The sequence below is a fragment of the Spinacia oleracea genome, chromosome 3, assembly GCF_020520425.1.
Source record: "Spinacia oleracea cultivar Varoflay chromosome 3, BTI_SOV_V1, whole genome shotgun sequence".
Lineage (NCBI taxonomy): Eukaryota > Viridiplantae > Streptophyta > Magnoliopsida > Caryophyllales > Amaranthaceae > Spinacia > Spinacia oleracea.
In genome coordinates, this window is record NC_079489.1 from 53,511,729 (window position 1) to 53,583,817 (window position 72,089).

Here is a 72,089-nt window from a genome sequence, read left to right on the forward strand (position 1 = left end):
AACATTCTTATTTTATTCGAAAATTAAATTTATTTTTTTAACAATGTTTTTATAAAGAATTATTTCAAAACTTGATTTTTAATCAAACATTTCTATTCCAATTAATTTTCTAAGATAGCACCAATTTTCTGGATTTTTGTCTAAGTAATTGAAATTACCAAAATGCCCCTCTTGACTCATTAAAAACCAAGTCAACTCTTTCTTTTCCTCTTCTCTACCGTGCAAACTAGAGCACCTGGCAGCAATGGTGTTTGCCATATACTACCTCTACTGATCTTAGCTTTGCTGATTCACTCCCCCTAAAACCAGTAGATTACAATAGTCATCACTTTCTTTTCCTACTCCCTTACATCTGTCATTTATATTCCTTGCAACTTAGCACATCCTTCACGTCAATCTTCCTCATCCATCTCTATAAATAGATGATGAATTATATTATTGGATTTCAAATTAAACAGCCATCAACTCCCTATTCACCATTGAAATTCAAGATTTAAAACTATAGTATTTCTTACCATTTTAATTTATCTTTTAATAACCCGCAAATCGCAGCCATTGGAGCCACCCCATTAACACCACCCCCTGACCGCCGCTCGCCGGAAAATCAGGCCCCAACCCAAAATCTTCGTACAATTATTCTCGGCCACCGTTTTCCTTTCCACGCTCAATCTCTACCTCTCGCCTCTGCCTTTCTCTTCCCTCCGTACACCACCTTGCACCCACCACTGTCGCCCTTCACCGGCATTCTTTTTCCGTTACTCACATCCGGCCACCTCTCGCCGACCAGCTACTCACAGCAGCCTTTGCCTCCTCCCTCCTTTCTTCGTGACCCTTCTCCGTGACCCTGCTCTTCCGAGACCAAGTGTGGTTTGTAAAACTTATTTTCCCAAATTCAAAGAACCTGTCAAAGTCAAACAACCCACTTGATACATTTAAAGCCCATTAAAGTAAGTGGTAAATAGTTTTTCTTAAACCTTACGTATTTTGCCTTGTAAATGTATTTCATTAACTAACTAAGGTTGTGTTACTAATTTATTAAGATTTACAAAAGATTTTCACCTAACTATTAAACATATGACTCTTTTAAAAGTAGTATAATACGATTATATTAAAAGTCAATAGTGTCTAAGTTGTTTATTTTATTTTAATTAAAGTACTAAATAAAGGTTACTTATTTATATTAAAAGATCTCGACCCTCGGAGCTCAGGAAGAACGAACCAAGGAAAAAGGCTTAGCAAATCGCGGAATTGAGGTAACAGTTATTGCTAGTACCCGCAATCCCTTCTAAATGTATTTATAAATGATGTTTTATAATGATGTTTTATGATTTGCGGGATTACAAGTATGATTTGATTGAATTGTTTTACGATAATGAAGCTTTATGCAAAGTATTGATTTCATGAATTATTATTCCTGAAAGAAATGATTTTATGAAGTAACGAGATTTAATGGTTTTATTGAACTATCCTGAATGAATGAGATTTTCCTGATTAATGTTCAACTAAAAGAAATGTAAACATGATAAAGGAAAGTGTAAGAACTGGTCAAGTTCCCCTGATATGGAGCCCAGGCTCCCCCTGATAAGAAGCACTAGCTTCCCCTGATATGGAACCAAGGTTCCCCCTAATAAGAAGCACTGGCTTCCCCTGATATGGAACCAAGGTACCCCTGATAAGAAACACTGGCTTCCCCTGATATGGAACCAAAGTTCCCCCTGATAAGAAGCACTGGCTTCCCCTGATATGGAACCAAGGTTCCCCCTGATATGAAGCATTGGCTTCCCCTGTTATGGAGCACTGGCTCCCCCTGTTATGAAGCACTGGCTTCCCCTGTTCGTAGGAGACGTCCTACCATGTTTTCCTGTAAAGTCCTGACGACCAGAATAATATTGTTAAAAGGAAAAAGGTTAAAGAATGATGTTCCTGAAATGATGTTCCTGAAATGATATTTCTGAAATGATGTTTTCGAAATGATGCTTCTGAAGTGATGATTAATTAAATGTTTTACTATATTCTATTCTCCCTGTTTATTAAATAAATGAATTGAAATGATGTTACGATGCTAGGGTAACTCGTTACTGAGTCTTCGGCTCACCGTTTTGTTTTCTATTTTAGGTACTGCTGGGGACCACGGAAACGAGTAGTGGCGAGGATTTCACTATTACAACGTTCACCTAAGTTAATGTTAAGTTGTAAAGTTTAAGTAAAGAATCTTGATTAAGTTACGTACTTTTATCAAGGAACTAAAAAGGACTATTATGTTGTTTGGAGAATTAATAGTAAATATTATGATGGTTGCCTTGTAATTCCCAAGAGGGAGTTACGGTAGTAATGTCTCGACCGAATTAGGTTAATTCCGCTGCTAAGTTTTCCTTAATAAGTGAATTAAAGGTCGGGGCGTTACAAAGATGGAGCCAATGGGGCGGACGACACTTCTCCCAAATCCTATTAAAGGCTTGAACACTTTTTCTATTGCTCTGGCATCATACCTCAATTTTTGCAGGCACTGCAGACTGATTATGTCGGTCGAGCTCCCTGTGTCCACCAGTTCTCTTTTCACTATGAGATTAGCCACCTTAATCTCTAAGACCAAGGGATCATCATCATACGGTGCTGCCGCCTTTCAGCGATCATCCTTGGAAATTTCCACAGGAGGTAAATCCATTTGCACGGAACAGGGATTGGATGAACTTAATTTCCGTCCTTCTTTAGATGGTTCTCCTTCCGCAATCCCTCCTGATATTACTACAACGAATCCCTCGTCTGAATAACTGTTGCTTTTGATGGAGAGGCTCGACTCTTCGCTTGCATCTGTCAAATGGATGTACTGACGTAGGAGTCCTTTGGCCGCATAGTCAGTCAATATCTTTCTCAACATCCGATAGTCTTGAGTGTCGTTCCCTTCTTCTTTGTGGAAGGCGCAGAACGGGTTTTTTTGCTTTGAGACAGCCGGCCGTCTGGGTGATCGCTGCTCTATTCCCAGATTCCGTCCCTCAGCCAAGAGAATATCTTCAAGGGCTGTGTTGAATATGAACGAGTCTCCTGCTGACGGCTTCCTTCGTTTCCTTTTTATTTCAGTGCCCCGATTACTTTTTTCCCGGGCGAGGTTCTCATGCTGTGTTCTAGAAATCCTAGGGTGGTAATCTTGGGTATCGCGAGTTATCTGCCGTGAGGGTAGGCTCGTCCGCCTTCCCGGACGCTCTTCTCTTACTTGCTGACTACCTTCCTCCAGGCGTTGTCCCTTCCGAGGTGGATCATGGTCATATGTTACTGGTTCGACTATTCTGTCGCTACCCTGCTCCGGGCCGGCGTTGCTGAAAGATCTGGTGATTTCTTCTTGGAGGACGTGCTGAAATCCCTCTTGCCATTCATCCACAATGTTCTGGTGGAGGTCGTTCAACAAGTACTGCAGGGACCTTACGGAGGCAGGCCGGCTGATTGCGACGTCACAATGATTGCTGGTCTTGTTTTTAACAGGGAGCTGCCCTCCGTTGGTAGGAGACTGTGCTCGTCCCCTTGATCCGCCGTTGTGCTCTTCGCTTTCAGATTGTGGTTCATCCATGATACTATACCTCCCCAGAGACGGCGCCAAATGTTGTGGGATCTTTTACGGTGATGACGTGTCACGCGTTCCTCGGAGGTATCAAGTATGAGCTGTCACGAACTTCTGGCAACCTGCAAAACAAGAATATTCCCGTAGGATGCTTAAGTAAGTATAAGCTAGAGAGAGAAGTAATTTGTAGAGAGAAGGCAGAGCAAAGAGGGTTTTAGGTTGGTGGGAATGAATTAAAATTCCTTACCTTGGGATCTGAGCCTTTTATAGGGCTAGGGTTTCTTGGGAAGTGATCCCTCAACCCTATTTGTGGGATACGTGCCCCTTGGGATTTGGGACACGTGTCCTTTAGCCAATAATGATGAGCCTTTCGTAAATTGGGCCAGAGAAAGTGGGCTTTCCAAAGTAAGATGGTGCCTTTTACCTCGCTTGAGTACCAAGGCCTGAGCCTACTTCCTGGGCTTAGGCCCACAAATTATCTGGGCTAGCTCGATTGGTCATTGTGGCTTCTTTGGGCCTTATGATGGAGATATTAAGGCCCACGTCATGTGGTGCCCCCTAGGAAACAACTCTTCATATATTGAGGGACTGCCCCGCGGAGAAGGCAGTTTGGAGACGGCTAGGAGGGCCAATAAATGACCCTCATTTCTTTCATACCACACTGCAACAATGGCTACGGAGTAACATTACTTAGCATTAAGAGGTTGGCAGGCCCATTTGGTCAACTTACTTTGGGGTGGCAGCATGGTGGATATGGAGGTGGAGGAATAACCTCCTCTTTGGGAGACGAGATGACATACCAATTGACATAGGAGCGTTAGGTGCGTTATGAAGAGACTAGAAGAGGAATGGAAGGTGCGGATCGAGGAAAGCTCACAAAGCCCCAAATTACAGAAACAGGAAGTTGCTATCTCTTGGAAATACCCTAAACCAGGTTGGTATGTTCTCAACACCGATGGTGCGGCTAAAGGCAACCATGGTGCAGCTGGTGGAGGTGCAATCATTCGTGATCAAGGGGGTGTTTTCATCTCAGCTCTAACCGCCAACTTTGGTATATGTTCTTCATTTAAGGCAGAGCTGAAAGCTCTTCTTCGAGGCATCGAACTGGCTAGGAATCTAGCCATTACTAAACTGTAGATTCAAATTGATAACTTGGCTTGCGTACAAATACTCAAAGGCATGGAAGATAGCGGAGGTGAGTGTCATCACCTGATCGAAGACTGCAGAAGGCTAATTCGATTGAATGACTGGGAAGTCGACATAATCCATGTGTATAGGGAGGAAAACCGAGCTGCGGACTGGCTTGCTAATAATGGGGTCGATAATGCCAACAATTTGTCCATCTTAGGGTCAACACCTGTAGCACTCGCAAGGATCTTGGAGGAAGATAGAATGGGGATCAACAACCCTCGTTTCATCCCCCTTGAAGGCTTAAATAGGCTAGCAAAGTAGGAGGTTGTTAGTGTTTTGTTCTTTTCCTTTCGATTTTTGCTTTACTTTATTTTTCTTCTTTGTAATTTTGCCTTTTTCTGGATTTCTATATCCTCATGAGAATCAAAAAAATAAAAATAAATAAAAAACTTTTCTTTAAGAAAATAAAAAGAAAAACTCTTCTCAAATCAACCGACTTTCCAGTCATAAACTCTCACGGGTCACTCAGCTTTCAAGAGAGATTTCCTCCGCTATTGCTCACTGCCTTCGCTGCAAATACTCCGGCAAGGTGGCTCTGCGGCGACGCTTGCTACCACACCGCTCGCCGGCTCTCCGAATATCTCAACATGGGTCGACCCGAACCCTGTGTACTCTTTGCCCAGACCTTCGTTCACCCTCAGTTGGACGAATACGTTGACGAAGTAATCCCTTTTTTTCTCTCTTCTATTGTTCGTCATTGTTGCAATTTAGTAATTTTTGTTAATTTTTAAATAAGTTGGAAATTTCCCGTCACTTATATTCCAAGATATTTGGGATTTGGGGTTTATTGGATGCTGATTGAATTAGTTTAGTTTTTTTTTTTGTATTATGAAAATTTATGGTCTAAGTACTTTTTGTGAATTTCTGCCTTAATTTTGTGGATGTTTCTGATTGATTTAATTCTTTGTTAGGTCATGTTTGCTGAACCTATTGTGATATCCGCCTGTGAGTTTTTGGAGCAAAATGCGCCGTCAGCTTCGTCTGCCGTCACTCTTCTCGGGTATATATATGACATAACACTTGCTTACATTGTTCTTCTTCTTCTTCTTCCTTTTTCTTTTTATTTATTTATTTAATATTACTTTTATTTCTGATGGCAATATTCAAAGCTAACCAATTGGACAAGAAAATTTGCAGTCTTTGCACTAACTTTCATTTTTGTTACCGTGTCCTGTAAATACAATTTGAGGGTTTAGCTTTTGAGTCAAGGGTTAGCTGAAATGAAAAATATCATGATATCATCAAGGTATCCTGGGGATGAACAAGTTTACTTGTAGGTCGGATCAACAAGGAATATCTAATGGAAAAATCTTAACAAAGGTGGGTAGAATGGTAGATTATCCATCTAATATTAAGTGCATATTTTGTTTTCTTCTAAAATCTATCTCATGTTAGTAGATGCCTGTGGGTAAAAGTAGTCTAAAGCCCAATTTATGCCTGTTTAGTTTTAAGAAAAGATATCAGTTTGAAAAGCAAGCCTTTATAAAGAGGCTAGCAAGCAGTTAGGAAAGATAAGTGTAACCAACATTTAGAAACGAAGGTAGGATATCTTATTTTTGTTTTATTATAATCATCTTTAAACCTAACTATCTTTCTTCTAAAACAGTGTTAAAGTAGTAATTATCTCATAGGCATCTGATTCCTTGCCCATTATACTTTATGGATAGAAGATTATTAATTTTGTGAAAAAATTGCCGTCTTTGATTTCTTTTTTCCAGGGCTACTTCACCTCCTTCTTTCGCTTTGGAGGTATTTGTTCAGTGTGAGGGGGAAGCGAGATTTAGGCGTCTTTGCCAACCATTTCTATACTCACATTCGTCATCAAACGTTCTTGAAGTTGAGGTAGTCAATGCTTCATGTTTTGCAAATTTGTACTTGGGAATGAATTTCTTTAATTGTTATAATAGTTATTTACATACATATTTTCACATAGCCGTGTTTATGGATATAACAATCAAATTTGTGTATGTTATGATGACATTTCTCTTACAAGTAAGTAACACAATAGGTGAAAAAGGGGATTTTAAGTTTTAAGGATGGTTCTAAATTACATCATGATATTTTTATATTACATTTATGTGGAATACTAGACCTATGCAATGGACCGGGTCAGGGTCGGGTCAGAGGTTAAGTGGACCGGCAGATTGGGTCATGCTCATCTTTTAATGGACCGGGTCGGGTCATGTTCCAGTTATCATGACCCGACCCACCTCGTCCCGTTTAAATTTCTGAAAATAAATATAAAATCAATTCCATTTTCTTCTTTTTCATCTTTGAAGCAAGACAGTAACACTTTAGTCAACTAAATAAAACGCATCCTCTAAATAAAAACAAATATAGTACCCTAATCGGGAAAAACTTATTCACGACAACTTAAAGCAAGACAGTAACAAATTAGTTAACTAAATAAAAAACCCAAATTCAGCAAAAAAAGAACAATAAAACCAATTCTTAGCGCATAACGCCAAGATCTTTGAAGCAAGATCTATCAATAAATTTACCTCAATTAGCGCATAAAATATATGCAAACCTTCAAAAAAAAAGGCAGGGAATGTGAATTATTATTATTATTATTATTATTATATAAACTGAGATAATTTTCAAACTAGCTTAGAAACATCGACAAATGTTTAATTCAGTATCCCATTATTATAATCTAATAATGGAAGAATATCATCAAAATGAAATAATGGGTATCCTGAATTTTAAAATTTGGGAATTCAATATAATAATTTTGCGGAGATTTTAGTCGGACAATGAAATTACAATTAAGCTGGTTAAAAAATTTTGAGGAACTCATTTGGGGTATTGACGTTGCAAATTTAACAGCAGAGGAAAGAGAAAGAGAGAAAGCTAGAGGAGTTGGGATGATAGTCATATTTTACGTTCGTTTCTTCAACAGAGAGAACTCGAAATAAAATTGACTCTTTAAAAGCCCATCAGGGCCCGGCCCAACCCATTTAGTGTTAAAATTATGTTGACCCTTTAAGGACCCACACCCATTTATGTAGAGGGTCGGGTTTGACCTTGTAATTTCAGGGTCGGGTCAGGGCCCTTAATGGGCGTCCGCCCCATTGCACAGGTCTAGTAAATACTGATATATATTAGAATGCAACCTTCACTGAAGGATCACAAAAATTAGGAGGTTATGAGTCTAGTTTTTGTTGTTTTAATTTGGATCTTCACTGTGTCTGACAATATTTTCAACAACATTAAGCTACCAAAGAATATTTTGGATTGTCTTCCTATGGATCTGTCTTGATTCTGTCGGTTAATATTTAAAGAGGCTAATTCACCTCTCTTAAGTTGCACTCCTGCTATTAAAATACTTGGCATAGGAACTTGTAATGTGTTTTACTTTGTGTGCAGTGCCCTGAAGTTGTCAACTAGTACCTTTGTGATTCTTGAGGTTACGAGTTTAGTCTTTTGGTATAAAGAGGGCGACTAATAAAGGAAAAATTAGGTCGTTACTTGTCTCTACTAAATCAAACAAAAACCCAACATCACCAAACCAAGTAAAGTAATAAGTAAGGGTCGAAATCCACAAGGACTAAGGTACACCAGTTTATGCTAATCAAAGAATAAGCTAAGTCGGAATCAAGTTGAAAATTGTCAACTAACAAGTAACAACTAATGACTAATAAAGTTAACTACAAAGGACAAACAAGGTTAAGGAATGAGATCAAACACCAACAATTCTGAAACAAGTATATGAGGAACAAATAAGAGTAATGATGAACAAACAAAGAAGGCGTTGGTTAGAGATATATCCCCACATGACTCCCGCCTTGGACCAATTCTTAAAAAGCTGAAAAGTCTTTGTACGATCAACATCACTAATCGCCTAACTCTAACAAAGGGGCGCGCTAACACCTGAAAAAGGGAGGATGATCAATCCAACTAAAACTATAGTCAAATGCGAACTCCTGCCCTACACACAAGTACACAACTATCCTTAGGTCAAGTTTAGACACGAACTAAACAATAGTCAAGATTTAGGTCACGATCCCTTGATGTTCCTAAAGTTAATTACCCCAAAGTTAAGGTCACACGCAAGTAGCTAATTTGCATATAACAAAGTTGGAGTATGCTCAAACAAGCAATGATTTAATCATACAAAATCACCAAATTCAAATTCAAATTCAAATTCAAATACCCAAATCAATTATTGTTGGGTTTTCACCGAAACCCTAACCACGAAATTACTCCATCAGCATAAAAATAGGAAATTGAAAGAAATTAACAACTAGAAACATGAAACTAATCAATAGTAACAATTATGCTGACCATGAATCATAAAACTACGCAAAAACAATTATACTAAGCATGAACAATTAAACTAATCAAAGTAACAAATAAATCAATAAATGTGAAGAGAGAGTAAGAAAATCTCATTGATTAACCGGTGGATGTTCAAATCATCAAGTTCCCCATCTTTGATTCTTCAAAATCCATTTTCAACTCATTGTTTTTCTCACTTTCTCTCTCTAAAACCAATTAAAATCCTAGAAATATTGAAATTAATCTAATATGTACAATCTAATTGTCATAACCAAAAGTTTGGTATTATACTACAAGCCTAAAAAGAATTAAAAGATAGGAGATTAAAAAGGAAAAGATAAAGAAAAATAATTTAAAAGGTATTAAAAGGAGAAAAGAGAAAAAAGAAAAAGAAACTAAAACCCAAACCAAACATATCAAACCCAAGTTCCTTCGTTTCTTTACTGCTCTTCCCCTTCTTTCATCTTCCTTCATCCACCATCATCATGATCGTTCATCTTCCTCAGGGGCGGATCCAGGAATTTACAAATTGGGGTCCAAAATATTTTAATTTCTCATATTTGCTTTTTGTAAGGGGTTAAAGTTGAAAGGTAAGTAGTCAAAATATTACAAACGCCATAATAAAATCGGGGGGATTTAGATTAGTGGAGGATTTATTAGGTTTCATAACAATAAAACTCAATACCTAGTCTAAATTACAACAATAACTTGGCTCGATTTCAATAATAAAAAAATATGAGTGTAAAGGACGAGTTTTCATACTTTGAAGGAGATTTAAGTTATTACAATGGTCGTTGAACGTTACACAATGACACTAATAACAAATGGAACATCATTCTTAATGCTTATGGTGCGTTAAGGTATTATATAATTAGGCCTTTAAATAGTTCAAAGAAACATGTAACAAATAAGTCTATAATAAGCAACAAAAGAAAAAAGAAAGTGATAAAAAAAAAAGACAAACAAAGAGAAAGTAAATTAACAAAAATAAAACCATGAAAAATTTAGAGTTCAACAAAGGACAAATAAAAGACCAAAAAATGAAGGAAAATTTGTCATAAAGGACCTTTTAAAACACAAAAATTGTGAGAAAGGACCTTTTAAAAAAAAGTTGTGAAAGAAGGCCCAATTGGGTTTTTTTTTGTTGTGAATAAGGACCATAAGCGATTTTTCGGTAGTCAACGACTGTTTTCCGGCGTTGACCATCACGTGTCTTAAATTTTAACATTTTTAAAAAAAAAAGTTTTTCTCCAATATTTTCCCCCATCCCCAACTAACGTTTTCAGATGTAAAAAAAAACAAGCAATTGTGTAAAATCAGAATTAAACTCCTGTATAGTAAAAGTAAAATCAGAAGAAAAAAAAAACCTAAAATACCCTAATTTTAAGAATCCGAAAATTGGAGAAATTTAAGGAAAAAAAATTGGGGCTTTTAGTGATACCTCGTACGAAAAGGACCGACAAGCAATTGGGTTGCGCGAATTTGATTGATTTCAACTGAGGAGAAGAAATTCGTGGTTGGAAGGAAGAAGAAAATGGCGGAGCAGCACATAGCAGGAGAGAGAAAATCGGTTTTTTTTTTTTTTTTTTTTTTTTACATCTGAATAAGTTAGTTGAAGGTGGGGGAATATTTTTTTTTAAAAATAATTGTTAAAATTTAAGACACGTGCGTGTCACGTGATGGTCAACGCCGGAAAACAGTCGTTGACCACCGGAAAATCGCTTATGGTCCTTATTCACAACAAAAAAACCCAATTGGGCCTTCTTTCACAACTTTTTTTTTAAAAGGTCCTTTCTCACAATTTTTGTGTTTTAAAAGGTCCTTTTGTGACAAATTTTTCAAAAATGAATGAAAAAAGCCCCCATTATTGAGAATCGAACTTGTGTCCCCTATTTAGCATATTTATTAAGCAACCAATAAGCTACAAGTATATTTCATTAACTTTAGTGTAAGTTAATGATTAATATATTAATTATTTCAAGTGCAATTAATTATTTCAACATTAATTTAACAGTTTTTTTTAAAAAAATTGGGGATCCCTTTGGACCCCTCCAGGACCATGTAGGTCCGCCACTGATCTTCCTCTTCTAAGTTAATCATACTGAATTTGTCACTCAACATCAGTTCTACCGGACCGTTCATTTTCATTATTCCGGTACAAAAATCCGCGCTCAAATGTTTGATCGAACTTAAAAGAGGTTCAATCGGATCCAATTTTGGTCCGGGCAAACTTAAGGGAGGTTCAGTAGGAACCGAAATCTTCAATTTTGAAAGAATTTTTCCTAAATTTGGGTTTGGTCTGTATTTGGGCTGTAATGTATGGTGTGGGGAGTGCTGAAGGATGCTGCAATTGGCGTTTGGTAGAGGTGGAGCTTAGACTGTTGTGCAATGATGCTGCGAGACTGCTGTTGTTGGCGGAGGAGGAGAGATGGAGGTGCAACGCTGTCTTGTTTGGGTGGTGTAGGCGAGTTGGGGAAGATGAGGGAGTGTTGGGGCTTCCATTGACTGTTTGTGTGGGCGAAGAGTGGTGATGCCCGGTGGTGCATGCGGGAAAGAGAAAGGCTGTGTTGTTTGGAGAGGGAGAAGATGGAGATGATGCATGGCTTATTGATGTGGTGTAGGATAAGATAAAGGTGGTGTATGATAAGGCTGTTGTTGACCATGTTGCATAATTAATTTTTGCCTCGAAACTTGTACTCCGGCACGGCGAACAAAAATCACCTACACAATTAATACTGAAAATTATTAGGTACACCCGGGTTCACCATGCACCCAAGGATATTTTTATGGCCATTGATAGTCAACTATCACATTTCCTCCTCACATGTAAGAAGAAAACGTGAGAGGGTGCACCGTGCAACCGGGTGCATGTAAATATGTAATATGTTCTAAATTAATACGTGGGAAAAAATGGAAAATAGAAAATAAAACGAAAATAAAACAATAAAGACGAGAGTGACTAAAAAGAAATAAAAATAGAAAGTCAATTACGGAAAGTAAGCTAATTAAACTATAAATTATAAAATAAAGAAAAAGAGATAAATTACGCAATTAAGGCCTAAAATCTAATAAAAACCAATAGAAACATTAGCTAAGCTATAAAATAATAAAATAATAAGAAGTAAAGGCTAAAAGGGATTAAAATAGATTAAAATATAAACAAAAGTACCTAAAAACTACGCCTAGGAGTGACAATTTTTGACACTCATCAGCGACATTGTCTACAACTATTTTACTGATGAATTTCTGTAGGAGTATGAGCTGTAAATCTGCAATATGTCTAATATTCTCCATGTTACCTTTTCCAGACCCAGAAAAATTGATTTTAACACTGATTTTATTCTTTTCAAGAAGGTAGCGTAATGCGTTAAGTATTCATTTAGACTTTAGGAGTTGGACTGCCAGTTTCCTATGAGAAATGTGGTCTGCGGAAACGTAGCATGCTGTTGCTGTTTGGTACTAGCTGGTTTAACATTATAATTACCTCTTTTTTGGATAGAGAGGGAGTGCATAGAAACATGTTTCCACGAGACAACCATGGCTGTCAGTGTTATGGTGAATGTTGACATTTTTCTCTTGCAGTTTCTTCTTAATCGACCAGAGGCCTTTGTTTAATTACTTCTATAGAATACATGGAAGTATAAACAGTTCACAACATTTGGCTTCAAAGGAACTCGAACATTTTTAGCAATGATAATTTTATGTAGTACTTAGTAAAATTCTGTTTAATATTGCTTGTAGATGTGATGATGAGATGAGAGCTGTTCTCATTTATTTGGGGCTTGTGGGGCTTCATCAACCCTTCCTAGAAGGTGGGGGGAAGTTGTTACCACTAATAGACTTAGGTGTTTTGGTGTATTTACTACTTTTGGTTATAAAACTTTATTGCCAAAAAAGAGTTTCTCTTCCTTTTGATTGGAGGGGAGGGTTTCGTGAAAAGTTGTGGTTGATGCCTTGAAGAAGGGTGCATGATTTTTGCTGATAGATAAAACTTTGCAGTTTTCATGCACAGCAACCAACTCAGAAATTGAAACCTATAAAGCTCCTGTGCCTGAATATGTGTGGGGCAGGAAAACATGGAGATTTCGATTCTGGAATGACTTATTCTTTTAGGAATAAATTATTCATTATGTTATGAAGCCTTTTAAATTTATAAGATCACGTGTTCTACCTTACCATGTAAAATTACTTCTCATCTTACGTTAAAAATAATAATCCGTTTATAAATTTGAAAGGAGGTTGGTTCAGAAAATAAAAAGGGTCTGATTTAGCACCTTCATTACCATGTGCATGTGCGATAATGATATAATGCATTTTACTTTGCAAGAGTGCTTACATCATGTCTAACTAATTTCTCATTGATAAGTTCTATTCATTCTTGAGTATCCTTCTCCCTCAAATAGAAAAATTTGAAAAGTACTTTCTGTTTAGCTACTGACATATGTTTTGGCAGGCTGTGGTGACTAATCATCTAGTCGTGAGGGGCAGTTATCGCAGTCTAAGCTTGGTTGTATACGGAAACACAGCTGAAGATCTTGGGCAGTTTAATGTTGAATTTGACTTGGACAACTCTGTAGCAAAACTTGTTTCTTCTTCTGAGGCAAAGCTTGAGGACCTGCCACCTCTATTACATTCTAGAAATCCTAAATTTGAGGATGCGATATCCTCTCTGAAGGCATTGTCTTCAATGCTCCCAGCGGCAGATATTTCTGTACAGATGCGGCAGTTTTTGCAACTTATATTTAAGATATTGGATATCCCAAACTTTGGTGAATTTAGTCAGAAGGTTATGGCTTTGATTACTTCAGCAGTTGCTTCATTTTTCACAGATGACTTAGCTAGTGCTGGAATCACATTGCAAGAGTTAAATTTGGGAGCATTAGCGAATGTCAAAGGGTCTTTTCATGTTTTCACTGAGGCTCAAAGGAATCTTTTTGAGCTTTGTAAAAGATACGTAGGAGCAGGCCATATATATGGAGATTTTTTGGTAGGGTGCAGTTTTCTCGAGTCTGAAGCCGAGTTAGCCACTTCTAAAGAGTTGGTCGATATGTTGTTCCAGCATTTCCCGTTCAATAGGGATACTGTATTTGTTGGACATCCTCATCTATCAAAGGTAAATTATGATTTTTCTATTGCTATGGAAAGTCTTGTCAAATAAGTAGGAAACTAAGATATAGAATTCTGGCCCTTCTTCTGGTCATGTTTTCTCGAGGTTGGTTGATATAACTATTACTTGGAGAACTTATTTCTAGCCCCAAAATCAGTTTATAAAAATATTTTTTGATTCCTAATGCTTCTTTGTACTTGTCAAGTTTCACAGGACTATTGTTTTTGCGATCCTAGTCCCCTCTTTTTATTAACTGTAAAATTTAGAAGATGCACTATTCCTTCCTTCTGTAAAGCATATAAATGGAAGTATGGCACTTCATTATTTCTCAATACACTTGGTTTCTTATTGATGTTTTGATATGTTGACATCTTACTGATCCGTTCTTCCGTTGTTTTTTCTTTCATTTCCAGAGTAATAATGTACTTCTTTGGTTGAGTTTAGCTCTGATTCTATGTTCGGGGAAAGAGAGTTGTTTTCATTATGTAAATGGTGGAGGAATGGAGCAGCTTGCACATTTCTTTAGCCAGGAAATGCTAAATAGTGCGACAGTTACTTTGATGCTTCTTGGAGCTATGGAACAGGCAACTCGATACTCTGTTGGGTGTGAAGGTTTGTTAGGTTGGTGGCCTCGTGAAGGTGAAAAGGTCCCATCTGGTGTTAGTGAAGGATATAGCCTACTGTTAAAGTTACTTATGCAAAAACAACGGCATGATATTGCTGCATTGACGACTTATATACTTCATCGGTTGCGGTTCTATGAAGTCGCTTCGAGATATGAGGTATATTTTCTGGATTATGAATTCTTCATTATGCTACAAGAAGCTATTCTGATTTTTCTGATTGCAGTATGCAGTACTTTCCATATTGGGTGGACTCTCTGGTGATGGGAATGCTACAACCACGACCTTAAGCCTGCTATTGAAAGCCAAGTTACAGCTAAGAAAGCTCTTGGTTAGTTTTTTTTTTTGGGGTGATATCAGGGCTGCCATTATTCTATCATAAAACTAAAATCAATTTCAGTTTTTTTGATATGTTGATGCTTTGGTACTCCCTCCCATATAAGTTTCTTTTTGCATACAGACAAAGGAGTAGGTTTTGCATTGGTATTCAAAGGTGGCTTCTACTTTTCTTTTGGTACCTAAACTGACAAGTAGTCAAGTAGTAGTATATTGATAATTTATTTGACAAATATGGAATAAAGGAGTAAGTTAAGTGGTAATATAATGTGGAGTGTAGGGAGTAGAAGAGTTTGAGTCAAAATGTCTTTAAATTTTGTTTCAACCTTTGTTTCTACTTTTATGTGATGGTTAAAGGAAGTAAGATGCAAAATTGACTACTTAGATGCTTGACCAGGAAATTTCGAAGTTCTAAGGAATTTTTTTGGTTGGTTGCTGTTTCAGTTCAAGGTCTTTTTATTTGTTGGGGGGTGTGAAGTGAAAATATAATGAAGTTTTTTTTAACAAACAAATTGGGTAGAAAACTACCAACCTAAGATCAATGGACTCTGAAACAACACCACCTGATTTCTAGATTTTGAAAACCATTTGTCACTTATTTTAACATTATGCACCTTACGTGTGGTAAAGGTGTTCAATTAGCAGCCATTTGTTTTTTCCCTTTTTTTTTTCTTCCTCCGATAATAGGATTCTAAAACACAACAGTTAATCTCTAGATTTGAAAACCGCACCTGGCTTATTACGTTTATAAAATATTTCGACCAGTTCATGATTGTGAGACGTGTGTTTAACTTGCACCCTTTTGTCTTTGTTGGAGGTGTCCACCCTTCTTTGCTTGTCAGAAAAAAAATTTACTTTTAAGTGAACCCGCTGCGGTCTAATCTGTAGTAATGTATAAAAAAACGAGGCATTGTTTTTTTGGTGATTTCTGACTAAGTGTTCCAACTGTATGTCTTATAGTATCTAGGTAATCTATGTCTATCACGTGTTATCTTGTTCTCATGTAAAGTTGGATTATCACTTCTTGGTTTCTGTTCGTTGACAAATGTATATGCAGAAAATGATTAACTCGTCGGGTTGGGTTGAGGATCCTTCTCCAATGGCCTGTGCAATCCGATCATTAATGGTGGCATCTTCTGAAGGATCATTGTCTTTCAAAGCAACCAGCAAGCTTATTGCTTCGTCAAGTTGTCGTTTTCTGCATCAGAAAATTGATGCAAAGTTGCTCTCCCTTTTGAAGGTACTTTCTCCTAGATACATGGAATTAAAACTCGGCCGTTCCGTTATGTAACGGCCGTTCTGTAACGGGTTTTGGATTTGCCGTTCCAGGAAAGCCGAACCCATCCGCGTTTTTTTTTCTATGTCTAGATAGATTCTTGTTGAGTTTCACTTTCATTTCTTTAAATTTTTATCTTTATTTTACAGTCAGCTACTAGTGAATTATTTAATCCTGATTGCTTAATTTCGTTACAGTCCAGATTGAAACCATCAGAAAATTCAGAATCAGGGTATTAAATACGTGACCGTGGAAGTTGTAGTTCAATGCTTATAAAGATGTATAAAGGCTATTCACATATCTCATTTTCTTGCATGGTTAGAAAATATTGATCTAGTCAATAGAATTAAAGTAATTCAATACACTTACGTTCTTTTGTTGTCAAATAATATCTTTAACTTATTTGAATTTGTTATATTTATAGAATTCTCTATCACAACGATTGGTGTGATACTATGATGTGGTTGTCAAAGGGCATAACAGTGACATGATTTAAGTCTTGATAATTAAAGATATTAATGATTGAAATATTGCATTGGCAAACGTGATAAAAGAATTTTGTCAACTTATAAAGAACGGAGGAAATATATACTAAGCTGACTTCATGCTTGAATCTTGGAAATTTTGGTATCATGCCCCGAGCGCTGACAAATACGAGTTTATATTGATGGTCGATTGACTTCAGATGTTTTACTTCCCTCTTTCTTTCATTGACTTGACTTTACCAAGTCCAGTTTTTCCTGAACCTTTTTCATTGGGCTGAACCCACTGTTTTTCTTGTGCTAGATTTGACACAGTTTGCTTTTATTGTAGGAGAGAGGGTTTCTTCCCTTATCAGTTGCATTAATATCGTCAACAGAGTTGCGGGCTGAAAGAGGACATGCTCTCGAAGCTTTTTTGGATTTGACGTCTTCTATTGAAGCCACAATTCTTTCACTTATGTTTTGCCGTTCAGGTTATTATGTTTCCTTTTTGTTTTGCTTGTTTTTCTTTACTTTGTGCTGTTAATAACATGCATTAGATTTGGCAGGTCTTGTCTTCCTGCTGCAGCATCCTGATCTTTCCTCCACAATCATTCGTGCATTCAAGGGGGATGATAATGTCACTAAATTTATTCCTCTTCGATATGCATATGTTTTGGTATCAAAAGGGTTTTTTTGCCATCTGCAAGAGGTTGGAACAAACCTTGAGATGCATCTGAGAGTGGTTAGTCCTTGCTGGTCATTTATTTTTCCGATTTCTCCTATTTATCAATTTTCCACATTATCATTTCTTGTGTTTTCCTTCTTTCATCTTGGGATAATGGGGTGGTTGTTGCTAACTTGTTGGTGCTTTCTTCTGTGCTGATCAGGTTCATGCTGTTGATCGCTTGCTTACATCAACACCATGTTCAGAGGAACTTCTTTGGGTGTTGTGGGAGCTTTGTGGTCTGTCCAGGTAGACTAGGCTCTGCGAACTTTTCACCTTTGTTTCTCTCTCCCCCCTCCCCTCCCAGATAAAATCAGTTATCTGTCATAAAACCATCATTATGTTAGCTTGTTTACAGTAGAAGCATGGCATATCTTTTAATCTTCCTCCCAACTGTATTTTGTCTTCGTGATGTGTGCAAGAGTTCAATTATGATCTGTGTAAGATTTGAACTTATGGAACTGATCAAAGTTTGTGTTTTCAACTTCCTATGCTATTTGACTCAGACAAAAGAGAAAAGAATGATTTCTATTCCTCTCACTGGAAGCCTTCGCACCAACTCAAGCTCCTTGCTTTCCTTCTTCCTGTCTATGCTTGTCCAAACCCACCTTTCATCTGTTTAGTAGGGTTGTCGGAGGCAAGATAAGTTTAGATTAACGCAAGCAATTTAAGAGATATTTTGTTAAAAATTACTAATCTTATGATGTGGCTCATACTTTTTTTTTAATAATCTCAAGTGCATTACTATTTAATGACACTCATCTAAATTTCCTGGTCAATATCCCATATTTTGGTGCACATGCAGTTTTTAAAACAAGATTAAGAGTATGGTATGGACAACACATAGTGATCAGAAATCTTCCATTTTAAAAGAACTTCAACATCAATCGTTTTTTTCCTTTGCCTTTTTGACACTTTTCAACTAATCTCACTCAAACTTTGATTAAAGATTGAGTAATCACAAAGATTACTGTTTTCCTTAAAAGAACAATTTACTCACAAAGATCACAGATGGAGAGAGAAAGTCTCATATATTAATAATCATCAAAATTTGCACTTACAAAATGATTCTCTTCTTTAGGTAACCCTTAGGAACTTCTAAACAGCCCTTGGACTATAAATGAATGGAACATCATATTATTTTTTAAAAGACGCACTACGAAATTCTGGGATTAAAGCCGTATTAACCTACTGATGTAAATTTCTTGGACACAACTTTCATCTTCAAGGGGTCTCACCCATGAATAATGCGTGGCTATTCAACGTATTAACCATGCCCTTACGTTCCTTTTCATCCTTGCTTTCCAATTTCCTTTTATAGTCTCATAGCTTCACCCAGTTCCAAGCCTAGTGTTTCATGCAACAATAAAAACAGTCAAAACATAGCTTCACCTCACTCTTACAAATCTCACGATACGGGTGAGTGGGACTGGGTGCCGGTCAAAATCTAAGGAACCGTTACCGGAACCGATCAGAACCGGGTCCCGAATTTTGGAACCGGTCCCGGAACCATTCAAACCGGGTCCAAATTTTTTGGAACCAGAACCGGTTCCGGGTACCCGGTTAGCCTTCACTTTTAATTAATGGATGCTTAATTAATTAATGATTGCTTAGTTAATTAATGCTTGCTTAATTAACAATTAAGTTAAAGATGAATTTTATACTTCAGTTTTTTTTTCTAATAAACTATCAACTTGACAATTTTTAAGTTGTTTTTTTCTAGAATTTTTACCTCAAAATAACAAATAATTATTATATTTTTGAACTATTTGTCTCCGCTGGTACCCGGTACCGGAACCGGAACCGGTACCAACAGCTACCCACTGGGTACCGAGTCCTAGAAATCTAGATCCGGAACCAAAACCGGTTATGACCGGTTCCAAAAATTTGGAACCGGAACCGGTCCAACGAGCTGGTTCCGGCTCCGGACCCGCCGGGTCCTTTGCGGTTCCGAGTCCGGGACCGGGTACCCCTATTACTGCTCACCCCTATTTCACGATAAGGTAGACATGAAGCAACCGTTTCACAACAATTTATCTATACCAAACTCAACAATTAAGGGTCCAGTGCACATGCGAAGCACATCATAATGTTGTGAATATCAAGGATTTGGATATCATTATCACAATCCGCTCCTAAATCTCTCAACATTCCAATGTATGTAAGGTCTTCCTCATTATACCTGACAGCATAAAGAGAAGTGAAAAGAATGGACTACCTCATGAAGTGAAGATAAGTCGGAGGTTGGTCTTACTCGTTATATCTTGGTGGTGGAATGGTGGTAGTGATTAAAGATTGAGTAGTCACAATGAAGGTTTTTCGTTCGAGGCATACTTGGTCTTGCTCGACGACTAAATGGAATAAATACTACCTCCGTTCCACAATACATGCAAAATTTCTTTTTGCACGTATTCCAACACGCTTCTTTGGGCATTAATATCTCTAAATGCGTAAAAGTAAAATTATATTAGTTAATATTTGAAATCCTCGCATTGATACGAATTTAACAAGATCTCACTTGAGTATGTTTTTTTTACATAATTGTGTAAGAAAAATTGTCTAACTTGATTGATGAATAGTGCGCAGAAGAGAAATGATGCATATATTGCGAAACTGAGGTAGTAGAAAGTAAAGTATTGTCAATCAGATCACAAAAGGCATAATGCTTAACCATTTGGCTAGCAAGCTAAATGACTTTGATTAATTGATTTTATTAGACCATTTTGGTTAGATGGTAGTGATTAAAGATGGCTAGGAAGATCCATCATGTCTAGTCCCTAATGGAATTTTTTTATACACCAGCATTATAGTTTTAGGGGTGAGCTTTCTCTGGAACAAATAATTGCTCTTTAACTTGGAATTCCTTTGCATTATGTGGAAAAGCTCAGGCCCTTCTTTGATGATAGGTTCTTACTCCATGCCAGTGTTTAAAAAGCGTAAAGCGGTAGAGCAAAGCGCTTAATTAGGCCTACACGAAGCGTTTTAAAGAAGCGCGCCGAAGCGCACGAAGCGTGCTTTTTTGCGCTTCATTGAAATTCTTTCACTTTTTTTATTTTACGTTGTAAACTTTTTTTTTATTTTTATGTTGTTATTGTGTTTTGGTCCACACCCTATTAATCCTTAACAACAGAAAGTGGGACAAGAGTTTAAAAAAAATGGAAAAAGAAGAAAAGAAGAAGACAACGGTCACAACAGCCGACCCTAGCTTCTTGATAAACACTACTCCCCCCTTCCCTAGAAAAAGATTGCTGCATTGCAATTTTTTGGGTCAAACTTTGGAAACTTTGACCATGAATTCTCATTAGTCTATAAGAAATAATATATTCATGTGGTGTCTTGCTAGATTAGTTTCAATATATATTTTCGGTAGATCAACTTTTTACAATTTTTACGTGTGTAGAAATCATAGATAATGTAAACTCCCTCTAATAGTACCTATGGACATATTAGAGGGACTTTTTTTTTTGAAAAGTTACATGTAAACTCATTATCATTTACATCAATTAATTATCGCCTACCAAGCGGACGTAAGAGATAATGAGGCAAAGGGTGTATTTTTCAGCATGATCTTGAATTCTTGATAGGGACTTAAAGATTCGAGAGTTTCACATTTATCCACTGTATTTTAGTTGTTTTTTTATTTTCACCTTATTTTCCCTTCTCTGAATTTATATGAATAGCAACCGTTATCTGAACTAATATACTTTTGTGGAACTCTTTTGCCTTGTTTCAATTTCATATAATTGTGAATTGAACTTAGTTGCCCCTATTCGAATTTATTGCTCCTTATTTTCCCTTGTTGAAGTTATTGGCCCTTATATGAATTTTCTTGAATCGTTTTTATTTTTTTGGTTACTTGAAAAAGACAAGGCCTACATCTCTCTTTATCTACTGTCAATCATTCTCCGTGGTAGTTTCTGCTTACATGTGCAAGTTATATGCAGATCTGATGGTGGACGTCAAGCATTACTGGCTCTCACACACTTTCCAGAGGTATGGATGTGATGTCTTGTATCAGGAGTATCTGATATTTATAATCATGTTGCTGGACTTGAGTTCCCTCCCATGCTAGCTAGGGTTTCGGATTAAATCCTTACTGTTTTACTGTGTACTTTATGGGTTATTTGCAGAATACTAGGAGTGGGGGCCTTTGATTTAAAAATAAAAATTCCATCTTGAGATGCAAAAATTGCAGGGAACACTTTTAAAGTCCATATATCCTTTTAAATACATTTTGTTAACAATTTATTGTCAAGTATCAGATTTAGTGTGTAAATTGTTGTTTAACCTCGCTTATGACATTCTCTTTTCCCATGTCGCTTCTACTTTGGAAGACAATTATTGTGTACCAAAACATGGGTGGAAGGGGAAAACAAGAAATGGTTAAAAACGGGTTTTCATGTTATAATCTATTATGTTGGAGACAGAGACTGATCAAAACAGTTAAAAGTTCTTTGGTTTCAATGGAGACTGAATTGGGGGGTTCTAAGTAATATCTGCAGAGGGGGGGGGGGGGGGGGTGGGCCCATTAAGGATGGTTTGTTACTTATAATCCTTATCATGTTATGCCATGATGTATACATTCAAAACTTAGTTCTTTCATTATTGTATTATATGAAGTATTGGTGTATATGCTGTGGAATCTGATACACTTATTACATGAATAAACTGCCTTTGAGAATTGAGACATTCGGGTTATAGAAGGAAACAATTACGCGTATGAGTATGCCGACAGCTCAGTATTCATAAACATGATAAAAGTACATGATAACTGGTTGAGTGATGTAAAAACAATTCACTCTAAGGATACTTGTTTTGAACTTGCAGGCTTTTACAATATTGATTGAAGCACTGCATTCTGCCAAGGAGTTGGAACCTATTTCTTTGTCTTGCGGTATTCCAATATCAAACTTCTGTAACAAGTGTTACACTTCTACAGTGCTTCTGTAGTGTTTTCTATATTATGATTGACATGTCGTGTTCTTTTGTGGTTTCTAGGCACCCCTTTGAATCTTGCTATCTTTCATGCTGCTGCTGAGATATGTGAGATCATTGTTACAGATCCAACTTCATCTTCAGTCAGTGTCTGGATTGACCATGCAACTGATCTCCATAGAGCTCTGCATTCCTCTTCTCCTGGATCTAATAGAAAAGATGCCCCTAGTAGACTCTTGGAGTGGATAGATGCTGGGGTTGTTTACCATAAAAATGGGGCTGTTGGTCTTCTACGTTATGCCGCTGTTTTAGCCTTTGGGGGTGATGCTCATATAACTTCTACAAACATTTTGGTATCAGACTCAATGGATGTGGAGGATGTAGTTGGAGATACTTCTAATGAATCAGATGTCAATGTTGTTGAAAGTCTGCTTGGGAAACTTGTTTCTGACAAGTCATTTGATGGGGTTGCGCTTCGCGATTCATCTGTGGCTCAGTTAATAACAGCAATTAGGATTTTGGCGCTCATTTCTGAAAATGCGGTGAGATTTGTCAATGCACATATTTTAGGAACATATTGGCTTTATAGCTTGCGTATATCTGGTGTCTGGACCTCCCTACTGGTTTCCATGTAGTGGAACTCATTACATTGGAATGGATCCTGTAAAATGCTCATTAAAGTAGATGTTTTAATTTCTAAATGCTCGACAATGCTTACAATAACTTATATGGTCCATTAAATTCCCTCCCGTTTTCAATTTACACAGGACGTTGCTGCTTCACTGTTTGATGAAGGTGCTATGACAGTTGTCTATATCATTCTCGTGAACACCAGATTGATGCTTGAAAGATCTTCCAATAATTATGGTAATTATATTGTTGTTGGAATTTGTGATTTAAGGCTACATTTGTTTGATGGACCGATTACTGTGGACAGCAGTATGACTATTCTTGCACCAGGAGAGCAATTAAGAAATTGACAAACTTGTTTCTTTTTAGTTCTCTTATTAACTTTCGATTGTTTTTGCACATTTGAGTAATATCCAACTTTATCTAAGAGTCATAGCAAAGAGTAGTATTAATTTATAAATTGTTGTGTATAAGTGAAAACTTTATTTTTCGTGCATCAATGTTTGGCATGGTGATTTGTTGCTTGTTGAATTTTGGGAAGATAATTCATTGGGAGGTTGAGATTAGTGGGTTTGAGTCGGATGTTTATGTGGGTAATTGTATGTTGGCATTGTACTTGTAACTCGGGAAATGGGTAATGCACAGTTAGTGTTTGATGGAAATTAGGTTGAACCGTAAGCACAGGATTTTGAATAGCAGAGTTGTGGTGATGCTGCAGTGGTTGGGCGGCTAACGGTGGTGACGGCAGTGGTGGTGTTCAGTTGATGGAAGAGGAGATGAAAGGAAAGTGATTAAGGTGGTGGATGTAGTAACGGTGTTGGTGGTGACGAGTGATTGAGGAGAGAGGGGATTTGGGAAGTTTAAGGAGAGAGAAAAATATTGAAGTTAAGAGGTGAGAAAATAAATATTTTGTTTTTTTCCTTCTCCAAAAATCATTTTGTTGTTATTTTAATGAAGTTAACTATATTGCAGCGGAGTTGTATCCTAAGGTTCTTAACTATACCGTTTGAAAGTTGAGGTTCTTAACTAAAACTTGTGGCAAATTTTAGGTCCTTGAAGTATGATTTATGCTTTACTCTTGGGTTTTCCCATATGGAGGACCGAATTTTTTTTAATTTCATACATAACCTTGTGTTATTGTTAACACTTCAACTTTCTTCTGTAACATAAATGATCCTTTTCTGTTCATGCACTGTTGGTTTTCTCATATATTGTGATAAAATTAGTTTGCAGAGCCTGGATTCATTAAATGCCCCTTTCTCCTCAGCTGTTAGTTTCCTCCACCCCCATTGGGTAATTCCTTGAGCAATTCTACACCAAGACCACCACCACAGCAACATCTCCCTGACCTATCCAGCAACATCATGCCATAATTCACTCCAAAAGAATTCACTTCATTTCATCGATGATGTTGCTGGCGGCAGAGAATTGGAGAGGTCCTGTGTATTCTCCTTGACCACCCATGTTTCACTAGCATCTAATTGCCTTCACTTGTTCCCCTTGGATTCACCGGCATCCTCTTGTTTCCTTCTTCAAATATGTGCGTGTTTTAGTTTTCACTGCCAAAGATTGCATGTAGTTTTCACCTCTTGGTTCCGTATTTGAACGTTTGGAACTTGATTTAGAAAACACATCCACCTAAATGATTATGAAATATTAGATGTTTCTTTCAGAGGTCATGCAGTCAATAATAGTAATCTATCTACAGTCCTTTTTCTGTTAATGCATATGCTATATTTTCTGGGTTTTAAGAGGTGGTTGGATTCCAGGCCTTAAGTCAAGAATGGATAAGAAGGGTGGTAGGAGGTCCAGGGAGAAGAGTTCTTATGTTTCCTTTTTCTTTGATTTCTCGTGGAGGATGGTTGTGGTTTCTGCAGTTCATGACTAGTAGTGGCTATGAGCTTGTGGTAAGGGGAAGGGGAAGGTTTGGATTGGGGTAGAAACGGGAAAGAGGGGGGGGGGGGGTAATGTTGATTCATACGTAAAGTATTTCTCGATTTTTTTTACAAGAGCTAGCAGTATATTTGACGGTTTTACATTTTATGATTAAGAAATTTTGAACAGGTCCAAGTGGTTATTTTGTGAAATTTATCTTTGTCCCCTATCCACCAAAGAGAATGTGCAAAAACATAGGGTTACCAAGTAGAATTAACCTTTCTTTTCTGGTGGTTGGGGGGAGGGAGAGGGTGAGTAGGGATGAAGAGACACTTGCGTGAATGTAGAGCCAAGATGAGCGCTACATAAATATATGATATCTGGAAAAATTAACTGGAAATGATACGAATAGAAGTTCTAATTGGCTAGAAAGAGTAGAGAGGCACAACAGGGTTTGGCGCTGACTAACAATGCAGAAATCTTCTCTTTTGGGATCGTAAATGTGAATGAATAGGAGTCTTTCCTTTTCTGTCTTTCATGAATTAATAAAGTAACCGAATTATATTAGATTTGGAAAGATTAAATATAGGAAATTTTGCAGTCCGACATTTAACATCTCTTGCAAGGAGATGTCATTTATGCTACTGTAACTTCCATGCAAAGTTTGATGTTTCCTCTTTCAAGTAATAAAATTGTTTGTAGGACCTTATGTAGCTATATTGGGTTTAATTGATTATTGAACTTTGGCTTTCTTAGGTTTTCATGATGTGCACCCTAAAAGGAAATTTACCAATCTTGCTATATTTTAATATATCAAGTTTGATATTTACTTTGAATTGTTCTTAGGACTTTGGCTAGCTATATACTGGTTTTGGTTTTTGAATGTTTTGCTTCCTTCCGTTTCCATGTTATTGACTTGGATTTTTTTTCTGGGTAAACTCTACTTATGAGACAATTTAATTTGTTATCGGAACAGATTATCTTGTTGATGATGGCATAGAGTGCAGTTCTACATCTGATCTATTGCTGGAGCGTAATCGCGAGAAATACCTGGTTGATCTTTTGATTCCTTCGCTTCTGCTGCTTATAGAGCTTCTGCAAAGATTAAAGGTTGTTGCACAATTTTCTGAAATTCATCTTCCACTAAAATTTTGTTACGCATGATTATCACCCTGTGTACAAGTGGAATCTGGAAACCTCATACTGTGATAGTATTTGACTGGATGTAGGTGTTGGTGGCTTCAATATTAGCTCATAGAAAGTTAGTATATGTATAGATCAGGTTTTGAAAAGGCAAAATTGTCAAAAAGTACCTTACTTTTGTACCTTTTTGTGGCCTAGTACCTTAACTGTTTGATTTTCTCAAATATTACCTTGTTTTCAACTTCTTTTAAATATGGCACCTTTAAGACATTTTCCGATGTAAAAGTCAATTTCTGGGGAGTTGATTAACCTATTTCTTCTTTTTTCTTGCGTGTTCCGCACGTACTCCTCCAACACAAATCTCACTCGCTTCTTTTTCTTCTCTCTTCTCTCTATATTTACCAATCCTTCCAGATTATTTTGATCTCACCTCCTGTTCGTCTTTATCATCACCATTATTTCCCGTTCTTTAGCCCCTCTCTTTCTTAACAAATACGAGAACTACAAATTTTTTGGTCTCGATTTCAAGAACTATATATATTTTCTTGGTCATTTACAAATTAAACATCAAAGATTTTTAGTTTTTACTGTTTTTTTTTATAATTTCCTAGAAAAGGGGGGTCGGGGAGGTTAGATGATGCATAAATAATTTTCTAGAGTTGAAGATTTAAAAGTTGATCTAAAAAATAAAATCAAAATATATGCTCCACTTTAAAGTGCAAGTGTAATATGATATGAATAATATAATGATAGAAACCAAATAAATATGCATTAAAAAAATAACTAATACACAAGTCAGTGCAATCATAGAGAACCATCCAAGTCTACAAAACACGGACATGGGATGCGTGATGAATGGGAAAAGAATAAAGGAGAAAGAATGAGCGAAATGTAAAGAGTAGATGCCCTAGCTAGATGAGCATATCATTTTGTAAGAAGAAAAGGGTTTGAGTTCCTTTTGAAAGAAGAAAAAAGAGAGATTGAGGTTCACGCACAAGACACAATAAAAAGAGAAGGAAAACGCTAGTCAACTACCGGAAAATTGAATTTTCTATCAGAAAAAGTATTTTCATGGTGCCATTTTAAAAGAAATTGAAAAGTGAGGTATTATTTGACAAAATCATACAATTAAGGTACTAGTTCACAAAACTAATATAAAGCAAGGTACTTTTTGACAAAATTTCCTTTTGGAGATGGAAGTGAAAGTATGATTGTTGGGGTGTGGATAGAGCTGGCATTGCTAAATGTCATAAAGAAAATGGCATGTGAAATTTTCAATAGATTGATGATTGTCTAGGGTTCATCATGCACACGGATTTGTTCACAGGCTAAATGTTATCCACATATGGTACAAGAGTAAAAGTTAATTCATTTTGCATGCACCAATTTCCATTCCCACAGCCTGAAACTTACATTTTATATTTTGTAAGATGTAGGTCTGCTGAGTGAAAACCGTGTGTGTTTTTGTCATTTTGTAGCACAAGCATTTGCTTGTATTTCAAGCAACTTTCCTTTTACTTCGTTTGAGCATAATTCCATATTATAGCACAGGCATTTCCTTGTATTTTGTGGTAGAAATTCGTTTGAGCATAATTCCATATTATAATATGATGCTGTGATGTTCCAGTTGTGTTTCGATCATTGTTTGATAATAGTTGAATTCTTCGTTTGTCAAGTTAATAATCTTAGTAAAATGTATTAAGTTTAATACATTAAAGTTAATAATGTTAACATGTATTCCCTCCGTTCTTAAATGTTAGTCCTAGTTTTATTTTTCCACCGTTTCAACTCAATATTTAAACGTAAATATCTACAAATATGTATGTTAATTTTTTTTTTAAAATTTGATAATCTGAAACTATTGATTGAGACGAATAAAACAAGATTCCACATGAATATGTTTTCAAATACATATTGGAAGGAATTTAGAAAATTCTCTACAATTGTGAATAGTGTCAAGATTCCAAAGAGGACTAACATTCAAGAACAGAAGGAGTATACTCCCTCCGTCCCGGAATACTCGAACCGGTTTGACCGGCACAGAGTTTAATACAAAGTAATTGACTTATTATTTAATTAGATGGTAGTTGATAGTTGGGTATTTTTTAATATAGATAGAGATATGTGTCAACTTTTTAAAGGGGGTAAGGGGGTAGGGGGGAGGTGTATGGGACCACAAAATGACATGTGAAGGGGCGTAGATGGGTAGTTGATATAATATTTATAAAAGTTTACCATTTATAGAAACGGTACAAGTAATCCGGGACGGCTTTATAACGAAAGCGGTGCAAGTGTTCCTGGACGGAGGAAGTATTTAGTAAGCTGAAATTCCAAATAATTATTTGTTGAAATTTCACAATTTTGTTCCCATTTTCATTTGCTAAATTTGACAACTACTATACGACGGAGTAGTTTTTAGCATGCTTTACTTTAGAAAAAGTATTATCCAATTTTTGAATCCAAATTCTGTATCACAATTATCTCAAGGAATTGGTGTTAGAAATCTAATTATTTTGTGGAAGAAACGGATTATGAACCATCATACTTATGTAGGCATTTACAGTATCATCAACTTGTTTTAATTTCTTTTTGTCTGCCTAATTTTCTCCCCTTTGGCTGCTCTAATACACTACTACCATGGAAAAATCAGGTGTGCGAAAGCTTTATGAAAAATCGTTGGGTCAACCCATTATTATTTATGTATGAGTTAGAGCCCAGGTGTGGATCAAGTAAATCTATGGGCAGTCTTTGTCTAATGTGAAAATATCAGTAGAGTCTAATATCTTTGTCACTTTGACTACTTTGATATAACATTTTAGAGTTCTTATCTTACTTAAATATGTTGATCACCCCTTTGCATTTGTTTATTATAAGGTTTGTGTAATGAATAACATCCCCGTCTTCTGTATCTTTTAATGTTTTCCTTCATGTTTCTGGAATGAGATGGTATGCGTGCATATTTTCGAGTTGCATTCATTTATATCCGTAAATTATCTCTTACGATGTTATCACATTTGTAGGAAGCCAAAGAGCAGCACAGGAATACCAAACTAATGAATGTCCTCTTACGACTGCACCGTGAATTAAGGTAATTGCCGCTTATCCTTCTCCTTTGGATCTCTAGTTACAAAAGTACAATATTTACATGATCAGATGGAATTGACAAAACTGTGCCTCTTGCAGCCCCAAGTTAGCAGCTTGTTCTGTGGATCTATCCTCATCTTATCCTGACTCTGCACTTGGTTTAGAAACAGTTTGCCATCTGATTGTGTCAGCTCTAGCTTGCTGGCCTGCACATGCTTGGGCTCCAGGTCTTTTCCACACACTTCTTGATAGTGTTCAGGCAGCTTCCTTGCTAGCATTGGGTCCGAAGGAAACTTGTAGCATGCTGTATTTATTGGTACGTAAGCTTGTATAGCTGATTGGCTAGTGTAGGTTTGCTACATATTTATCTTAAACAATGTTGGTGGAAAGTCTGAAATTCCCTTTTTAGGTGTATAATGAAGCTTTTCTCTTTTATCTTCAAACATTAGCATCCATTTACTGTTGTTTGATTTGTATGATCTTTATTTTACTGCCACATCCAAAACTGCAGAAGCTGAATCTTATATTTGTTTCATTTTATTTGGTTGATAGATTGATCTGTTTCCTGATGAGGGTGTCTGGCATTGGAAGAATGGTATGCCCTTGCTAACAGCTTCCCGATCGTTGGCTGTTGGGACATTGTTAGGTCCCCTAGAGGAGAGGAAAGTTAACTGGTACCTGGAGCGTCCATGTGTTGAGATTCTTCTTGGTCAATTGAGTCCACATCTTGATAAAATTGCGCAAGTTATACATCATTATGCTGTTGGTGTACGTATTTCTCTGACATCTTTGTTTTCCTTTTTTCTTTGGAGGGGGTTTTGGGAGGATGACTCACCTTCAATTATGCAATATGTTCTATTACATACTTTCTGCTTCTTTTTTTTCATTTTAATTTTACCATTGGGTTGGGCACAAATATTGATAGAGATAAAATATTAAAACTAACCATGTTATAACGGACAAAAAAGCGAGAAAAGGTTAGGTAACAACAGTAAATATAAAATGTGCACAAGGGTAAAATGGGTATTAGCTGTGTGAACACACCAAAAAGTGTGTGAAAGCATATCATAAAAGGATATGGGTGTAATTAATATGCAACTTCCAAATAAGGCAAATATCGCAATTAATAAAAAACGGAGGAAGCATCTTTTTTCCTTTTGCTGGGAGAGAGCTTGTCGTCTTTAAGGCCTTCTTTCATGCAAGTGTATATATGTTTCTCCTTATGTCCTTTTCTTAATTGTTTCTCTCTTTCTAGACGCTAGTCGTGGTACAAGATATACTTCGCATACTCATACTTCGTATTGCACGTCAAAGAACAGAATTTGCGACAGTGCTTCTGCAGCCTATGATTTCTTGGATTGAGAACCACTTGATTGGAACTTCACCTCTGGACGAGATAGACGCATACAAGGTGGTTTGAGTTAACTGTTTCCACAGCGTCTTGTTTATGATGTGCTGAATATTTAATTGTGTCTTTATGATTGTGCAGGGTTACAAGTTGCTAGATTTCCTTTCTCTCTTGCTTGAACATCCACTTGCTAAGGTTCTTTCTTCTACCTTCTATTTTCTTACGTCCAATCACCTCTTGCACTCATTTTTTATTGTTGATGTTTTATTTCATCAGACCTTACTACTGAAAGAGGGTACACTCCAGATTCTGACAAAAGTGCTTGGAAGAATTGATGCTCATGTGAAATCTGTTTCAAATGGAAGAAGCTCATTAAACTCTAGATTCAATATCTATAATTGCTGCCTCCCAGTATTGAGGTCCTTGTCTTTAATTTGTGAAACTCGATCTGCTCAGAAGCTACATTTGTTGCTCGACGGGTTAGTGAATGAACAATTGTTCCCAAGCTTATTTAAATATCATTGCTTGTTTTACCATTAACAACTAGCTCCCTATTTTACACTGATGGTTGGTAGAAATTGGTTGGGAAGAGAATGAAAGGAACTGGAAAGAGAAAAGTCATATCACTTTTATGTTCGGCTTTTAATTAAATCATAGAATTTAGGAAGAAAAAAGAAGTGACAGGTAGGAAAAGGTGGTCTATTGAAATATCATTTTACTTTTTTCAGAACTAGAGAAAGCTAAGGCCCTATTCCTGTTTGGTTTCATTTTAAATTTTTTGTTTTTGTAAAACTGGAAGATGATTTCATTTTGTAAATTGAAGTATGGAGTGCAAAACTACCGCATTAATAAATGAATAAAGTACTATACTACGTTCGTAATACTTGCCCAACATAAATGAAGCTGAGATTAAGGATGGAAAAAAGATAGATCAGAAAGCTATTGGAATCCATTGCAAAGTCTGCAATAAATAATTGAAGGGCTTTGGACTCGTGGCTTGTATACAAGCATTGCCTCTCTGCTTGTAGACATTAATATCAATCTGGATGAAACTTGGTTGATTTTGGTCCTTTTTAAATGTTTTGAATAACAGATAAAAGTGGAGTTGGAAAACAAATTAACCCAGTTGCTGGAAATTGTAAAAGTTTATCGATCGTCACCGCTACCACCTAGCTGCGCAAGCTTCAGTTGTCGGCCATAACTCGATTCACACTCCATTCAATTGTTTCTGCCGGCAAATTGCCACAGTTTTTCCCAGAAATATAAGAGAAAACTAGAGAGAAGGAAGGGCTGAGGTTTAAGAGAGAGAAAGCTGGAGAGAGAGAGAGGCAGTAGGATGGGAAAGAGACGACTTGAGCGAGACTGACAAGGGAAAAAGAGATAATAAAGGGGTTCTGTCTATGTGACGCACACGTTTCTCGAAACCAAGAATCCGAAACAACTGCAGTTTTGTATTTACTGCTGCTGTTTGTTAAAGTAGCTTGTGATTGTTTTTTCTTAAGCAGTACAGCCGAACACATTTTTTTTTTAGGGAAGGAGAAATGGAAAACATAGAGAAATGTTTTATAATTGGCTAACAAAACAGAAGATATCTCTCAGTTTCTACTTATTAAACTGTCCAGTAGCAGAATTATTTATACCCATACGTTCTCGTATTATCCTTTCTGTGTCCTCTCTGATCATTGAGTAAAAGCTTATACGATTAACCAAGTTTTTTTTCCTTTACTTTTTAACTAACATCAACAGGCTCAGTGAGCTGGTAAATGTGTTCCTAATTGTTCAGGAAAACAAACCAGCAGGGACCACCCACGTTCATAATTTTTACGTTTATCATAGAATGAGCTTTAATCTGGTTAACAAAAATGAAGAATTCTTTGCTGGGGTCTAATGTAAAGCTCCCAGATTACGTACACCCCTTTTTTTGAGGAGTTCCCTCTCATTGTCAGATTCTTCTGCAATAAGGAACTTGAAAATTTCTGGTCTATGTCCATTCAGGATGATTGTCAAATATGATTGTAATGCATAACCATTAAATACTCCCTCCGTTTTGTGTTGATAATACCCATTTAGTAAACTGTTGTTTTTAGGAGAGGTGAGTGATTGTAAGAAAAATGTGGATAAAGTAAGAGTCTAAGAGATATGTATTAAAAAAGGTGGTTGAGTGAGAAAAAGGTGGATAAAGTAAGAGATGGTGAGGGGAAAGTAAATATTGTGGGGGTAAGGGGGGTAAGAGGGTAAAATATATGTACCTAAAATAGAATAAAGTAGAAGTGTGTATATCAAATAAAAATACCGCAAATGGGAAGTGGGTGCATGATTAAAAAAACTGGAGTACTTCCTTTTCTATTTGGCTTTTATTTCAGGTTCTTCTATTTTTCTCTATCCTAAGAGACGTGATTATTGTTTAATGTTTCATTTTCTTTATTGCGATATGCACAAGGTGAAGGACTGGAGGACTAAAAAGTTTTTCTGTTTTTTGTAGCAATGAGACTCTGAGTACTGAAGATTCTGCTGTGATTTTTAGCTACATATTCAAACTCTGTCAGGTATAAGCAGTTTATTCATGCACCTTTTTCCTTACTCAAATTTTCAGAGATTCATACTCAGTGTTTGCTGATGCGCGAAGCATGTATTCACATTTACTAATGCATTTATGCAGAGCAAGTATTCATATTAACTAATGCATTTACGCATCGCAAGTATTTTATTTCTGCATAATGGTCCGAGCAGGGGATAGTCAGCTGCTGATGTGGAGGGTGAATAAGTATTTATTTTATCGTCTGCTTCTTCATGTCCCGATTATATTTGACGATTTTTTTGTTTACTGAATACCGCAGCATCTACCAGCTGGAAATGAGTTGGTTGCTTGTTTAGGCACTTTCAAAGATCTAGCTTCTACTGCTATAGGTCAGAGCACATTGCTCGACACTTACCTTTTTATCAGATCCAGTAGTAACAACGAAAACCAACCGGGACGATCACAAGAAAGTTATCAATTTTATAATCGCCTAATTGATGCTGAATGGAAGGGGTGTCCTCTGCTAACGTGCTGGATTAATTTATATGGGTCAGTTGAGACTGAGGGTCTATCCACTTGTTCAGTTGAAGCTATTGGTCTGCTATCAATTGGTGTGTTGAGATTTTGCATGAGTGGCAGAAGGTGAATATCTTTGCTTATTTTTATTTCCAGTCATATATCTCAAACATTTCGAACTGTTGAAATTCAATTATACTGTAAGTAGGCCCTTGATTAACACTGGAATAAGGTACTGTGTAAACCAGACCAACCCCCACCCTCCCCCTATCCCTCTTCCCCTTCCTCTTCTCACTTGTCAAGGACCGGAGTTCTGAAAAGGCATTAGGATTTAATGTTGACACTGCATTAAAAACTTCGAAAATCTTCCTAAGATGATGCATCAGAGGACTAGATAACTAGTCATTAAGAAACCAGGCTTCAAAAGTTTTTTCCACTATGAGTTATAGTAAATTAAAGGAAGAAAGATCAACTATGATTAAATTTCGAAGAACTATCATGGTCTACAATCTCTCCAGATCATAGGCATTTCTGAAAACACTTCTAAGGAACTTTATTTCTGAGAGCTTTATATTTGAGGGATGCGGTAATATTTATTTCTTGGGCTTGTAATACCAGGATTAGTGTTCAAGCTATTGGTTGTTACACCTACCTACTAGCTACTACATTTACACTGAAAAATAAGAAAGCTATGCTTTCTCTCCACCCAGAACACTCGCATTAGACCTATCAATGGACTAACGTGTACCTTGAATGACCACCTGTTTGCATGCTGTATACTCCTTTTGTACGTTGTTGATATTCTCATGCAGGTATCCCAAAAAGGACTTGGTAAAACTTGTGCCTTATGACCTGAGGTAGACTTAAATATTTTTCCTCTTTCCATACACCTGAAATACACTGGAAGCTTGTTGCTAGAAGCACAAAACAAACAGTTTCATCGTGTTCGTGATCGAACCACAAGTGATGCTATTAGTTTCGGTATAGTGCGTGACGCTTTATGTTCCGTAAGCTAAAAAAGTTGTGTCATACTACTGTTTTATGTCCACTTGCTTCTACATTTATTATTTTTCTGCCAAATAGTGATAAGTGGCTACAACTACAAGTGTGGGATTGGAATGCCTTCACCTTCTGGATCCTAAAATCTTTTCTTTGCCCAGTTTCAACGAGGATAGAATTGATGCCTTGAAGTATTTCTTTGGGCTTTCAAGTGATGTTGATGGAGCAAATGGTGTTCTCGAGGAAAACATTAAGTATGTCCAAGATATGTGTACTTTGTTGAGTTCAAAGATAACTGATGATGAATATGCTGTTTCATCACATCTGAAGGCGACCTTGCATCAGGTTTATTACATTTATCTTTAGCTTATGTCCTTTTACAGACTTGCGAATGCTTCTAATCATCTTACAATTATTTTTTTTGTAATACGCAGGCCGTGGAATCTGTGAAGTTCCTTTCTTTACTGCTACTGAAACCTATTGATTCATTTAAGGATGATGATGCTTTCACTGATGAAGTTCTCTTGTTTTCATCTGATGCTAAACTTTCTTCAAAGATACATTTGCTAACAGATAGCAGTTCAGAAAGGGTTGAAAATGAATTGAACTTTGGTGAGTTAGGTGAAAGTTTTCAATGGGAGTGCCCTGAAAATTTACGCAATAGGCTGTCACAGGCTGGTCTCCTGGGCAAGAGGAAGATTTCAGCAGTGGACGGAGTCAACAGACATGGCAAGGGAGAAAATGCTCCAGTTGACGTACGAGGATCAGGGTCATCTATGGCACCTCCTATTCCAACTCGAAGAGATACCTTTCGACAACGCAAGCCGAATACAAGCAGGCCTCCATCTATGCACGTAGATGATTATGTTGCCAGAGAAAGGAATGAGTCTTCAAATCCTAACGTTATTGCAGTTCCACGTTTGGGGTCATCTGGTGGGCGGCCTCCATCAATTCATGTTGATGAGTTCATGGCTAGGCAGAGGGAGCGTCACAATTCTGTTCCTATAGCAGGCGTAGAGGCTTCATCCCAAGGGAAAAAGATTACGCTTGAGATTGATAACGATACAGAAAAGTCCAACCGATCTAAGCAGCTCAAAGTTGATCTTGATGACGATCTTCAAGAAATTATGTTTGATGCTGAGGAAAATGAAGCAGATGATAAGCTGCCTTTTCCTCAAGCAGATGATGACGTACAGCAGACTGCATCTGCTTCAGCTGAGACAAGTCCTCAACATTCAATTGTTGAAGAGACAGAGAGTGAAGCCAAGGACCTGGAAGCAACTGTGGCTTCTAATGCGGTTGAGAATGCACAAAGTGAACTTTCTTCTAGAATGTCAGTATCACGTCCAGAGATGCAACTGAGACGTGAACCCAGTGTTTCTTCAGAAAATAAATATTTTGAGCAACCTGATGAGACGAATAATAAAAATCCAACTATGGTCTCTGGTGGCTTTGATTCTGTTGCAGTAGCAAAGACGTCTGGATTCCCTGCCTCTGTATATGGAAAACATTCTCCATCAGGGGCTCAGGTTCCTGCCGATGCAAGGATACCACCTTCCAGTTTTATTCCTGATAATAATCTTCAAAGAGTTGGGAATGTGCTCCTTGGCAGGTCACAAGGCCGCCATGAGCAGAAACATCTGCCAAATCAACCACCATTACCTCCAACACCACCTCCATCAACAATTTCACCTGTTAGATCACAGGTTTCTGAAAACCAAACTTCAAGATCTCCATTCGTTAATCCTCATAATGATGTGCAGCCGCCTCTGTATCCAACTTATGTAAGAGAAGAAACTGTGTCCCTTCTGCTTGTTCTCTTTTATTGGGGGAGAGAGGAAGGTTGGGACGGGGGAGCATGGGGTTGTAATGTATAAAAAGATTTTTCTATCTCATATTTATGGCTTCTGAAGTTTTTCTTCTTTTGCAGGCACAGACTGATTATCAGTCTTCTTTTGGCAATGTCCCCACATCATTTGCATCTTCCAACTTCATGTCGGATTCACGCTATGCACGAACAACCAACTCTTCTCCCGGGAGCTCTAATAGACCTTTGCCACCACTTCCTCCAACACCACCTTCTTTCTCAGCTACCCCATTGAATGTTCCATCCAGGTCTCCTACATCCCAATCCTCGATGTATGTTCAGCATAACGCCGGAGCAACTGACGCTTCTCAGTATTCATCTCCGCCGCTGATTCCCCCAGGTTTTAGCAGGCTACCTTCAATGCCATTTAATATGCATGGAAATATTCCTGTTCAGCAAAGTGATAATATAACGGGCATAGCTCAGAATAGCCGTGGTCCACAACCCTCAATGCAATCAATGCAACCACTTCCCCACCTGCAACCCTTGCAACCCCCTCAACTCCCTTGCCCTCAGCAACTAAGATTGCCAATACAAAATTCGCTACATACAGAGCAAAGTGGTTCCATGTCACAGAGCCATGTCCAGATGCAGGTTCAGCCACCGCAAATTCTGCAACAATCTCAAACGTCTCCATATCATTTGTATTATCAGACCCAGTCGCAGGAGAACATCCCACATCCACAGCAACCACAAGCAGCACATCACCAGGTAGATGCTGCTACCCAGCAGCAGATGGATTCTTCAATGTCACTGCAACAGTATTTCAGTTCTCCTGAGGCGATTCAGGTGTGTACTGGCTATTTTGTTTGATTCATGCATCCTTTCTATCATTCTCTAATCAATGATTATATCATCACAGTCCTTGTTGAGTGATCGTGATAAGCTTTGCCAACTTCTAGAGCAGCACCCAAAGTTGATGCAGATGCTTCAGGTTTGAGAACCACCTCTATCTTGATCATTGTGGTTTTAATATTTCTTTGCAGTTTTTTAACATATGTTCTCATTATCCCTCTTTTCAACGAAGCAATATTGACACTCCTTTTTTCTTGTGTTTGTTAGTTGTTTAAATGCATGGATGCATATAGTAGTTATAGATTTCTAGGTATGGAGACGATTATCGTAGGTCACACAGACTATTGAACAATAAGTGTAGGCATAACTAATTTGAAGTTAAACCAGATTTTTCGCCTTTTGGAGAACTCTAGAATATGGCACTTTAAAAGTTGGTTGTGTTGTCAAGACTTGTGTTATCACTTGTGTTATTTTCTAACTTTTTACTTTGTTGTGCGACTTTCCTACTTAGAACATAGAGTTGTTGTTTTTTTGTTTCCAATGCTGTTGATTACCATTTTCTCTTATAAACGTGTCTTCTATGGCATGCAGGACCAACTTGGCCATCTCTAAACTTCAACCTGAGGCAACTAGGCAACTGAAGGAATATTTTCTTACACCTGCCCCTTATTATATGCATAACATTTTGTGTGGGCGGCATTTTCTCAACTATCAATGTATCAGGGTTTCACCGCTTTTTGTATCAGTGCTACAATTCGTTTGTACATTTCTTCATTGTAATTTGTGAATAAATTAGTGCTTCTAATGGCCATTCCATATTCATTGTTGACCCAAAACTTCATAGTGTAAGGCTACAAGGTGGGCAAGTTGATGAAAATACTCAAACCTCTGTGTTTGTGACTCAGAGGACTGTGGGACGTGGAAATTAAGGACTGTTATTTTTAAACGAAGGCCAGTATAAAGCAGATACAGTAACAGGTAGATTTGATGTTTTTGGAGTTCGGAATCATTCCCGAATAGTTGAATACGATGAACATAAGCTTTATTGAGTCTCTCATTTAATAATGCACCAGCACCACCCGTATCAGTAGGCACCGGAAGTGTGTGATTAAAATTTGAAATCATTGCCTAAAAATGTTTAGTTACTAATCCTAGGATCAAGTTCTAGATTCCGTATCTATTCAATGTTGCACTAACCCTAGGTTGCGTTTCGAGTCATGGAATTCATATTAAATGTTAGATTTCAATTTCTAAAATTGAAATGTTAGAATTCAATTTTAGGAATTGAAATCTTAGGATTCAATTTCAAATTTTGTGTATGGGAGACATGAGAATCTGGAATTTCTAGTTCTTGTTATGTTGTTTTGCAATAAAAGGAATTTTACCACACAAATATGTTTTTTTTTTTGTTCTACTACGAGGAGTTCCACCGTCTTTGGCGAGATAATCTCCCGTGGGAGTTTGCATGGGTACCTCAATGGGCATCATCCCTCCCAGTTGAGATTTTTTTCCATTCCTAAGGCTCGAACTCGAGACCTTGGTTAAGGAGCAAGACGCCCTTAACCACTCATGCCAACCTCAATTGGTTTTACCACACAAATATTAATTGTACAGTAAGTAGACTAATTACAGAGTGTTTTATTTCGTTTAAACCAAAGTAATCCAACAAAGTTATACATTGAATATCAACTTATTATGAATAACCGTTACAAAATACACCCAAACTCTAGTACAAAAAATTTTTAATTAGATTAACAATCAAAGAAAATAATGATGTCAAAAAAATAGTGTTTATTAAAATCCTAAATTCGAAGAATAATCCCATATTTTTTCTAAAAAAAATGGTGTTCATTAGAATCCCAAATACTTGATATGTGCTTTGATTCAACAACAATTAAACATGCTAAGTCATGTAATTATCCAATTGATTTACAAAATACTACCAAAATCAAAATCAAAATCCAGAATTCAAATGAAATTGTAGTTCCCAAGCACGCCACTAATGAATGTAATAGCCCCCCATACGATAAACATGTAATACATAACTATTGCTTGTATAGGATATTATCAACCCTAGCTAGAGTGAATATCCGAAGAAACACGAGTTGGAGCTAACGAAATAACTCTGCAATTTATACCCCACAACCTTTTATTATTTAGACACCATTTTTGCAATTGATCGAGTTTGAATCGCCCTTTGCGTCCTAGACACTTGAAACATAGTTTATCCTTCAAACTGGTGTTCCCACTTATTCCCAATTGTCAACTTTACCTCTTGAAAATTTAGACACTAATTTCTAAGCGCGATTTATCCTTTCCATAATAAGATCATTTCCTATATTTTATTTGTCCACGTAAAGCATGGACCTACAAAGTTGACATATTCAAAATAACAATTTAGTCTACATTCATAAAACCGATCAAAATCCCTTGTCGTGTTTCCCTCCTAACTTATCATCCATATTGTCAATTTGGTTAAAACCACCAATGACAATGCAGCTTGGATATTCCTCTATTATAATAGAAAGAGTTTCCCAAACAAAAACTCTTATCCTCAATAGGTGTGGGTTTGGATCGGGTTAGGCTCAACCCGCATCCATCCATGACATTTCATCCGTCATCCAATCCATCCATCACCTGTAAAATACTGCATCCACATCTGATCCATCCATCATCCACAGATGATTCGGGTGGATCGGGTGTGAATATGGTGAATGAAATATATTTGAAGATATATAAAAACAACTCAAAGTGACACAATTAGGATTCATTAGTTCACATATAGTACACATTGTTATTTTTCTTTTTGAAAAACCATAGCATCACTTTTACAAAGCTTTAGATTTATCGGTGTGTTATCTAGTAAGGGAATACAATATTTTGTGTTACGCTTATGTCTATAGTATAGTTTTTTTACAATAATAAATATATTATGAAAGTAAATGACAATATTGTTGTTGTTTTCCAGTGTTCCCTCATACTCCATGTTGCATCCATAATCATTTGTCTTGCTTTGTTGTTGTTGGTGTTGTTGAATTTGTTGTTGTACACTTCCTTTGCACCACGTAAAATATTTACAAGCATCACACTAGTACTATAACCTCTGTGGATTTTTTGATGTCTAAGAGCTTTTTATTGCACATTTTTTTGTACAAATTGGACAACATTTGTTTGGAATTATTACATAGGAGAATGGATTGGATGTTTATGTATTGAATGAAGACCTCATGCTGAATGTGTGTGGGGGGAGGGGGGGGAGGTGTTTCTGTTTGTTGTTTGTTGTTTGTTGTTTGTTGTTGTTGTTGTTGTTGTTGTTGTTGTTGTTGTTGTTGTTGTTGAAGAACTCATGCTGAATGTGTGTGTGGGGGGGGGGGGGGGGGGAGGTGTTGCTGTTTGCTGTTTGTTGTTGTTGTTGTTGTTGTTGTTGTTGTGATGGGGGATGGGGGGTTTAGGGTTGTTGCTGCTGTTGTTGTTGTGCAAGGGGGGAAGAGTTTATGGTTGTATGGGGGTATAATTAAGGGAAATCAGGGATTGCAACAACTATATCATTCAATCCAACGACTAGTTTTGTGCAAAATTTTCAATTTAAAAATTAAGGGTATTTCATGCATTATATCAAACCTTGTAGGGGTTTAAAGTTAAATACATAACATGATAGAGGAATAACCCCAAATCCAGGAAGAATGTATAAAGTACATATCAAGCATTACTTACGTTTATAGCGTGTTTTCCCTTAGTTCAACGAACACGGAGATGAACAAGAACTCCAAATGTCGTTCTTCTACTTGGTTCACCGACATGTTGAGATCCGTCTTGAGATTGATAACTTAGACCTCCTTCAAGATATTTTTCTTTTTGGGAAGAACACACTAATGGAGGCAAAGAGGGAATTAGGGTTTCTCTTTTCTCCTAGGGTTGTGTGTACAATCTGAATTGTGTGTGTTGAAAAAATATATTTAGGTTATTAAAATAACCTAAACATTAAGCAAGCTAACCGACCAAGGCCTAAGGCCATTGCCCGGCCAACAAGCCCACGAAGGGCATTAGGTGCGCACACAGTGAGTTGGGCCGCGGGCCGCTAGCTGTTGCTTGCCTTGTGCTTTGTCCGCGCGCGCCACACAACAGCGAGGCCTTTGGGCCAACGCTGGATTGCTATGGGCGCTGCGCCCATGGGCCTTGCGCTTGTGCGCTTGCGCTCGTGGGTTGCTTTCGTGTTGCGATTAAATTATCTTTCGATAATTCATTAATCATTTCGTACTTGACGATCTAATCTCGTACGATACGATTATTCGTCTCGCCTAGCTTACGAATATACGCAATACGATATACGATTTCACGATCCAATGTTTAATCGTATAATTATGTTTTCCAAACTAGTTTCCCGAAAAGCTATTAAATAATTTCCGATTCATTTAATCCGGTGATCTGTTACATGCGCATGGTGTGACCTTATAGGTTCAGTCAAGTGTAAGCTGTGAGCCTAATATTGATTAGAACTCACTGATCGGAAGCATTGCTCCATCCAGCTGTTTTGATCACTTGATCCCACTGTATTAATTGTTCGTAATTAATCCGACCTTGGTATTGGACCAATGCACCTTGGGTGAAGGACATATTTCCTTCAGTCTTCCACTTGTCCTTTTGATAAGTGTGCATTCCAATTCCTTTGTCTCTTAGTGTTACTTACTGAACATAAGGTAAGATCCAAGCCATCCTTATTAGGTCCAGAAGTGTTTCTCGAATTACTGAGTTCAACTGTTAAACTTTTACATAAGGTTAAGCCTTAACCATTCTGAGCATGGCCATGCATTTTCACAGTATCTAACTCTTCGAGAGGCCTTGTACAACAACAACACCATATCCTGTAAAAGATAGGAGGACAATCTCTTCTTATAACTTATGTACAACTAATTACTTTGATTCATAGCTAGCCCAAGTACTGCTTTTGTAGTCTCCTTTTACGGTGCGACGTTTAGCGAGCATCAAAGCGAACTAATTCTCAAACAAGCAGCCATAACTACTCAGGTTTTGAGGAATAGGTTCCAATCACCATTAATGAGAACTACTTATGACATGACTTTAATATCTTAAAGTGTTCTCATGGTTAATCCGATACAAGATCCAATAAGTATCTATGCAAATGACTTCTGATATCCAGTCCATCTAGTTCAAGAAACTGAACTATAAATCAACTTGCAATCTAATCTTCATTAGTGATTGGTCATCCAAACTTTCAATGACCTGGATTAGGGATCCATTTGTGATTCAATATTCAAGTTCACTTATGGGTGTTTCTTTGTCAAAGAATCTATCTTGACATCCCATTTGAATGTTTTGAATCACTTGGACTTCATTATTTAATACTAAAAACCAAGATCAAATGAAATATGAAATATAATTTCATAAACGATAAATGTTTCAACCAAATGCTTACCAATTTGTGGGCCTCGAACCCAAAATTAAAACATTTAATGTTTACAGATGTGGGCCTTTCACCCAATACTTAAAAATTCATGGAACTCAAATTTGATTTCAATTCTGCATATGAGTGTTTTATCTCATTTGTTGCAGAGGTTTAGTTTATCATACTTTCCTATTCTTAGCATCTTTCCTATCGAAAGCCTTTCGATGTAAGATGAAAAGATATTTGAATATGTTTATAGAATTATCTAGTCTTTCATTGCTGTTAGAATGACTCTCATATTTAAAATAGAAAATCATCCAGATAGCAGACTTGTGATAAACCTGAGTTCATTGAAGAACTCCCACTAGAAACAATTCCCTTTTATTGCTTCTTAGGCAATAATAAATTCATTTCACTAATGTAGAATGCAAATGATGCTTCCCCTTTTGGAATACTCCAATCAGACACAGAGATGTGGGAGATACATCCTTTAACTGAGAACTTGGAAACTAATCATTGATTCAGTTTCCCATGCATCACATATGGTTTAGAACCTATGTTACCACCTTTTAATCACGACGCTTAATTGCCCGTGTATGTTTGTGGTTTGCCTAACAACCACATCCAACTTTTGCTTAGGCAAATGCATATAGCATCAAAACTTTAGTTCATCTTCATTTCCTCTTATCAAGTGCCCATCCTACATGTCCAAATGCACTGGATGTTCTTGATATTATTCTAATGATATTTGATCTAGATCAAGAGAGATTGGTATAATCTCTTCATGATTCAACATTTACGAGTTATCTTGGCGATCTATATATCACATCATACATGATTGATTGTAATGCAAATACCATTCGCATTTTAAAATCTATCCATGTAACTTTTAGCTTATTCTGTTTCAAGAGATACCGAATTTTGCTAAAATTTTGGCATTGCCATGTGATATAGAGTGAAGGTTCTTCTTCGAGTCCTTCATGTTTAACTTTAGTAATAACAACCTAGCTTTACACATAGTTATAACTTCTTTACTTATATTTACTCATATGGATTATGAGCCTCTTTTGAGTCTCTCAGTTGTGTTTGATTTAGTAATTAGTTTTACAGAATCCAAACAAAGCTTTAGATCCTATCCAATAGATCTTTAACCCAGTATGTTCTAAGTTTCGCCATGGTTCTAACATTGACAAATACTTTCAAATCTAACCATTTAGAATTTGAATGCTATTTTCAATAGGGATATATGAATCTCATATATATATATATATATATATATATATATATATATATATATAATCGAGATCCGGTGAGAACCACCCCTTAAGATGAGAACTGAGAACTAATCTTAGCCATTGATGAAATAAATCGAACGGCCTACAATCTACCCAATAATTTGCGGTCTTTCAAACGTATTTCAAGCAAATTCGTTAAGGAGGGAGATGAGGAGAGAGAAAATTTGAGAGAAAATGTCAGTTCAATCAGGAGGGAGAGAGGGAACCACATCCAAATTCATTTGATTAGCGAGATATGATCTCGGCCGTCCACTTTATTTTAATCTAACGGTTGTCATATGTTCTCATTGTAAGGAGGTTCTCATCTTAAGAGGAGTTCTCACCAGAACCTGGTCCTATATATATATATATATATATATATATATATATATATATATATATATATATGAGAGAGAGAGAGAGAGATAGAGAGAGAGAGAGAGAGAAGCTCCCGTAAGAACACTTCTTACGGTGAGAACACTTTCTTACGGTAAAAACACTTTCTATAATGGCATTTTCGTAATTTTTTTAAACAAATAAACTAATTTAATTACTTTATCACCTTTTTTTTCATTACTTCTGGAACTCTTTCTCTCTCTTCAATTCCCCTCTCTCTCTCTCTCTCTCGTATTCGAAGACCACCAACAACTTCCTCGCTGATCGCTGATCGCCGCCGCCGCTGCTCGCTGATCGCCGCCGCCGCTGCTCGCCTCTCTTCGTCGCTTCTTCTCTCCTCTCGCCACCGCTTCTTCTCATTCAATCGCCGCCAGTCGCAGCAAGTCGCTGTTGTTTGAAATCGAAATCGCTGGTGTTCGAAATCTGGTGTTCGAAATCACTCGTAGCCACCACCAACATCCGGCTCACCGCCGCTTTCCGCCGCTCTTTGATCTCCGCTCGCCACCGCTCTCTGATCTCCACTCGCCGCCGCTCCCTGCAATTCCAATCTCAGTTGCCAAACCAGAAAATCAAAATCGATTTATCAATCGATTTAAATGCTGGTAATTCGATTTCGATTTCTGTAAGATTCATCGATTTCGATTTCGGTTAGATTTCTGTTAGATTGCTACGATTTCTTCGATTCTAAAATCAGTACTTTGATATTTTCTGAGATTCTAAAATCAATCGATTATAAAATCAATCGATTCTTCGATTCTTAAATCAATCGATTTCTCAATTTAAAAATTAAAATCGATTTCAATTTTTGTGGCCGCGAATCAGATTCGTTTGAGCGTATATCAGGATTTAGAACATTGTTTGATGAAGTTAGAACATGTTTGAATAAAATTTGAACACGGTTGAATAAAGTTAGTACATGATTGAATAAATTTAGAACATATTTTAATAAAGTTAGAACATGCTTGAATAAAGTTAAAATATATTTGAATAAAGTTAGAACATGCTTGTATAAAGTTAGAACATGCTTGAATAAATTTATAACATGTTTAATAATTTTAAAACATTCTTGAATTAATTTATAACATGCTTGAATGGATTTAGAAATGCTTGAATAAATTTTGAACACTTTTGAATAAAGTTAGAACATGCTTGAATAAATTTTGAAACACGGTTGAATAAAGTTAGAACATAGTTGAATAAATTTATAACATGTTTAATAATTTTAGAACATGCTTGATTGGATTTAGAACATGCTTGAATAAATTTAGAACAGGGTTGAATAAATGTATAAAATTTTGAATAATGTTAGAACATGCTTGAAATTTCAGAAAATGTATATATGTATATGTGTTGACTAGGTTTCATGTTCTAAATTTAGAACATTGTTGGACAAATTTAGAACATTCTAAATTTAGAACATGTTTGAATAAAATTAGAACATGGTTGAATAAATTTATAACATGAGCTTGAAAATTTTAAACATGGTTGAATAAAATTAGAACGTGCTTGAATAAATTTAGAACATGGTTGAATAAATTTAGAATATGGTTGAACAAATTTAGAACATCCTTGAATAAATTTAGAACATCATTGAATAAATTTAGAACACGTGCTTGAAAATTTAGAACATTTATATATGTATATGTGTTGACTTGTTCTAAATTTAGAACATGGTTGAATAAATTTAGAACATGCATGCATAAATTTAGAACATGGTTGAACAAATTTAGAACATGGTTGAATAAATATAGAACATGCATGCATAAATTTAGAACATGGTTGAACAAATTTAGAACATGGTCGAATAAATATAGAACATGCATGCATAAATTTAGAACATGGTTAACAAATTTAGAACATCGTCAAATAAATTTAGAACACGAGCTTGAAAATTTAGAACATGGTTGAATAAATTTAGAACATGCTTGAATAATTTTAGAACATGATTGAACAAATTTAGAACATTTTTGAATAATTTTAGAATATGGTTAACAAAATTTAGAACATGCTTGAATAGATTTAGAACATTGAGAGTGTGAAAGTGTTCCTACCGTAAGAAGTGTTCTTACATAAGGGAGGTGTTCTTACCGGATCCTTCCCCTATATATATATATATATATATATATATATATATATATAGAACCCACAAACTTGACCTAGCTCCCACTAAACTCCTCATCTATAAGATGATCCATATTTTCATAAAGCTGTGATTGCTAGCCTTGTTGAAAAATATGGTCCAATTCCCATTTGCATGCTTTAATCTACGAATAGATTTCATAAGCTTGCTCATTTATCCAACATCCAAAACTTTTACATTGTGTGATATACATAATTCCTTTCTACAAGTCCAATTGAGGAAGGTGTTTCATTTTCAAATTTCCATATTTCCATATGCAATGCTTGCTAGATTTATCCAAAATAGTTCAAGCATTCAGGCTTGGTGAAAAATATTTCAACATTATCAATGCCGGGAAGTTGTTTATAATCTTTAACTACCAATCTAGCTATACTTTTTTATGTGTATAAAATATCATTTTTGTATATTTTGAAAACATGTTTGAAACCAATGGGAGTGAACCCTTTATGCAAATCAACCAAATCAAAGACCTGATTCTTAAGAGGAAAATATTTTGTATTTAATGGCCTCGAACCATACTTATGTTTTTAATGGCCTCAAACCATACTTAATTGGGAATTTTTATAATTCTTCATAGCTAATCTATAAGTCGTATGTTCTTGAAGTATTTCCAAAGTCTTCATAGTCTTCATTCCTCAAGATATCTATGTATCTATCTTGGTTGAATTATATTCCTTATACGATTTACCTAGGTATTGAACATTAAACTTCACTGTCTTTAAAGACATTACTCAAGTCCTTTGAGTATTAGGATTATCTTGAAGCACTTCTAAAGTCTTCTTGAAGCTTTTCCAAAGACTTCATGTGTGGAGCTCTTCCAAAGGATCTTAAGTAACCTACGTTTGTTAGTTGCTTGAATCAAAGTTCTTTTGAGGTCACTTCGAGGTCATTTTTCTCCCACTTGCCTTTTTTGAAATATGATGGTTTCCTAAAAGGCACTATATAGAGAAACAACCACGTGTTCCCAGATTTGTGGTAGAATCAATACTTTTTGTTTCTATGAGTCGCTCATAAAGAAACATATATCTATTCTGGAGTTTGTTTGATGTAAACACTAAACCGAAGTTCAATTCCATCTTCTCTTTAGATTTGACAACTTTGTTTAGTCTGATAGTCATTTGAGATTATCATTTAGAAACTATGTAGGAAAATAGTCATGATTATCGTTAATCGAATAGATTCCGATTTCTCCATTTGGACATACCATATTCTTATGGAGCTTCGATTGTTATAATGCCATTTAAACAATCTTGATAATCATTCTTGGCTCATGCAAACATCACCTTGACCTAGCCTAGATGTTCCAAAATTCTTGCCAAGTTGATTTTATACCCTTTTGAGAATCGCATTGAAGCAAATTACATATTTCACTTTGAGCCATATTTTCTTAAATTCTTGTGAAATAGGTAAGTCATAAAATCAATATTTGGACTATGAACATAATTGTCTAGAACCTTCTAACAGTAGTCCATTTCTATGTCATGTTCAATAAGTAAGACCCATGTGTCTTAAATTAGTCAACTTTCAAAAATCCATGTCATGGAATCTTAGAATGTTGTCTTGTTGATATGGTCGTATGACATTGCCAAAGATATGTGAAACACAAATCAAAATACTTGATTTGAACCTTCTGAAGTTTGAGTGTCAAAAGATTTGTTTGTTTATTAATCAATCATATGACTCAACCCTTAAATGACCATTTCATTCAAATAAACACTCAACGATTGTTTTTGTTTACTTTGAATGTGAGTCTTTCTGTGTCCAAACAGAAATTGTTTATGATGATTAATGGAACAAAATGCCATTAATTTCCATCCTTTTAAAGGACTTTAAAACGAACAGATGACCCTACAATTAATGTAGCACAACTTTGCTTCATTTCCCACTTGTATGTCAATAACCAGACTTAGCTCCCGGAATTTGAGTTCTTAACAAGAGTTAGAACCTCAAGCGACAATCTAATAATATGCATGGGAGTTTATTTGCTAAATAATTTCTCTTTAACACAAATTTCAAGGTAGAAATAGAATTGTGAATTCATTTCTTTTGTTCCCGTTTCCTATCCTTTATAGCACCTGTTCTTATAGTCCAAAAGATTTTACTCTTTGCTTGATCTTCTTACTTTGTTACGTTTACAAAGTCCCTTTCCTTTTATTCATTTTGAATGACCGCATCCAATGAGTCTAGTTCATTATTGAATCAAAAGGAACTTGGTTGTTAACCATTGATAATACATGAGTCTTTAACTCAATACTTCATTATTCCAAAACTACCTAGTATTTTGAATATATGAGGTCCAATTGGTCTCCCATTCAAGTTTTAGTTGAAAACAACATGAAGATCACTATAAGAAAAATGGCATCCAAGATACGCTCTTAGTCTCCTTTCCTTTGAGAATTGTTCTCAAAAATATTTATCAATCGACCGAGGAAATATCGTCGTTCTATTATCCGAACGCAATAAAGTTAAAGATTTACAATTATATGCATTCGTGTTCTACAAAATGTAATAGCAAAGAAAACATTTATCATACTTTAATAACTTGAAGTAAAAGCATTCATGCAATCATTAAAGCTATTAAACATTTCATTCATGCAATAACAACATGGTCCATAATAAATGAAACGAATCCAAGACCCCAAAAGTATTAAATCCTTAAGCATGCTTTGGCTTGACTTAAGTCTTTTAAGATTCTAGGTAAGCAAAAACCAATTGCTAGTAATATCCAAACTACTCTTGGTTAATAAATTAATACCATAATTTATCTCATTGCCACAACATATACCAATATTGTTTGAGTTAAAATCACAATCAACGTGTTCCTTTGGGATACCTTACCATCTAAGTATACTAAAACAACACCTCGCTTTGGCGAAAACCTACTATCTTAGATCCTTAGATTTTTGTAAGTGCTTGATTTGGAAAGCAATTTTAAACTCAATATTACTTGGACGTAGTTTTTTCTATGTTTGTTTTATTATTTAGTGAACTAAATCCTTAATCAAACATACAAACAACGCATTCATGCATGCATACACTACAAAAAAACGCGGCACATTGTGACGCTTTTTGAGTCAAATTGCTACGGAAAATAGTGTCGCTATTTCACATAGCGACGCTTTGGGAGTGGGTCGTAATTTTCATTGCCGCTATTTACCGACGCTTTAAAGCGTCGCAATTTGCAAAATATCGTTGTATTCCGCAGCCACTATTTGGGATATAGGGACTCTATAGGTAGTCGCAATATTTAGACTAAAAAAAGCGTCACTATTTGCACGCTTACAGACGCATTTATATGTCACTATCCACCATATAGTCATGGTAAAATCTTAGTTTATTTTGAGAAGACCACTAGTAGTTAGGATCAAGCCTGGTTAGGATTACTATTAATTTTCCCTTGATTTTATGGAATGTTCATCATGCTTTATATATATTTGAGTATTTAACATTAAATTTTCTTTGCAGATTATTGGTTATTCAAGTGGTAATAGGAAAATGTAGATCAAGATATGGACGAGTTATCTTGAAGCTAAGCTAGCATAAAGATGGGTTTACTTGGTAATTAGTTTGTTCGTAGTCAGGAAGTTGTTTTTATTTAGTTTTGGACTATCTTGTAGAAAAAATGATACTAGTTAGAAAGTTATTTTTGTTTTAAAATATCACTTTCGGGTAAACCCTAATACCTATTACTGGTAAAAAGATAGAAGTTGAAACAAACAACTCTCGCGGACCAGAATCAAAAAAAGAAGAGTTTGAAATGTTAAATAATTTATATCCATAGAACATTTGACGTGACATAGATAATAAATAAATAGGAGTTAATATCATTCCAATTGCCATTCCAAAAGTAATTAGTAGTTTTGGTATTAAAAGATATTTTTGGCTGGTAATTAGTCCAAAAAATACTATTAATTCGGCAATGAAACCACTCATGCCGGGTAATGCAAGAGATGCCATTGAAAAGCTACTGAAGAGTGTGAATATTTTTGGCATTGGAATCACGATTCCGCCCATTTCGTCGAGATAAACAAGGCGTATTCTATAGTAACTAGTTCCCGCTAAGAAAAAAAGTGCAGCACCAATAAATCCATGAGAAACTATTTGTAAAATGGCCCCATTAAGGCCCGTATCGGTTATAGAACTAATTCCTATAATTATGAAACCCATGTGAGATACGGAGGAATAGGCTATTCTTTTTTTTAAATTACGTTGCCCGGGAGATGTTGAAGCTGCATAGATTATTTGCATTGTGCCTATTATCATCAACCAAGGAGAAAATATCGAATGAGCATGAGGTAATAATTCCATATTGATCGGAACCAATCCATATGCTCCCATTTTCAATAAAATTCCGGCTAGCAGCATACAAGTACTGTAATGCGCTTCTCCGTGGGTATATGGTAACCATGTATGTAAGGGTATAATCGGTAATTTGACAGCAAAAGCAATAAAAAATCCAATATAGAATATTATTTCTAATGCCACAGGATACGATTGATTAACTAATTTTTCTAAATTTAATGTTGGTTCATTGGAACCATATAAACCAACACCTAGAACTCCAATTAATAGAAAAATAGAACCCCCCGCAGTATGCAAAATAAATTTAGTAGCGGAGTAGAGCCGTTTCTTTCCCCCCCACATGGATAAAAGTAGATAAACAGGAATTAATTCTAATTCCCACATTATGAAAAAAAAGTAAAAGATCTCGGGACGAAAATAATCCTATTTGAGCACTATACATCGCTAACATCAAGAAATAGAATAATTGCGAATTTCGAGTAACAGGCCAAGCCGCTAGAGTAGCTAAAGTAGTGATGAATCCCGTTAGTAAAATGGGTCCTATCGAAAGTCCATCGATTCCTAATTTCCAATGGAAATCAAAAAAGTTGATCCATTTATAATCTTCAACCAGTTGGATTAATGGATCATCCGGTTGAAAATGATAAAAAAAACACATAGGTCATTAGAAGGAGCTCTATCATAGAAATACATATAGTATACCACATAATAACCTTATTTCCTCTATGAGGAAATAAGAAAATTAAAGAACCGGCAAATACGGGCAAAACTACAATTATTGTTAACCAGGGAAAAGAATTTGTGATAAAGACAAGATATACTTGGGCCAAAAAAACCCGTACCCAAAAGGAAATTGATTTCTTTTGGGTACGGGTTTTTGTCGATAAAAAAAATCCAAATAGAATAATATGGATTAAAATGGAGTTTTCTGAAACGTATCAATACCCTAGACCCATACTGCGGGTTGTTTCATGCCATAAATAAACCCGGACGCTTAAAAAATCCGTTGGACAAGCGGATTCACATCTCTTACAACCAACACAATCCTCTGTTTTTGGAGCAGAAGCTATTTGTTTAGCTTTACATCCATCCCAAGGTATCATTTCTAATACATCTGTGGGGCAAGCTCGAACACATTGAGTACATCCTATACATGTATCATAAATCTTAACTGAATGTGACATTGGGTCTCTAATTTTTTTTAACTTCATTAATTTTTGATCTAGTTCTAGTAAAGTAAATGAAATACATATTTAAATACCAGACGAATCAATGATTTCCCAGAATTTTTGGAATCAATCTATTTCTGGAGGAGAAAGGGAGAAGAGGTCCAAAATACTTTGATTTATTACATTTTGGAAAGTATATCTTAAGGTGCAAGATCTAGTAATATAATTTGAATTTATAAATATTAAAATTTCAAATTTCAGAATCGAATTTACTAAAATAATAATAATAAAAAATACTATAACTATTTATTCAATAAATTCGATTGATTGATACGAATGGATTTTCTGTTACGATAAATTGAAGAAACAATAGCCGGTCCAATAGCTGCTTCAGCGGTTGCAATGGCTATAACAAAAATGGAGAAAATGTTTCCCTTTAATTGGCGACTATCAAAAAAATCAGAAAATTTTTACAAAGTTTAGATTAACTGCATTCAATATAAGTTCAAGGCACATAAGAGCGCGAACTAAATTTCGACTCGTGACTAATGCATAAATCCCGATAGAAAATAAAAAAGCACTCAAAACAAGTACATGCTCGAGTATCATTGACCAACTCCTTATCAATCTCGATTCATTTCAATATGAACAACAATTAAACCACTTTGATTGACTAGAATATAACAAGTTAGAATAGAATAAATTAAGAACAAAAAAATAGAACTAAAAATTTCTAAATAAATTCAAATAGAATTGAATGAAAAAATAGAAAATTTATTTAGATTACTTGTTTTAAAAATTATATATTATTATTGACGAGCCACAGCAATTGCACCTATTAAAGAAACTAAAAGAATTATTGAAATGAGTTCAAATGGAAGAAAAAAATCGGTTGATAAATGAATTCCAATTTGTTGACTAGCGTTTATTAAATCTTGTTCGAGAATCTGGTTTGATTTTGTAGTCCAAATAATCCCATACCAGGATGTATTTAGAATAGTACTAATTAATGAAACAAAAAGACTTATACAAAGCTTTTGGTCATATTCTGGACCACTCATGAACATCATAGAAAATATGATTAATACATTTATAGCTCCCACATAAATAAGGAGTTGCGCAGAAGCTACAAAGTGAGAGTTTGCTAGAATATAGAATAAAGATATACACACAAGAACCAATCCAGATGAAAAGGCAGAAAAAATAGGATTGGTAAATAATACCACTCCTTGAGCCCCTAATATAAGACCCGACCGCAGAAAGACTAAAAGAAAATCATGTATTGGTCCAGGTAAATCCATTATATGCCAAATAAGAGATAAAAAATCGGAGAGAAACAAGGCAAAGGTGTAGACGGAATGGAATAGGAGACAGATGAAGTGTAGGACGAGGCCGGTATTAAGACTGATAGCCACCAAAACCTTTAATACATCTCCAGTCACCGGATTCCTTGTGGTCACCTATCTCTTGTGAGGATCCACCTTTCAATAATTATGTAAATGTCAGGCCATGACACTAAAATTATGCAATACTACTAAAAGAAAGCGCACATTCCACACATAAAATAGTGGCTCATAACAAAAATATGAACTTCAGGCTTGCAAAATCCTAATGATTTAACAGTATGGAGCTGAAGCTCAAAGATATCCAAAAGTCAAAAATTAATATGTCTATTGCAATAGCCAAGAATGTATGTCCACACAAAGTTCAGACAACCAATTTATTTTTGTTTCACCTTAAACACAGAAACGCCACACCCTTGTAAGGTCACATAAAACCCTTTGACATAGAGCACCAAACCTCAACAGTCAAAACCGTAGTATGAAAATATGATCTTAAAAGAAACCCTCCAGCAATAGACGGGTGCATCAGATATAGCCCATATAGGGGAACGACACATTAGGAAGTGTCATAATAATTCAGATGTGTGTAGCTTGAGCAACAAGAAGAGGGTAGTTAGTTAGTCTACAAGTATAGGAGTTTAGGGAAAGAGAAGACATGCTGAATAGTGATGAGAGTTTAGCTTTTTCTTACTGAAAGTGTCAAGCCACTAGTACTCTAAAACTAACCGTTCCTGGCATAACTACTAGCTCTTGCATATTGCAATATTCTGAATGTATTTAAGTCACTCAATTGTGACACAAACACACCACCAAGCAGGCAACCTCCTATTTCAGGGATCCTTTCTGGCTTTCCTCCTAACCAAATGGCTCCTGCTATTAATCTCAAATGCTTTATTCACATGATAAGCTGTCAAAAGAAACTGGGAAGAAGACATTGTGTAATTTTCATTGAAATAGTAACACATCACAAATAAGATCCGAAGACCAAACATCCAGGTCACGGAGCTTCGGTTGAGCTTTGTTTGTGGGTAAGTCACAACAGCTGTAAGGCTAGACTTGAGACTCGCTTAAAGGCAAGTAATGGCAATTGCGAAACTTAAGGAAAAATCGAAGTTTATGCACTAGGTATAAAGTAGGCAAGATGAAAATGTGATTTTAAAACGCTAACAAAAAAAATTGAAGATAGGACAAGATTAGTTGCATATAAAAAAAATGAAGGTAGGACAAGATTAGTTTAAAACCCATTTACCCATTAAACAAGCAATACTATAACAATATTTACAAGTTAAAATCTGAAATACCTAGTTTCCAACACATACAAATTACTTTCCAACTAAACTCACAAGAGCTCCATCTCAAAGGTTTGTCTCCAACAGAAAACAAGCATTGTATCATTTGCTTGTAAACTACAACTCGCTAGAGCAGCGTAGCCTTTACTGACCAATTCCGTTTTTTCCTATACTTGTTTAGCAACCTATAGATATCATAATTTATTCTCCCCCGCCAATTTCAACAAAGTTAAAAGCGTAGAAATTGGCGATCTTTCACCTTTTTTTGACAATAATATGAATCAAATGTCTCATGGAATTGCAGCTGACCTACATTTATTGTGAAGAAGTAGGAAGTTTATTTGTAATGGACTAATGGAGTAACAAAACTAATAGAGACCTCCTTCCCATTGTAAGAATAGGTAAATTACCAACCCGTGTTTACAAGTCTTAATATCAGGAGGACTATATATCAAATCTTCGCTGCAGGATGCAGGTATTGATATGACAAGGAGATAAAAGCAAGATAAATGAATAAGGCCCACTCCACCAAAGACCATGACTTGTGCTGGAATATTGACAGAGATAAAAGGATGGATCTTAAAAAAATTAGCTTCTACTTCTGTCTAGTTTCCCCCCCCTAATACGTTGTCTCAACACAAGTAACAGTAAACAAGACAGATAGAAAGATCCAAGAAACTTATGGATTGAGCAACAAGAAATCAGATAGCCCGTTCATATAGCTAGTATGGAGCTGCTATTTAAAGATAAGTGAACAGACCAAAAACAAAACAGACTATAGAAGTCAATCAAACAGAAAACAAGCTTTACTATGCGAAATTACTATTCGCAACTCAGAAAATAAAGTCCACGAGTAGGACAGTTACAATTTGCATCACTAAGAAAATTCATTATGATGACCATCTATAATCCCTAACAACCAAATCTTCAAACTCAGAGTGAGAGGGAATAAAAGTTGAACCACGCATGCTGAGAAATTAACACAAAAACTTATAGAGTGGATCGAGAACTCGTAAAGCTGAAAACTTGTTGTATTATCCCTTTTCCCACCCAATAAAGAAATGGAGAAAAACATAAAATACTCAAATATGTTACATCGGACCACGATTAGTCGATAATCACAAGCTGGCTACTAAGATGGTTGTAGATACAACTAAATATATAAATCAAAGGCAAAGCGTATTGTCAAGTTATTATTGCAGAAAATATATGATGTACCACAACGACGCCATTCAGTACAAATGGTAATAGCAGATACAACCTTCACATTGGGTAATGTAAACAGAACTACAGGAGTTCATGAAATCCATTCACTTAGTCGCTAATCCTACATCATATTTCTGAAACAACAGAATAAACACAAAGGAATGCAAGTCGCCAGATGCTCCTTTAATCTCAGTTATATATCTTAGATTCTAGAACAAAACAGCCTATAACCATCACCATGCAAGTCGATTATTAAACTAAAACTATACTAGCCCATAATCTGTGTACACACAGATATATTTGAAGTTAAAACACCTTATTGTGAATAGAAACTTAAGTCCAGAAGGTTAATAATGAATGTCAAACAGCACATGGCAATAATTCCGGAGAAGTTCCAAACTCATCATCAGAATATCTAAAAATATAAGATCTCAAATCGGCACCTGAATAACAATATTAGAGCTAATAAATGCTTTAATTTTCTTCCAATCGCGATCGAATCTGAGGAATAAAAGAATTTAACAAATTAGGACAAGTGCAGGGTTGCATCCGTAAGGAATCGTGACCTTTTTATTCCCATAAAAACAAGCACACAGTTAATCACGACATAGCACCAGTCATTTCATCACAAAAATCGCCTATAACATACCAAAAAAAAATTTGACAAAATAAAGTGTTATGCACCTACAGAACGTTGTTGATTCTGTAAAAAGCATATTAAACTAAATCATGTGACATAATTCTGCTAAACTAGAAATAAACGCTTCCTCAAAGAAAGAATACTATCAACACTGAAAAGTAGTACTCCAACCCAAAAAAATGGTGAGATTCTTTTTATAGGATATACTCTGCTTCTTAGAATACCTTTTGCTTCATTTACAAGTCATGAACTAAGACATGATTACAAAAGATATTTGAACAAGGAGGTTGCACAAAATTATTATACTTCATAAAAGCTAATAATCCACTTGTCAGTATCTTGTAAAAGAAACAAGATGAGATAAAGGCTTACGCTGTATCACCTTTGACCAGGAGTAGGTAGCAGCTTATGAAAGATATGTTACTTGAAAATGAACTGAGCACGTTCACTTAAAGAGGTCATATGCGACAGATGCTAACACTCAGCAAAGCAAGCCACGACATTTACCATCATTTAAGTAAATATTACATCTCACAACACTGCAAAAGAATAGAAATAAGTTAAGCAAATAGAAAAGAGGCTCTAGAAAAACCATTGAATTAAGCACAATTTTCTTTGAATAGACGGATAAAGAACAATGGAATAAGCTCCATACCAAAATAATAAAGTCAACAATTTAGCTACATTGCATATAGAGACAAAGTATTAGCAAACCGGAAGCAAATAACCAACAATTACTAGGATCTTACCCACCAAATTACAATAAGCAGAAAGTCACCAAGGTTGCAATATGAAGCAAGATTCACACGTTTGTATATCTATTGTGCATACAATACTATAAACCAAAAGCCTTGGAAGACCTTGAGGAACTTATACAAAATAGATAAACAAGACACACTATAATAAACAAAATGGAAAGTAGAGTCTGACCGCATGCCAAACAAGAAAAGTAAATTTTAAACTAATAGAAACTCCCTTACGACAACTATACATCTATATAACTATAAATGACCTACTCAGAGGGCTAAGTAGGTCTTAAATAAGTGCATCAGTATCAATTAATCACATATGTAGCTGAAACAAATGATAAGTTATGCACACTGTATGTTAAACAAGAGAATTATTAGTTCTTGGCATATTGTGAGGGTTTTATAATAGCCATATCATTCTTGGAGATTTATAATGAAGTCTTTTCATTTGAACAAGATAGCACTCACAAAATATAGGCCAGAATTCTAGTACGTTAAAGATAGTGAGTTTTCTAGCTATTCAAATAAAGCTTTAAGCTACTAAATGAACTTTCAACAGGTTATCTAATCAAAGTATGTGTTAGCTTTAACGACCGGAAATTCAAGACACTTTCCATATAAATGCAAAGTGAAATAAAAGGATGAATAAATTTCCTCAAAAGGGGCAATAGGCTCAAAACAAAGAGACAAAGATACAATGATGCTCATTATTGATCACAGGAACTAAGATTAGATATGATTTAGGTGATTTAGTCAATAGTTATTGTACTTAGATGGATCATTGGCACACTATTATTTGGCAGCCGTGGCAGGCAAATAAAGCTCTTCTTTAGTGTGTCTAAAGTTGCTTAAGTGAGTACAATTTTAATGTTCTCATTCACATAAGATTAAACAACAAATGCGAATGAAGCAAGTATCCATAAGCAACATAGCAGAATGAAGCAAACGAAAGATGGAAATCATCCAAATCAAACCCATATTCTTCTCGATCAATCACCATCCCCTCTAAACCTTGGAGGCACTGAGAATCGATCCAAGAGTACCCAGAACAATGACCACCAAAAGAGGGCTAACATCAAGGTACCAAAAACAGTAGGAATTATCTTCCTATAAAGGCTCAAGTAAGGATCAGTAAGATCCCTAATTGCCAACAAAATTTTGCATTTCCCTGATTAATGTACGACATGATATAGTAAAAATACCAAAAAAATTCCAAATCAATTAAAATACAACGGTTTCCCTCATAAGCAAAAAAAGTACAAAGGAACTAACCCTAAATTAAAAATAAAAAGTAACATTGTTGAGTTGCATTTTCATATAAATCTAATGAATTTCCTCAAACATATTGTAAATCTGTAGAAAATGAATTTAAAATATACAAATTTAAGTAACAAAAGTGGGAAAAGAAAAAAAAACGTGCAAGAACATTTGGCATATTCGACGAATCATAGAGGTGGTGAGCCAAAAACCTATAACGCTGGGAGAATCTCTCAAACAAACCAAGGAGAAGGTGAGGGGCGAGCATCGATTTCCGCCGAGAAAGGCTCAGAAATTGCAGCATTCACACAGGTTACTATTTGCAGAAATGCAATTGAAAAATATGGGTGCGTGAATTGATACTTGAGAAGTGAATTGGTACCTAAGGTTTGTGAAAGAGAGCCGCAAAAATTGGGTAGAAGGGGTGAATGAGGGAGGCAGAAGGTGGTAGAAGGATATTTAGTAGCTTGTTTCTTTTCTCTTTCTTCTCTTTAATCCATTGTTGTTGAATTATCAACCGTTCAAGGAGTCGTGGGAGGTGGGTGAATGGAAAGCAGGATTCTAGAATACTTTTAGGCTGAAAATTTTGGAATGGCGGGGCAATGGATAGGCAACACGTGTTAATTTCACATATTACGACGCTCTAATTCGTCCATATATATTTCGACTGTTACAAGCGTCGAAATACGTAAAATAAAAATTCGCGTACAAAAACGTTTTGCGACACTTTCCCAAACAGTCGAAATAATTCCGTCTAAAATTGTATGATTTTCTTGTAGTGATAATATACACATACCAATATATAAAAGCATAATTAATTTGGTGAACTAGTATGGCCCAAAACTTTGTCTTGAAGCATCCAATCTTCCCTTTACCTTGTTAGCTTGGCATCGTCTTGAACTCCATTCAAAAAGTTAACTTAAATTTTTTAATAATCTAGAAGAACTTGAACCTAATAATCTAATTATTACATCAAAACTTCAATGGTACACATACCATATTTAAAACTTTACATTCAAAGATAAAACGGTACGCAAAGAATATTAAACTATCCTAGATTGGCCATACTAATCAACTTCAATACCTGCAATACATAAAATAATATCAATGCATTCATCCAATCGTGTCCTAAGACGAATGGCCCAAGTAAAATATGCAAGTATTTACATGATTTATTAAAATCACGTTCATGTAAAGCGTCCTAAAAGAATAATCAATTCAGAATTATTAATCCTTAGAATTATTCTAATAATAAATTAATTTAATTAAAATAAAGGTGCCCTACGAAAAATAATTAAAATTAATTATTTTAAATAATTTCATTTAAACGGCTCCCACTTAAACCAATATTTAATTTTGGACCTTTAATTTTAAAAATTTAACTTGCGGCCCGGCCCAAGTCAAATGAAATAAAATGATGAAAAAGTCCACCGTTAGCCCCTTCGTGCAAAATTAAGCCCAAATCCCAAAAATTGGGCCTTGAAATAAAACGAAGCAAAATTGCATAATCAGATGCATCGTGGGCTAGGCAAGCACCCAGCTCATCGACGTGCAGTTCATTGCGCCAACGCACCCATGAGAAGGCACGAAGGCCCAACGTGCAGGCACGAAGGCCTCGCAGCGCATAGGCACTCGCGCCCATGTTGTTGCTGTTGCTCCCGCCGCTGCTCGCTCGGCCAACGCGCGCTCCCTCGCGAGATCCCTTGCTGGAGCAGTGATTGTAGGGGAATACAGTTAAACATAATAACATGTGCTGAAACAATCCACAAAGCCAGGAAACACGTATAAAGCACAGATTAAGCAAACTTACATTTGAAGCGTGTTTTCCCGAGTAATCTGTCAACGAACACGAACTTAGAACTCCACTTGTCGCTCCTCTACTTGGTTCATCGACACGTTCAAGCCCGTCTTGATAACCGTAGCTTAGACAATCAATCAAGAGTTTTATTTTTCGGGATGAACAGTTTTCAGAGAAAACTGAAGAACGTAATGTTTAGAATTAGGTTTAGGGTTTCTTGGAAAACTGATGTGTGTACTGTATTGCGTGTAAATACAATAACCTAATTGTATTAAATGATGTAACCGGCCAAGACCAAGGGGCCTTTACCGTCCACACCACACACACGGGCATCCCGCGCGCACAGCCCACCCTGCAGGCTGAAGCCCACAGTGCGCAGCCGAGCAGCATGGGTCATGGGCCTCGCTGGCTCGCTGTTGTGCTGCTGGACATTAGTGCGTGCGCTGCCACACCCCGCGGGCTTGCTTGCTCGCGAGCTCGCTGGCTCGTTAAGCCTTGCGCTCTTGCGCGCTCGGCCGGCCGGCAGCTCCGATGCTCTTTGTATTCGCGACTAATGCCTTACGGCTATTATTTATCGTATCGTATCCGACGAATCACCGTCGTACGATACGATTATTCGTTTCGCCCAGCTTACGAATATTCGCGATATGATATACGAATCCGATGCAAGGTCGTATCATATAATACGTTTTCCAAAACTAATTCCCGAAAAGCTATTAAATGAATTTCCGATTCATTTAATCCGGTGATCTGTTACATGCCATTGGTGTGACCTTGTAGGTACATTCAAGAGTAAGTTGTGAGCTTAATATTTATTAGAACTCACTGATCGAAAGCATTGCTCCAGCTAGCTTTTCCGATCACTTGATCTCACTGAATTAATTGTTCGCAATTAATCTAATCCTTGGTATTAGACTAAATGCACATTGGGCGAAGGACATATTTCCTTCAGTCTCCCACTTGTCAATCAAACAAGTGTGCAATCACATTCCTTTGTCACATAGTGTTACTTACTGAATATAAGGTAAGATCCAAACCATCCTCATTAGGTCCAGAAGTGTTTCTCAGATTACAGAGCTCAACTGTTAAACTTTTACAGAAGGTTAAGCCTTAACCATTATGAGCACGGCCATGCATTTTACAGTATCTAACTCTCCGAGAGGCCTTGTTACACAACAAAACCATATCCTATCAAAGATAGGAGGACAATCCATTCTTGCAATCTATGAACACTCACTTTGATTCATAGAACGCCCAATAACTGCTTTTATAGCCTCCTTTTACGGTGCGACGTTTAGCTAGTATCAAAGCGAACTAATTCTCAAACGAGCAGACATAATCGCTCATGTTCCGAGGAATGGTTCTAATCACCATTAATGAGAACTACTTATGACATGACTTTAATCTCTTAAAGTTTTCTCATGGTCAATCCGATACAAGATCTAATAAGTATTTATGCAAAAGAATCTGACATCCAGTCAAACTAGTTCAAGAAACAGAACCAAAAATCTACTTGCAAATCTTCATTAGTCATTGGTCGTCCACCTTTCAATGACCTGGATTAGGGATCCTTTGTGACTGCAATATTCAAGTTCACTTATGGGTGTTTCTTTGTCGAAGAATCCATCTTGACATCCCATTTGAATGATTTGAATCACATGGACTTATCATTTAATACTAAACCAAAATTAAATAAATATGAAATAATAAATTTCATAAATATGAAATAATAAATTTCATAAATATGAAATGGTTAAACCAATTGTTTTAAACATAGATCTAACAAATGTTCTAAAACAAAACTTAGAAAATCAAAGCCATTATCCAATATGCTTGATTCCCATGGTTGCTACATGTGCGGTGTGTTTCGCTTGTGGCAACGGTTTAGTCAATGGATCCGCGACGTTGTCGTCAGTTCCAACCTTGCAAATCTCGATTTCTTTCCTCTCAACGATCTCTCGAAGTATATGAATTCGCCGCAGTACGTGCTTGAACTTCTGGTGGATCATAGGCTCCTTTGCCTGGGCAATGGCTCCGCTTTTGTCGCAATACAAAGCCACTAGTCTTTTAATGGAGGGGACAACCCCAAGTTCTTCGATGAACTTACGAATCCAAACAGCTTCCTTTGCTGCTTCTGAGGCAGCAATGTACTCGGCTCCAGTTGTAGAATCCGCAATAGTGCTTTGCTTAGCACTTTTCCAGCTTACTGCTCCGCCGTTGAGGCAGAACACAAACCCAGACTGTGATCTGAAATCATCTCTATCGGTTTGAAAGCTTGCGTCCGTATAGCCCTTAAAAATCAACTTATTTGTACCACCATAAACCAGAAACTGATCCTTAGTCCTTTTCAGGTACTTTAGGATGTTCTTGGCAGCAGTCCAATGTGCCTCACCTGATTCTGACTGGTACCTGCTCGTTGCACTGAGTGCGAATGAAACATCCGGCCTTGTATAAATCATAACATACATGATGGATCCAATAGCCGAAGCGTATGGAATTCCACTCATCTTTTTACGCTCATCAGATGTTTTGGGACACTGAGTCTTGCTTAGATATATGCCATGTGACATGGGTAGATGGCCTCTCTTGGCTTCCATCATATTGAACCTAGCTAGCACTTTGTCAATGTAACTGCTCTGGCTTAGTCCAATCATCCTCTTAGATTTATCCCTATATATCTTGATGCCTAATATGTTCTGTGCCTCTCCTAAGTCATTCATTGAGAAACACTTTTCAAGCCAAGTCTTCACAGACTCCAACATAGGAATGTCATTTCCAATAAGTAGTATGTCATCAACATACAAGACTAGGAATGCAATTTTACTCCCACTGACCTTCTTGTATACACAAGATTCGTCTTGATTCTTGATGAAGCCAAACTTATTGATTGCTTCATCAAATCGTTTATTCTTGATACTCCCACTGACCTTCTTGTATATCCTTGATGCCTGCTTTAGTCCGTAAACGGAGTTCTTAAGCTTGCATACCTTTCCTTGGTTCTTTTGATCGACAAAACCCTTCGACTGCGTCATAAACACAGTCTCTTCAAGAACACCATTCAAGAAGGCAGTTTTGACATCCATTTGCCATATTTCATAGTCATGGAACGCGGCAATCGCAAGGATTATCCGAATAGACTTAAGCATCGTGACTAAAGAAAAGGTTTCATCGTAGTCAACGCCGTGAACTTGCATGTAACATTTTGCTACCAATCTAGCTTTGTATATGTATACAATTCCATCTTTGTCTTTCTTCAATTTGAAGACCCATTTGCATCCGATAGGTGTAAACCCATCCGGCAAATCTACCAAATCCCTTCAGACATGGAGTCTATTTCAGATTTCATGGCCTCTAACCATTTAGTGGAGCTTGGGTTCGTCATAGCTTGCTTGTAAGTCATAGGTTCATCACTATCTAATATTAGAACGTCTAAGTTTTCAGTCAAGAGGACGTCTGTCCATCTGTCCGGCTGAACCTTAGTTCTATTTGACTTACGAGGGGAAACAACGTTTTGAGGAACTACTCCCACTGTGTGAGGGGGTCGAAAAAGCACGAGGCTAATGCGTGACCTCGTCCCTCGTGGGTGTGACGATTCTTTTTATTCAATCAAGTGTAATTGGATTTCCTGTGAGTATACACCCAATTGACTAGTAATATAGGAGTCGCCATTCAGTTTTTAACGACAATGAGAAAAACTGACAAAACCCGGTTATCGTGACATAAAGGGAGTGCAATTATGTTTGACCACGACGGCCGTAGGTTCCCTTGTGATCCCTGGTGTGGGGATCTCTCAACATACACCCGCAAGGTAGAGATTGAGGGTTCGGGGGACTATAACTACTGAGAGGAGTACTTCGCTCGTCGATAACTCCAGAGGCAGGATATCCTTACTAGCTCAGCATAAATAATTGAAGGGACATGCGTTAACTATTAAACTAATCTGAGTCGATTTTAGCAATATGCAACATATAATACTAGATCGATCGTGATTATCTGATTTAAATAGTATTAAGGGACCTAGCATGATAATCCAATTTCCCAAAAATATCATATTTGTTAGGCGTGATAGAACAATCAGATTTAGTTAGTTTAACAGTTCATAAAAAGGGCGAGGAAATCAATTAAATCATCGAGAAGGGGCACATTACGACGCACCCTTGAGAGGTGCGTCACGGTTCTCAGAAAACTAACCACTTTGACTTTGCTATTTCTCCTTTTTATTTAACGAATCTCAATTATGGGACAGGATATGTTCTGTTCGATTTATGGATCGATTGCGACAGAACGCGTGAACAATTTTGCAGCGTGAGGCTTAGGCTAAGGGTTGGAGTCAATACTCAGAATATAATTGTGTTGTGTGTCCTTTTTCACGTCGAATTTGGGGCTGTATTTATAGGGGAGAGTTCGTGGAAAGATAGAATTGCAGAGTTCTAATCCACAAAGAATTAGGAAAAAACACGTACCCAGGTATTTTCAGCGCCCAGGCCTGGGCGCCGAAGATTTGGGCGCCCAGAGCCAGGCGTTGAAAATAGGGTCTGGGCTGTTTTCTTAGTCAGATTCGGGTTCCTGAAATTCGTAGAGTTTGAGACTTAATCGAGTCTTTTAGTGCGTATTAACCTTGCGACGGGATGCGTCTGGGCCCGTTTCGAACTCTAGGCTCGTTAGGATTTTAATTAATACGTAACTCTTATTTCCGAATCATATTAGGAATAGGATTCTCGCAGTTTTCTATCTCATTTAGGATTTATGTTGGAATGCAACACCTAATTCTGACAGGTTTCTATCCTTTATGATTTGCCACTTTTAGAAGCTACCTTTTACGGCAGTTACTTTTTTTAGCAGGTTTCCATAAATAGCAGTTTTCTATAAATATCAGGTTTCGGGTGAAATGAAAAGGGGATTTGAGATTCGTTTATTTTATAGGAGATGTGTTGTCAAGTGGAGATTTATGCTTTCATCATCGAACCTTTCCCTTTCGGGAATGGGGACAAAAGTAGGTGTCTACACACTGGCTCTTCTAAAGACCTTGGAGGTTCTGATATGCTCATATTTTATAGTGTTTTACCCCCGTTCCTTAGTACTTTTTGATCTCAAATGAGCTCTTCGGAGTGATTTTTAGTACTAATGTGCTCCTTTTAGTGTGTTTGTAGTTTCAGGTTCATCATTGTAAGAATTAGCATATTTGTGTGTATTTCCTACTCATTTTAATCAATACAAGTGATTATGTACTTTCAAGAGCACAAACATTGAGTTGGAAGAGTTTTCATACAAAGCGAATAGTGAAAGAAGTAGAAAACTGAATCTCGTCCACTCTTTTGATCATAACTCAAGTTATACAACTCCAAATGTAGAGATTCCAATTCGGTTAGATTTAAGACTTCAAGAGCTTTCTAACGAGTGGTCACCAGCCTAATTTGGACTTATAACAAAGGAGATCGATATGGTGTTTTTAAGATACGGGATCGTGCAGTTTGACGAGCAGATCGCCCGATCGGGCGGAACATTGCCCGATCGGGCGACGACAACCTCTGGAGCGCGGATTTCAGTTTACTTCCGGTTTTCGCTTATTTTTTTGGGTAAACTATAAATACCAAGCCCTTATTATTTAGTTGGACATCTTATTTTCAGCATCTTATTTTCTAGTACCTTAGTTTATTGCTTAGTTTTTATTCTCTCTCTAAACTTTTGTTAATTACTTTTATTATTCAATTCAAGTTTCAAGCTTTAAATTTCATCTTTTGTTCTTTAATTTGGTATTTCTTATTTCTTTCCTTCGTTGTTCAATTTTAATTATGTTTTCATTAATCATGTTTGCTTTGTTTAAATTAAAATTAAATATGTGTGAGTAGTTTATATTCTAGGGTTTTGGGAATCCATGAATTAATATGAAGGGATGATTGAATGTTGTTGATTGTTGGTATTGTGATTAATTCCTATTGATTGGTTTCATTTACTATGCAATGAGATTGCGCAGGTTTAATTGTATTAGTCAAGCAATATCAAGTTAAGATTCGAGAGATGCAATTTGATGTTTAGGCTTGTGTCAATAGGTAGAATTGGGATTAATACGTAGCGAGAGCCCGTTAAATCTAAGTCTATGATAAGTATCGATTCGAGAGAGCATGCTAGTCTAATTAACTGCTTTATTGATTATTATTGATTGTTTATTATCATGGATTGTTGTTCATTGGTGAACCTATGCCCTAGCCCTTTTAATATCTAAATTCCTCTTTGTTTTATTATTGTCGTAGTTTTAATTTACAAATCAACCAACTTTCTTGTTTCCAAATAGTCTAGACCTTAGTTTTAGTAATAGAAAGAACGCCTGTTTCCCTGTGGATTCGATCCCTACTTTCCCTTACTATCTTGTTATTGGACTTAGGTTTATATTTGACTAGGTGATACGACTTGAGCCTGTCAAATTTTGGCGCCGTTGCCAGGGAAACGGTTTTATTTTCTGCTATTAATTTTGTGGTCTAGATTATTTTTTTGAGTCTCGAAGAACTTCTAAGTTCTTTGAGACCACGTTTATATTTTCTTTTCTTTAGTTTCTCTTTGAAAAAAATGGATTATTATTCTCTTCCAGTTCCTCTTTGTGAATCTTTTGCAGGTACTTGTAGTACTTACAAAGAAGAGGTGGATGCTTTGCAGAGAGCTTTATATGGTGAAGAGTTTGTCCACCATGAATTCCAGAACACGGAGAGAGCTATTTCATTGATAATTGATGTTGAAGAATCAATAGTCCGCAAAAATAACTTCCATAAGGAGATTATGCCTACTTTCTCTTTGCCTTCTTTTTCCTATTCTTCTCTTATTATTGTTTTTTCTTTTTGTTCTTCTTCCTTTAGGCATCCTACTCCTTACTGGCATAGAGTTCGTTTGGACTTTATGCAAATGTTGTTGTTGACTATCGTGCATGTCTTGTTGCACGAAAGATGTGCGAGTGTGCATGACAAGCTTCTGCGCTCGTTGGTTGGTTATTTACTACCCAATTGCTCTACGGGAGGCACATAAGAGTTGGAGCCGGAGGGGTTCAATGAAGATTGAGACCCTCGATCTCTACTCCTTCAAGCATTGAGGACATTGCTGAGTTTGGCTTGGGGGAGGTATGTGTTATTTCTTTCTAGAGTAGTTTATTTGTTATTTCTTTCTAGAGTAGTTTATCGCTTTTGAAAAAAAAATACGTTCCGTTGAATACAAAATCATGCTTCCCCGTGCCCCTTGATTGAAAATTGTTTTGATTCTTGGTTTTTGATGACAAGCATTGTTGATTTGTTGGCCACCATTGATATTTGACTATTTTGATGCCTTGACATGAGTCAACTTTGACCAACTATTTGTGAACTTGGTGCTTGGCTAGTTGATTTGGTTAGGAATGTGTGATAGCTTCCTGGTGTGTCATTGATTTTGAGTATTGATTTGTAACTGTTAGTAATGTTTTATGACTCGTGTACATGCACATTGAGGAGGACGAAGGCGTTTTTCTATTTAGGTAGCCTTCAGATGAAATTAGATACATTTGTTCCCTCTTTTCTGCCCATGTTGTTGCTTGTGCCCCTTTATTCGGTGATTAACCATATTACAAGCCCATGAAATCCCCATTGGTTACTAGTTCCAAGCCTAGCTTGGGGGAGCTAATAGTAAGTGAGGTGAGGGAGTTGTAGTGTGCTACATTTTTAAGCACAAATTGGGAGTTGAAAAAGAAATAAGGGAATGATTCTTATCTTGTGTGTTGTTTGAATAGAAAGAAAAAAATGAAGAATGAAAAAGATGAGAAGGATGTAAAATGTGAAGGCCTCCAAAATAATAATAATAATAATAATAATAATAATAATAATAATAATAATAATAATAATAATAATAATAATAATAATAATAATAATAATAATAATAATAATATAATAATAATAATAATAATAATAATAATAATAATAATAATAATAATAATAATAATAATAATAATAACAAATTTAAGAGAGAATTCGAGCAAGAAAAGAAAAGAAAATTTTTGTTATGCTCGAAACAAAGCATGAATTCACTAAAGTATTGTGATTTTCATCTTTATGAGTGATTGGTCATGATTGTGAAAGGAGGCAAGAAAGTATGGTGTAGGTCATTTGTTGTTTCATCTTGTGTTGAGTGGGAGAGTTGTGGTCATCATTTGTGATTGATCATGGGTTTTGTTGGGATTTATGCTCCCCAAAACCAAGGCTTTAAGCTCACATTTTACCCAAATCTACCACACCCTTACCTAAGCCTAACATTACAATCTTTGAAGACCTTCCTGAAGGAAATAGTGTCGTTGGTCCAAGTATGCATATAATATTAAGTCTAATAAATGCGGTTCAGTATTAATTAACAAGTTAATAATTCAGTGAGATCAAGTGAGCTGAATGTCTAGCTAGAGGCCGCTTCAGTTCAAGTGGAATTAATTATATTAATCCACAGCTTACTCTTGACTGAACCCGTAGGGTCACACAAATAGTACGTAAACGGATCAAGTATTTAATGGCATTAAATACTCCATCTATGGATTTTCGGAATCGACGGATCTTGGTTCCAGTGGGAGCTGAGATCGTCAAAGGCAAGCAAATGAATACTCCGGAAACGATGATGTTGCCGGAAACAGAAATAAGGATCGTATCGGAAATATATATATTATCCAAGTCGTAGATGTTGCCGGAAACGGAAACATGGTACGTATCGGAAAATATTAATGGAAATGGAAATATTGCCGGAATCGGAAATATTGCCGGAAACGGAAATATTGTCTGAATCGGAAATATTATCGGAATTGGAAAATAATTCCGGAAACGGAAATATTAAATATTTGTTCAAAACGGAAATTAATTCCGGAATCGAAAATATTAAATATTGTTCGTATCGGAAATAAATTCCGGAATCGGGAATTTAATCGGAAGCGTATCGTACGAATTAGCATCGGACGAGGCCTGCCAGACGAAGGCCCAGCACGAAGCCGGGCCATCGCCCAGCAAGCCAGCGCGCCACACGAACAGCCAAGGCAGCGCCAGGCCCACCGCAAGGCAGGCCCAGCGCGCGCCCTAGGCTGCGGCAGTCGTGGGCTCCGTGGCAATTGGGCTGCGTTGCTCGGGCTGTGCGCGCGCGCGCATGGCGCCCCTCGTGGGCTGCTATGCGTGCGTGTGTGTTTGTGTTCACATACGAAACCTAAAGCGTATAAGATTCGTTTAATGATTAAATTCCTAATCCTAAAAGATAAATTAATTAAATAAGAGTTCTACTAGGATTCTAATTTAATTAATTCGTATCCTAGTAGGATTCCAATTCTCTTTCTATACCCTTATAAATACGTGGCCTAGGTTCACAATTTATAATGAGTTTTTCAAGTATTCAAAGTGACATTTTTGAGAGCAAAATTCAGTCATATTATTGCCCTATAATACCCGAAAATTATAGTACCTCAAGGGCGATTCTAGTTGGTCAATCTTAAGGCGGATCCGGACGTGCTGTGGACTATCTACGGAGGGACGGCACTTGGAGTCCTAAAGACTTGTTCTTGTTCGGTTCGGGCGCAGCTAGGGAGGGCACGCTACAAAGTGTATGCATCTAAATTATGCTATATGATTATGTGTAAATAATATGTTTCCTGGCATTATGGTTTTTCCGCATGATTTATGTTTATTCATATGTATCATAACCTAACAGTGGTATCACGAGCCTCTTATTATTTTCATAATCTAAATTGCATGAACATGGTTAAATTTTACAAATTTGCAAAGAATTAAAGGGGTGATTAATTTTCGTAATTAATTGCAAATTGCGTTTATTTAATTATATGTACGCAGTTTTTCGGCAGTTTCTTCGTTACTCATCCAAATCGAGTGATTTTTGTGTGAATTCCGCATGTAAAAGGCATTCTAAAAATTTTGACAAAAATAGTTTTTTTCGACCGCACCCAGAATTCCCAAGTTCGAAGCCTAACTATGACTTTTCGGAGGTTTTAGTTTTTCGAACGCAAAAGTTTGTAAATTTAAGATGTTAAATTAAGTATTTGCGATTCTTGTTGATAAATCTTGAGTTTTTGATTGACCTACAGTATATTTTTAACAATTATGAATGCCTAGACTTGTTAATTATACAACCTAATTTGTAATTATGATTAATTTGTTGAAATTCGAATAATTTAGAATTGATTTGATTTTCATAATTAATTAATAATTTAATTAGGTATCCATGATTAAAATCCACCATAAAAATTGTTAATTTATGTTAAATTTTTAATTTTTATGACCTAGATTTGAATCCATGTTAATCGGAAATTAATTAATTAATAAATTTTCGATTTTTCGCCCTAAAATTATGAAATTAATATGTTTTATTAATTTGTCATTAATTTTGAATTAAATTTTTTTAAATTTTATGAAAACACTCATGAATGTTGCACGCACAAAGCAATGGAAGCTACGTGTTACCCTTAAGGGGTGTTGTATAGTGCGGGGCACGCGACGACGAGCAAGGGAGCTCGTCGCCCGTGCGGTACGAATGCAGCGAGCAACATAGCGTGGCACGCGGGCGAAGCAAAGGAGCTGGCCGTGTGTGCTATGCGATGGGCGAGGGCGAGGGGCAAGGCAAGCGTGTGGGCAGCAGGCGAGCTGCGCCACAGCGCGAACTGCCGCGCGCAGCGAGCGCTGGCTCGCGTGCACCGAGCGGTGCCTTGCGAGGGTGAGCAGCAGCAGACGCGACACAGCACAGAGGCTGCGCGCATCGTGGTCAGCGATGGCTGCGTGTGCGTGTGGCCTATGGCTGTGCGTTGCGTGGTGATGTGTGTACCTTGTGTTACGATTAAATCGTTTTAAATTTTAATTTGAGATTTTCAGTTCGAGTAATTTTAATTAATTTTAAAATTAATAATTTAAATTGTTTTCTTGGATTTTAATTTCGAATATTATAATTATTATAAATTTTAATTTATTCTAATTATTTTACTAAAATTAAAAACATTGAATTAATTTAAATTCAACTGAAAAATAAATTAAATAAGTGGATTCAATTATAAATTTATATGAGCTTTAAATTTTAATTAAATTTGTATGTTTCCGGTTAGACTAGAAATACATTTTTATGTTTAAAATTAGCAAATCATATGAATTTATTGGTATAAGTGGGAGCAATTTTAGTCATAAACTCTTGATTAGGTCTACAAATCCTTTAAGGTTAAACAACTTGATTAGAATTAATAAGGACTGAATCATTGGTAGATTATTGGTGCCCTTGATTAATTGCTGCAAATATTTATGTGATGCATAACGTGTTTTACTAACCAGCTATGTGGGCCATTCATGATAATGAATGGGTGAATGGTATATATATTGTATATGTACTGTTTTGCAGGTTGTGAAGTGACTAGTATGACCCAAATAGGATAGAAAATATGGTCTGCGACGTACCATTAATTTGAATGTAATTGGTCTAAAGTACCAAATTTGTTTTTCAATTCAAATATGGTCTGCGTACCATCAAATAGTTGTAATTAGTTTAATTATAGCTTATCCTATTTGAAGAAAATGGCGCCTCCCATGGAGATTTTCAAGACGGACTTTGAAGTTGAAGCTTCAAGATGAAGTCGGGCCATACTAGATCACATTTATCTTATGCATGCTTTAAGTTATTTATTGCTTTTAAATATGTCTTAAATATGCATGAGATCGAAGCTTGATTATGTTGCATGATTAAGGATTTTAGTTCACTTAAAATCTAACCAACATAGTAAGAGCCTTAAGTTCCAAACTTAAAAATTGAGTTAAAAGGTGCCATGCCAAAATAACACTTACTTGGATATCCTTTTTTTATCGATCTTAGTAATAGTTTTCCGCCATAG

The 72,089-nt window shown here is 36.3% G+C and overlaps 1 protein-coding gene across 1 annotated transcript; it reads left to right on the plus strand.

Moving 5' to 3' along the window:
* Positions 1-5,163: 5,163 nt before the first annotated feature.
* On the plus strand, positions 5,164-38,310 carry LOC110792258 (protein virilizer homolog). The gene is made up of 28 exons (XM_021997074.2): positions 5,164-5,406; positions 5,656-5,744; positions 6,463-6,586; positions 13,479-14,138; positions 14,546-14,914; positions 14,982-15,086; positions 16,149-16,331; positions 17,181-17,322; positions 17,398-17,573; positions 17,719-17,804; positions 21,500-21,548; positions 22,383-22,449; positions 22,554-23,032; positions 23,258-23,357; positions 25,972-26,105; positions 29,159-29,226; positions 29,322-29,538; positions 29,775-29,990; positions 30,478-30,633; positions 30,712-30,765; positions 30,847-31,049; positions 33,053-33,116; positions 33,408-33,730; positions 34,765-34,948; positions 35,038-36,387; positions 36,534-37,259; positions 37,333-37,404; positions 37,857-38,310. Exons 1-28 carry the CDS (start codon positions 5,332-5,334, stop codon positions 37,875-37,877), a joined length of 6,492 nt encoding a protein of 2,163 aa, XP_021852766.1. The 5' UTR covers positions 5,164-5,331; the 3' UTR covers positions 37,878-38,310.
* The last annotated feature ends 33,779 nt before the right edge of the window (positions 38,311-72,089 follow it).

Excerpts from the sequence above, each read along its gene's own strand:
- LOC110792258 (XM_021997074.2), top strand. The coding sequence starts at position 5,332 with ATGGGTCGACCCGAACCCTGTGTACTCTTTGCCCAGACCTTCGTTCAC. Across the intron at positions 29,539-29,774 it reads GTAGCATGCTGTATTTATTG|ATTGATCTGTTTCCTGATGA; the intron begins GTACGTAAGCTT and ends TTTGGTTGATAG. Across the intron at positions 31,050-33,052 it reads CTACATTTGTTGCTCGACGG|CAATGAGACTCTGAGTACTG; the intron begins GTTAGTGAATGA and ends TGTTTTTTGTAG.